At 59.5% G+C, this 67,613-nt stretch overlaps 4 protein-coding genes across 6 annotated transcripts; 3 read left to right on the forward strand and 1 right to left on the reverse strand.

Annotated features, from left to right (window-relative positions):
- The first annotated feature begins 208 nt into the window (after positions 1-208).
- On the forward strand, positions 209-12,752 carry LOC107536071 (zinc finger BED domain-containing protein 4). Its single transcript, XM_087814991.1, has 2 exons — positions 209-250; positions 7,367-12,752. The coding sequence occupies exon 2, from the start codon at positions 7,675-7,677 to the stop codon at positions 11,176-11,178; it is 3,504 nt and encodes a 1,167-aa protein (XP_087671117.1). The 5' UTR covers positions 209-250; positions 7,367-7,674; the 3' UTR covers positions 11,179-12,752.
- A 6,304-nt stretch (positions 12,753-19,056) lies between these two features.
- On the reverse strand, positions 19,057-26,281 carry ALG12 (ALG12 alpha-1,6-mannosyltransferase). 2 transcript variants are annotated; one of them, XM_016211700.2, is made up of 9 exons: positions 24,952-26,281; positions 24,736-24,868; positions 23,626-23,799; positions 22,692-22,886; positions 22,138-22,241; positions 21,258-21,481; positions 19,989-20,158; positions 19,829-19,904; positions 19,057-19,733 (listed from the first exon to the last, which is right to left on the reverse strand). In XM_016211700.2, exons 1-9 carry the CDS (start codon positions 25,117-25,119, stop codon positions 19,169-19,171), a joined length of 1,809 nt encoding a protein of 602 aa, XP_016067186.2. In that variant the 5' UTR covers positions 25,120-26,281; the 3' UTR covers positions 19,057-19,168. The 2 variants fall into 2 exon arrangements, with proteins under 2 accessions (XP_016067186.2, XP_016067187.1); XM_016211701.2 differs by having other exon boundaries at positions 19,401-19,714.
- Positions 26,282-27,627: 1,346 nt separating this feature from the next.
- Positions 27,628-35,848, forward strand: CRELD2 (CRELD disulfide isomerase 2). Of its 2 annotated transcripts, XM_087814032.1 has the most exons (10): positions 27,629-27,770; positions 27,910-27,992; positions 28,746-28,856; positions 29,412-29,503; positions 30,075-30,251; positions 31,589-31,684; positions 32,814-32,897; positions 33,744-33,839; positions 34,360-34,506; positions 35,573-35,848. In XM_087814032.1, the coding sequence occupies exons 1-10, from the start codon at positions 27,648-27,650 to the stop codon at positions 35,620-35,622; spliced, it is 1,059 nt and encodes a 352-aa protein (XP_087670158.1). In that variant the 5' UTR covers positions 27,629-27,647; the 3' UTR covers positions 35,623-35,848. The 2 variants fall into 2 exon arrangements, with proteins under 2 accessions (XP_087670159.1, XP_087670158.1); XM_087814033.1 differs by lacking the exon at positions 33,744-33,839 and having other exon boundaries at positions 27,628-27,770.
- Positions 35,849-59,879: 24,031 nt separating this feature from the next.
- On the forward strand, positions 59,880-62,056 carry PIM3 (Pim-3 proto-oncogene, serine/threonine kinase). The gene is made up of 6 exons (XM_087814034.1): positions 59,880-60,017; positions 60,108-60,217; positions 60,307-60,357; positions 60,445-60,814; positions 61,541-61,717; positions 61,810-62,056. Exons 1-6 carry the CDS (start codon positions 59,933-59,935, stop codon positions 61,995-61,997), a joined length of 981 nt encoding a protein of 326 aa, XP_087670160.1. The 5' UTR covers positions 59,880-59,932; the 3' UTR covers positions 61,998-62,056.
- The last annotated feature ends 5,557 nt before the right edge of the window (positions 62,057-67,613 follow it).

Here is a 67,613-nt window from a genome sequence, read left to right on the forward strand (position 1 = left end):
CTAGCCCGCAGGTTCCGGGAGTGGGCGGGCCAGGGGGGACTGCGCCTGCGCACTCAGGCCCCGCCCCGGCCCCGCCCCGCGCAGCGCGGGACCCTGGGAGGGAGGCGGCGTACGGCGGCTCTGCGGGCGGGCGGCCAGTGGCGAGCGGCGTCGGGCGGGCCGCGGGGCAGACAAAGCCGCGGCCAATGAATGGGAGCGCGTCCGCGGTCCGCAGCCGCGCGGGAGCCCGCCGCCCAAGCCCGGGCCCGCGGTGAGTGCGCGGACGGAGACGGCTCCGCCTCAGCCGCGAGCTCGCGTCTGGCGCGGCCGTCGTGGCGCCGTCGGGGCCGAGCCGGACCGGGCCTGGCGGGGCCGGGTTTGGGGGTCAGGGGGGCGGACCCCGGGACGGGCCCCCGCGGACCTGTCTGCGCCGGGCAGGGGCCGGGCAGGGGCCAGGCGGACGCGGCCTCCGGGGGCCTGGACCCCGCCCGGGCCGCCGACTGGGCCGCGGTGCCTGCAGCGCCCGCCGGCCCCGGCCCCGCTGACAGCTGGCGAGCGGATGCCCGGCCGGCCGGTCGCCCCGGGGCGCGTCTTCCGGGCAGCGGGGTTTGTGGACGAAACACCTGAAGTGGTGAAAGTTGCGCGGCCCGGGGCGCGGAGGGCGCCCTCGCAGGGGCGCCGCCGCGGTGACGGGCGGGCGGCGGGGTCTGCGCGGCGGGCGCGGGGCCGGAGCGGACGGAAGTCGCCCGGGAGGAGCGGTGCCCGGTGGGGCCGCGGGCCGGGCGGCCGGGCGGCTCCCGCGGCCGAGACAGGTGCGCACCGGGTCTCCCCGCGGCGCCCGCCGCCCGCGCCGTGCGGTGTTTCCGGGCCTTTCCTGCGGACGCCTTCCGTTCCCACCGGCGCTGCAGGACGGGCGCCCGGGCCCTGCTTGGGCGTCGCGGGAGGCGGAGGGGACGGGCCGTTATAGCCCAGGCTCCTGAAGCTGTTGGGTTGTCGTTGTGCTTCTGGGCCTGACCGTTCGCCTTCAGTTAATAAAAAGGTGCCCAGGCCGGTGACGTGGGTGGGTCGGGCGCCTGGCCGCGGACCACAGCGTCTCCGGCTCGATTCCGGTGCAGGGCGTGTGCCTGGGTTGCAGGTTCTGTCCCTGGCCCTGGGAGGAAACCATTCGGTGTGTCCGTCACGTCGCTTCTCTCCCCTGCCCTCTGAGCGGCAGCGGGAAAAGCGTCCTCCGGGGAGGATTAAGAGCAGCCGCCCGCGCTGTCCCCGTACCGGGCGACACTCAGCAGACACCGCACCCCGGGGACAAGGGCCTGCGGAGCCGGGGCTTCAGGGGGAGCTTCTCCTGCTCGTGAAACAGGGAAGTCGTTTTGGAGTTAACTGTGATCAGACCAAGTGCATGGTTTTAAAAATTCCAGTTTAGACTTTGATGACGCCAGTGTGCAAAATAAAGCAAGGGCATCCTTGTGACTTCTTATATAGAAATATTAATTTTTGATGTTTTCTCAATAACTGATAAAATTAGGAGACTAGAAAGGATTTAGTAAGAGTTTTGGGGGGGGCTTTTAAGTGCTATGAATCAGCCAGATTTCAATTATGAATTAATTTCAGTTACTAGCAAAGTTGTCTTGGGAGAGGAAGCTGCTTAGGAGTTTGACTGCTCAGGGTTTCTGTTGTGATGTCCATGAGGAATGGGCCAACTGCAGTCCCTAGATTATATCTGCTTGTGGATTTACAGTTTCTCAGGAAAAGCTCTAGAGCATGTTAGAGATATTCTGTGAATCTGCAAAGTTTCAAAGGACACAGTCCATGTCCTGTATTGGTTATAACTGTGATGAGTTGGGAGCCCTTCTCACTCATCACCTGGAACACTTCCTTTCTGTCATCTGCAGGATGCCATTTCTCCAAGGAGCTTTATTCTGTTTTAGGGCAGAAAGGTGCTTAGAAACCAAGAGCTAGGTGTCCTATGTGTTCACAGTGTTCATCTATAGTACCTGCTGTGAGCACCTCTCTGGTGGACAGAGCTAGGAAACGTACTTTTCAATATCCTTAGTTCATATTCATATTTTCAGTACAAATTTAAAATTACATGGTTTTACGTAACTTCTTTGATTTTTAAAATTTGTATCTTTTTTCTGTCCTGTAAATCTTTTTTTTTTTTTAATCCTTACCCGAGGATATTTTTTCCCATTTTTTTGTTGTTGTTTATTTTTGTTTTAGCAAGTGGGAGGGAAGAAGAGAGGAGAGAAAGAGAAACATCTGTGTGAGAGAGAGACACATCAATTGGTTACCTCCCGCAGGTGCCCAGACGGGCCAGGGATCAAACCTGCAATCTAGGTACATGCCCTTGGACTGAAATTGAACCCACAGCCTTTTGGTTCTCAGGCCAGTGCTCTAACCACTGAGCAACACTGGGCTATCCTGAAAATCTTGATTCCTAATGCCACTGGCATAATTGCTTGTTTTATGCTAAAATATACATATAATAGATTGCTAGCTTACAATCCTATGTTACTACTACTAATGAAACTACTTAGTGTTTTTGTTTTTAAGTTCTTTTTGTCCTTAATTTATACAGTTGACCCTGAACAATACAGGGGTTAGGGGCCCTAGCCCCCATGCAGTTGAAAATCTATATATATATATACTGTTGGATTTCCCAAGAATTTAGTTAGCCCTTGGTATCCGCAAGAGATTGGTTTCAGGACCCCCTGCAGATGCTCAGTTCCCCTTTATAAAATAGCATAGAACAACATATACAATTGCTCTCTGCATCCGGGGACTCCTAACTACAGATCCGAAACAGTAGTAAAGGTAATTATTGAAAAAAATCCACGTATAAGTGGACCTGCACTGTTCAAACCCATGTTGTTCAGTCCTCTTGTCCTGCTTAGGATGAAATGAAATACCATGTTTTAAAGCCTTTGATGAATATTTTTTTGTTTGTGCTTATGTTCCCTGTTTGATATACAATTAGGTTTATTTGGTTTGAATTTGGAATTTTTAAAGTTTTATATTTATGTACAAAATAATTACATGGCTCAAAGTCAAAATTACAGGAGATGTGATCAGGAATCTAACGCCCATCCCAGTCTCCACTTTTTATAGGTAGCCATTTTTATTTCCGCTTCATCCTGCAAAAATAGGCCTGCACACACCTGTGCTGTCCTTTCTTTCCCTCCTGTCTTTCATAACAGGTTGCTGGTAACATTTACACTTGTGTGTCCTGCTTCTTTGTTCAACATGCCTGTGAATGTGTCAGTCTGTAGAGATGGTGTTGGAGTGGTTTTTCAACCCTTGGCTGTGGAATGCCGCCAGGACTAATCCTGGGCAGATGTTTTTTACTTGGTGAGGACCATGGTCAGGTCTGTTTCTAGCCTGGGATTGCTGAGTTCATGGTAAATGTAAGGCCCTCCGTGTGGGTGTGGTCCCAGTGGGCCCTTGTCAGCACTCTTCACAGCCTCACAAAGGATGTCAAGCTTGTAGATCTTTGCCAGTCTGACCCAGTGAGACCTGGTATCTTGGTGTAGTTTTTATGTAGTGTGCTTCCATTTGAATGAAAAATGGAAAAATGGACCTTACTAAATTGCATATATTTAGTAGTCAAAGCGTTTGAGATCATTAAATGAAAGGTGCTCATTGTGTTGGTGAGCTCTGATCAAGCACTGCCTGGCTGAGAACGAAGCCCCGCCCATGAAATTCATCCCCCCCCCCCCCCCCCCCACTTCTGTGTCATAGTAGTTTGGGAGACAGCTTCTTTAATTCTTTAAGCAAAAAATAACGGTAGGTTGTCGAACAAGTCAGAACACACATCTGAAGTGAAGAGTATTCTATACATTTTATTTTCTCTGGCCTATGGAAAGGATCCTCCAGTTAGCTACCTTTACTCTTAGGTGTTTTTGTCTTTTGAAACTAAAAAAGTAAAACAAATTCCAGAACTTTTTGGTTTTGGTTGCTTCCTTTGTACCCCTCATCCTCCTGCAGACTCTAGTCATCATTTAGGATTGCCATGCTCACAACTACAACTAGTATGAGTGTAACAGTGTTTTTTTTAATTGCTGTAGTTTGTGGCATCAGAGTGGCCTCCAGCTGTAAAGAGACAGATTCTCTCCTGTCCTGGGAGGTCAGGGTTGCAAGCAGCAGTGACTAGGTTTGTTCTGGAAAGATTCTGATTGTCATTGGTTGCCCTGTTTTATGTTCATGCTGATTGATTTTATTTTAAACTAATTTTGTTTGTTGGAGAATCAGAACCGTGGAATGCACTGTAAATAGGGACCCTCATCCTTCAAGGCCAGAGGTTCCTCTTCAGCACTTTGGGTAGGGGCAGAACCTAACTGTTCTCCACACATACATAAAATCACCAGAATGCCACAGGGACTTAATTCTTTCTTGGTTGAAAACGAAAGCCAGCATGCTTTTTCCTTTTTAATTGGTGCTGAAATAGAAAAACATGATTTTGTTTAGTAGTAGATTGCTAGAGCGAGTGATAGCGTTGGTCCTAAAATAGAAATACATTACTGTTTATTAAATATAAAATAATATGTGCAAAAATAGTCAAGCAGTAGAGAAATATGTAAAATAAAAGTGGAATTCTTTCATAATTACTGTCCCCTGTCAGACACGTGTTCATGTATGGGTGCGTGTACGCCCCGTGTGGTCCTGCCCAGCCTTCTGGTACGCAGTGAGGCCCCCTCCTGCTGGGGTGCTCCTGGGCTTGCGTGACTGTGCCCAACGCCTCAACGTGTGCAGAGGATGCACATCTCAGTGAACTGTCACCTGGTGAGAAAGGTGATGTCACCCTGTGATCTCCCATTCCTCCCCCTTCTCAAAGTTGACCCATCTCCTGGCTTCTGCCCCTGGGGCCGTGCCCTGTGTGCTGGAGTCTAGTTTCTTTTGCCCATTGTCCTGTTGTTGCATATAAGGGTAGCTTGTTCATTTTTACTGGTTTGTGATTGCCCATTGCTTACATATCTGGAGTCAGTAGGTGGGTTTTGGCCACTGAACACAGCCGTGAATGTTTGTGCTTGTCTTTTGCTGCCTGTATACAAGCATTTATGCCAGGCATGTTCCTGGGATGGACACGGTGATCCCATGTGTAGGGTTCTGTTTCCCAAGGTCGTCGCGAATGCTTCTTCAGGCTCGTTATCCCTTCCTCCTGCAAACCTTCACCAGCACCCTGCATCGTCAGGAATGCATGCACGTGCTCATGTGCGTGTGGGCGTGTGTGTGCGCATGTGCGCGTGTGGGCATGCATGTGTTTAGCCATTTTACAGGCTGTACATTGCTGTGGCTTTGTGTTTCCTTGATTTTTAATGAGGTAGAAGCACGTTTCCATACACTTATTGGCCTCTTTTATGAAGTGCTTGTTCAGGATTCTTACTCTTTTTTTTAAGTCTTCTACTCTGAAACTTGTGGGTTTTTTAATCACTTATTAGTGTTTCTTAGAGAACATATTTTATTTTTTTTAAGTTTCTTAATTTTAATGTGGACAGATTTACCCATCTTCCCTCAATGATTAGTCCTATTTTGCTCTAAATCACGGTTATAAGGATTGTTTCCTGTATTCTTTATTCTTTTGCCTTTAGTGGACCATCTACCTGGAGTTGGCTTGGGGGATTGCATGAGCTACAGGGTCAACAGGTGTCATTTGTTCCATAGGGAGATCTGATTGTCCTGGCACCATTTACTTAAAAGACCCTCCTTCCTGCTCTGCAGTGTCTCAGGCATGAAAGCCCTGGTGCCTGCAGCCGTGTGCCGGCAGTTCCTGGACGCTCTGGTCTGTGCTTTGGTCCATTAGCCTCTGGCACCATCATGCCCTCCTTAATGTAGTTTCATGAGGGCTTTTAAAAAGCTTTATATATATATAAATAAAATTTTTCTTTATTGGTTTTAGAGAAAGAATGAGAAACATCGTTTTTTTGTGTGCCACCGATCTGTGCATTCACTATTGATTCCTGTATGTGCCCTGACCAGGGATCAAATCCCCAGCCTTGGTGCATCAGGATGACGCTCCAACCAGCCGAGCTACCCAGCTTTATTTTGAAATACAACACAGATACAGAAACTGCAAAAACAATTGTATAGCTTAAGGAGTTATTATAAGGTGGACATTTTCATAACCATTCTTGGGTCAAGAAAGAAAATTCTGTCAGCTCTCCAGAATCCTGCCACGTGTCCTGTCCCAGTCAACTCTCCCTCCCTCCTTCCTGACCAAAGTAACTGCTGACCTCACTTTTATGACAGTTGCTCTCACTTTTCTTCACAGTTTCACGAGTGAATTGTGCACCTCCACGTAGGAAAGTGTTGCCTGGTTCTGTGACACGTTAGTCTCTTACCATCTCGCCTACCTCCATGGGCATTATTTGTGGAGGAGGCCCTGTGGGTGGGCCCATGTGCCTCAGTCTAGATTTGCTGATTGTGGCCCTCTGGTGGGTGCGACATGTTCCTGTGTCCTTGGTTCCCCGCAAGTCGGTAGTTGGTCTAAAGGCTTGTTCAGATTCAGGTCTGAGCTCTGGTGAGTCCCCTGCATGGGGGTGTGGTGGTGTTCCATCAGGGGGCACAGGTGGGGGGGGGGCATCTCTTTTTGGTGTTGGCAGCAGTGAAGCACAGGCCTGCATGCGCTCCTCCACGAGAAGCTGTGAAACGGGAAGTTCTGGTTGAGTTCCTGAGGCTGCCTCGTGTATGAGCTGGGCCTCCAGGAAGAGAAACCTGCCCTGACCTACTGTTTGGTTATTGAGCGCTGATGCTCCTGTAGCACACTGAAGATCAGAGTTTAATCCTTTCTCTTTGTCAGGTTTCAAAATAACCATTTTTCTATCATCCTCCCAAAGTGACCAGCTGATTTTATTTTGATATGAACTCATAGACTTAACACATTGGATGGGTTTTAAGCCGTGACCTCACTGTCTGTAAGACATTCAGTGTTTAGTCTGTGAATTGGTTCTTTCAGAGGTTAGCTGCAGGCTTTTTAGTTCCTAAAATGTGTGCGCTTTCTGATAGCAAAAGCGAATGAAATTGATCGCAGGGAGTTCAGCTTTGCTGATTATAGCAGCTGCAGGTGCCTCCAGTACACTGCTTGGTGGGTGAGGCCTCAACCCTAGCCCAAACCAACCTCTGTATACTGTTGCAGGGTTTTTCTGTGTTCCTCCATCCCTTTATTAATAGACCATTTGCATTTAAATTCCTATCTTTATTTGTTCCTTATTTTCCGGTTTTGGGGTATTTTCATTATGTAAGCGGATTGTAAAAGAAGTCAAGGAACCAGCTTTTCTATTTTATTTTACCACTACGGAATTTTCTTCTATGCATATTGAGGCTGATATGTCCCTGGCACTACAGGTTTGAAATGTATAATTCAGTTAAGTGCTTGACCTGATTTCATCTTTTGTAGGCAATGCAGAAGGACCATCATGATGGTAGCAATCCTGTTTCCAGGGCAACAAGCAAGTCTACACAATGTGAAGTTACCACTCCTGGAGAGCAGAGGTCTGCACCCTGAGACGATGTGCTCCTGAGTTACATCTTCTGTTTTCCAGTAACATTTGCAATTAGCCATATTTGTAAACATCGCGAAAGATAAAATTATTTTGAAAACCCTGAAGATAATGTACATTTGGGGGCACAACTGAGCGTTTGGATTATTTTTTACCAACCTGAGAGATCAACATGATGACACAGCCAGAGCAGTGATGGTGAGTCATGGAGGATAACCAGGAAACCCACCCCAAAGGGGACGGTGATTTAGTTTCTGATGAAATAAATTTTAAAACAGAAGAGAAAGAGGATGGAATTCCAAATCACAGCTTGGAAAGAATGGACTTTAAAATTGAACAGGAGGACAGGAAGGTAGCTGACAGTGGTGATGAACAGGCAGAGATCAGAGAAGTGAGCTACAGCTGCAAGCCCCCAGGGAAGTGTTTGCCCCCCGACCATGAGGACGACTATGGGGCCCTGTTCTCGCAGTACAGCAGCACGCTGTACGACGTCGCCATGGAGGCTGTGACGCAGAGCCTCCTGTCCAGCCGCAACATGAGCTCCAGGAAGAAGTCCCCAGCCTGGAAACATTTTTTCATATCTCCACAGGACAGCACAAAGGCAGTGTGTGTGTACTGCATGAAGGAGTTCAGCCGTGGCAAAAACGAGAAGGATCTGAGCACAAGCTGCCTCATGCGTCATGTGAGGAGGGCGCACCCCACAGTGCTTATCCAGGAAGAGGGCAGTGTGTCTGCCTTGGCCTCCCTCTCCTCCCCTGCACTGCTGCTCCCACCACAGCCCTCATCTGTTGGAGACCTGGGCACCATACTGTCACCCATCAAACTTGTCCAGAAAATGGCCTCCAAGATCCCATCTCCTGAGCAAGTGACGGAGGAATCTGTGTCTGTCGTGTCTTCTGAAGAGGTCTCCTCTGACTTGTCCATCTCTGAGAAGTACAGCCAGGAAGAAGTCCTGGTGGGGCCACCCGCTCCCCTCCCCACTCCTCAGTATGATGACACTGCAGAGAACAGGCCAGAGAAGAGCCTTCCTCTTCCAAAGAGCACCTCTGGGTCCCGAAGGTGGTCCGCTGTCTGGAAGCACTTCTACCTGTCCCCTCTGGACAGCTCCAAGGCCGTGTGCATTCACTGCATGAGTGAGTTCAGCAGAGGGAAGAACGGGAAGGACCTGGGTACCAGCTGCCTCATCAGGCACATGTGGCGAGCACACCGTGCCATTGTGCTGCAGGAGAAGAGCGGGGGTGCAACCATGCCTTCCCCCACCCTGCTGCACGCACTCCCACCTCCCGAGAGAGGTCCAGGCTGTGTGTCCTCATCACCAGGGAAGGCGGTCCAAGAGTCCCCCTTGGAATCCTCCTCCCCACACCAACCACCCGAGACCCTGCAGGCACGTCTGAACCCTGGGGATGTGCTGATGGAAGATGCTGTGCTGTCCTCTGATGATTTTGGCGAGGCCTCCCTGGTGTCCTCTCCTGAGAAGCAGCAGGGTGATGAGTCGAGCCCTCACCTGGTGGAGCCTGGTGCTATATTCCAGCAGAATAAAAAGGTGATGAAGAGACTGAAGTCGGAGGTTTGGCATCACTTTTCGCTAGCCCCCATGGACAGCCTGAAGGCTGTGTGCAGACACTGCGGCTGTGTCATCAGTCGGGGGAAGAAGGGTGATGTCGGGACCAGCTGTTTGATGAGACATCTCTACAGACGCCACCCAGAAGTCGTTGGGAACCAGAGGGGCTTCCTGGGGGCTAGTTTGGCAAATCCTCCATACACCACCTTGGCGTCCACAGCAGGTTCCTCCTCCAAGGTAACTGACTTGCCAACAGTGGTCACAAAAAGCAGCCCAGTTCTATTTCCCACTCACAGTAAAAAGACCTCCAAGCTGTGGAATCATTTTTCTGTCTGCTCTGCGGACCCCACTAAAGTCATGTGCTTGCACTGTGGCCGGACAATAAGCAGGGGGAAGAAGCCAACCAACCTGGGCACCAGCTGTCTTCTGAGGCATTTACAGAGGTTCCACAGCAGTGTGCTCAAGACCGACGTCCCCACGACCACGCTACCCTCTTCTGCAGGAGTCTGTGTGCCCCTGAGTGCAGGATTGTCAAGAGCCTCCTCCTTTGATGACACTAATGAGAAGTTTTATGATTCTCATCCAGTTGCCAAAAAGATAACGAGTCTCATAGCTGAAATGATTGCACTTGACCTTCAGCCATATTCTTTTGTAGACAATGTTGGCTTTAACAGGCTGCTCGAATACTTGAAACCTCAGTACTCTTTGCCCTCCCCTTCCTACTTTTCCAGGACAGCTATTCCTGGGATGTACGAAAATGTGAAACAGATCATTATGTCACACCTTAAGGAGGCTGAGAGTGGTGTGGTCCACTTCACGTCTGGAATATGGATGAGTAACCAGACCCGAGAGTACCTGACACTCACTGCTCACTGGGTCACCTTTGAGTCATCGGCCTGGCTGCACTGTGAGGACCACCACTGCTCAGCACTGTTAGACGTGTCACAGATTGACTGTGACTATAGCGGCAACAGCATTCAGAAGCAGCTGGAATGTTGGTGGGAGGCCTGGGTGACATCCACTGGCCTTCAGGTTGGCATTACCGTGACCGACAATCCCAGCATAGGAAAGACGCTGAATGAAGGGGAGCACTCCTGTGTGCAGTGCTTCAGTCACACAGTGAATCTCATTGTCAGTGAGGCCATTAAAAGTCAGAGAATGGTCCAGAATTTACTTAGCATTGCTCGGAAGTTGTGTGAGAGGGTGCTTCGCTCACACGAAGCAAAGGAGAAATTGGCAGAGCTGCAGAGGGAGTATGAATTACCACCACACCATCTTATTCAGGATGTTCCGTCCAAATGGAACACGTCCTTTCATATGCTCGAACGGCTCATTGAACAGAAGAGAGCAATTAACGAGATGTCCATTGAGTGTAATTTCAGAGAACTGATCAGCTGTGACCAGTGGGAGGTCATGCAGTCTGTGTGTCACGCGCTGAAGCCCTTTGATGCTGCAAGTCGGGAGATGAGCAGCCACATGTCCACCCTCAGCCAGGTCATCCCCATGATCCACATCCTGAACAGGAAAATCGAGATGCTGTTTGAGGAGACCATGGGCATCGACACCATGCTGAAGTCTCTGAAGGAAGCCATGGTGAGCCGTCTCTCCGCCACCCTCCATGACCCCAGGTACATCTTTGCTACACTGTTGGACCCTCGTTACAAAGCCTCTCTGTTCTCTGAGGAGGAGGCAGAGCAGTACAAGCAGGATTTAATCAGGGAACTAGAAATGCTGAATTCTACCTCAGAGGACACACCTGTCTCCAATGGGTGTGATCCAGGCTCCCCATCGAGAGACTCCAGTGGGGATGACAGCTTGTGGTCTCTCATGGCCAAGATCAAAAAGAAAGACCCAAGAGAAAAGGCGAAGGTGCCTGAGGCCATGGTGCTTTCCTACCTGGAGGAGGAGGTGCTTGAACACAGCTGTGACCCACTCACCTACTGGAACCTAAAGAAGTCTGCCTGGCCGAGCCTCTCAGCCTTGGCTGTCAGGTTTTTGGGCTGTCCCCCAAGTATCGTCCCTTTGGAAAGGCTGCTTAGCACACCCACTGAGAATGGTAGCTTTGGCCAGTCCAGGCTGATGATGGAACATTTTGAAAAACTTATCTTTTTGAAAGTGAATCTTCCCTTAATATACTTTCAGTATTGAAATCACAATGGAGCTACCAAGCTAAAGATGTTGTTGCTCATTAGGCACCAGCTGGTTGTCATGGCCGGTGGCTGGCACCAGTTGGAGCCAAGGAGGACATCATACCAGGCACTCTCAGGTCCAGGCTGAGTTCCTTTCCAGTCTCACCATAATGTCTACATGTGCCTTACTCCTAGTCCTTCAGGCCAGATACCACTGTGTTTTTTATGAAGCCACTAGAGCAAGCTTGACTTGTCAATTATACAATACGATGATTAGGTTTTAGTCCACAACTGTAAAGTTTTTTAAAAGCTGTGGGTTGTCCTGGCCCTTGTCCTGGGAGCACTCCCAAGCCTGTCCCCTTTCTTCTTTCTCCTTCTCAGGTGTGCATATCCTAAACTCTAAGGAATCCCATGAGATGTAACCAGGGGAGCAGTGCGCAGTGGCATCTAGTCCCAACTGATGTCCTGAACCTGTCTCCAAGAACACCTTTCTGTGATTTCCCAGTGAGCCAAAGCAGCGCCATCTGTTCCCTCTCTGGTTGCTTCTATTCTAAGCCCTTCCTTGTTTCACTGTCCCCAGCTTTAATAAACATACTGTCAAGATGATAAAAGCTGGGGTTAGTAATTTGTTATTCTAGAGTGACAGAGTAGATGTAAACAATTTTATTCTTTAGGTTTTTTATTATATTATGTAAAAACAACAAATCAGGTACTGTATTTTAGTCAAAAATTGCTTGAATTATAACAGAACAGCCTTTGTGGCTGTCAAATGAAATCTGTAAATAGGAGGTGGAGTAGAAGCCATCCTGACTGAGCAGTTTTTATCTGCAGCTCTAACATATGTGAGGAGTGCAGAGAATGTTCTGGACGATACTGTTCAGTAGGACAGAGAGTGGCATTTGAAGACAAAACTAAACTTAGATGTTTCATGGAATATCAGTCACATGGTGGTTGGTAAGAAGAACTTCCCCATGTTCTGTTTTTGTCTTGAGGTTTCACATGGTCAGTTAACTGGGAGATGTCCTGACTATTTATAAAGCGCTCCTTGCTGCCTGTTGTCCAGCCAGTGGACAGCATGAGATGTTTACAGCAGTTCTGGTGATTGAACCTCCATGCCTCTGACTTAGTGTCTCTACACTTGAAGCCATCTTTTGAAATGTGTGTATTGCTTCCATTTGGTCAAATCACGTATGAAATTCCTTTTAGAAGAAGTGGCTTATTAACAGGGAAGGAGTCGTAAGAATAGCCTTAGGTGTTTAGATTTTTTTATATTACAAAAGACTCAGCCATCACGGGTATTTTAGAGTCCCAGGGACATCAGGATGAAGTGGTGTCAGTTGTCAGATTCTTTTAACAGTAATATGTCTTCAGAGTTTTTGCTACAACATCTAGAAAGTGATGCATTTTTAATTTCACACCAATTAAGTATGCTGGGTGAAACAAGTCACTCATTGCCTGTGACCTTTTAGAAAAGTTGTTGTCTCATCAAAATACTGTACCTATTATTAATCTCACTTTGCATTGACTATGTTTTAGTGTATTTATAAACGGGGAACTCAGTTTCTGAAATTAAACTTTTTATTTGCAATTTTCTACTGTTAGAGAACACTGGCTCTTTCTTCTTAGGACGATAAAATAGTCATCCTCCTTGGGGGCCAATATACATGGAAACCACAGTCATGCAGCCATTGGATTTTCACCTTAGCTCCGGGTAGGACACAAGAGAGGTGATGATGTCGTTCTTACAAAAGCGTTTCTGAGATGGTGTTGACTTGTGTTCAGAGTGAGTGCTGTGCCACATGTGGTGCCTGAACAGAAGAGCCTGAAGGCAGCCTGGCTGTTGTCTTTGTCATGTAGCCTGTCCCCTGGATTGCTGTGCACATGCCCAAGACCAGCCTCTGTTTTCAAGGCCCAGGGAGCACTCATCAGGGACACATTAGTGAATCATGCTGACATGGTTTTCCCATGACATATATGAGGAGTCCTACAATTGTGTGCTTAAGGCGATACTACCTGTAAAGACTTCCCCAGTTTGGGCCCGCCGGGCGCAGCTCAGTGGTTGAGCATTGACCTAGGATCCAGGAGATCAAGGTTCGATTCCCAGTCAGGGCACATGCCCAGGTTGCAGGCTCGATCCCCAGCAGGGGGCGTGCAGGAGGCAGCCCATGAATGGCTCTCTCATCACTGATGTTTCAACTCTTTCTCTCCCTCTCCCTTCCTCTCTCTGAAATCAATGAAGATATATATATATATAAAATAAAATAAAAATACTTCCCCAGTTTGGAATCCAGGCTATCATTAGTCGTCCCTGTGCTGAGTCTACTGAGGTCCAGGAATTGAGTCCAAAAGGCCTGAGTAGATGTCATGGAGATCTAGTGTTGGGCTCATGACTTTCCTTAAGGGAGAGTCCATTAGCCTGTTATCTGGGGCTTCTAGTAGCCCTTCCTCACAAGATTTGGCAGGGCAAGGCCGTGGGTGGCCTTCTGGCTGGAGGACCTGGGCTCTCACTGGGCACCCACCTGAACTTAACTGGGAAATGTTTCCTTGAATGGTCCATACACCTGGTACTGGGCTGATGCTTTGAGTTTTTCAGGTCTCTAAACTGCTCTGCCTCCAGTTTACCAGTCACAAGCTGGGGCCCCCTGACCCTCAGGGTTCTGTGGGCCACACGAGGCTGTGTGTGTGCTCAGTGCCATGTGGCATTTCCCAAGCTCATGTCAGAGATAGGCATTGACCCACTTTCTTACTCTGTATTCACACTTCAAGGGTTCAACTTAGGTTTCCACAGTAGGGGAGGGTACATTGCGTAAGGACAGTGAGCTGTGGAACAGCAATGTGGCCAAGGACTAGGCCAGCCCATTCTGTGCCAGAACTCTGCTCTTCCCTGTCCATCCCCTGCACAAACTGGGACTGGCTTCAGTGTGATGCCTCCTGGTCCCTGTACCAGTTTGGTGCTGCCCCCAACAGACTTGCACCAGCCTATGGAGGTGCCCAGGCAGCCCTGGTCCAGTCATCTTTGGGTTGCAGAGGAGGTGGCAGCTTTCACAGGACTCCCAGAGTTGAGGAGTTGTCGGTAGAGTGCTATGTTCCCTTGCCAACCTGCAGCCCTGCTTGTCTCTAGGTTCTATTTGAATGGTGACATCTGAGGATTCCCCCTAAAGCAGGTCAGTACAGAGTACCTGGCAGTCTGTCCCATTATTCCCCCTTTATGCTGGCCCAGAATCTTGTTAGAGTGAACACAAGCCATGCCCCTTGGAGCTGATCATCTCGGCTAGGCCCACTGCACCCATGGCATAGTTAAACTTGCTGCTTGTTTGCCTTTGGTTTCCTTTGTGTGCTGTCTACAGTACCCAAGGTAAGGCACAAAAATGACATAAGACAATTAAGTTTATGCCTCTGGCTGATCTTGGCACAGAGATGGCCTACAATAACAATATAAAAAATACTAACAAAAATCAGAAAACTGGGGAGGGGGAAGAATCTGATTTGCAGAGTTATCACATCCCTAGATTTAAATGTCCATTTTCAACACATAATCTGAAGGTATACAAAGAAACAGTAAAGCATGGCCCATTCAAAGAAAAAATAAATCAAGAGGAACTGATCCTGAAAAAGACCTGATGGCAGATCTACTGAAAGACTTTAAAGCAACTGTCTTAAAGGTAATTGAAGATTGCTGGCCAGTGTGTTTCAGCTGTTGGAGCATTGCCCCGTGCACCAGTAGTTTGCAGGTTCGATCCATGATAGGTGTGCATGCAGGAGGAAATCGATGTTTCTTGATCTCTCCTCCCTCCCCCTCTCTCTAGAATCAATTAAAAACACCAAATAACATATCTTCGGGTGAGGATTAAAAACCAGGTAAGTGCTTAAAGATCTAAAGGAAGATATGCTGGAAATCAAGAAAATGATGTGTAAACAAAATGAAAATATCAATAACAAAAGAAAACCTGAAAAGAAACCAGAAAGATATTTCAAGGTGAAAAGAATAACTGAAATGGAAAATTCACTAGAGGGATTCAAAGACAGAATCAAACAGAAAGAATGGCAAACTTCAAGATAGGATAACTGAAATTATTGAGTCTGAGAAACAGAAGTAATGAAGAGGAAAGGAAAGGAAAAGGAGCATAAGGGACCTGTGGGACATTAGGAAGCAAACCAATGTATGCATTGTGGGAGTTCCATAAAGAGAAGAGAAAGAAAGGGGCAGAGACACTGTGAACAGATAATGACCAAAAATAAAATACATTAATAAAAACATCCAAGAAGCTGAATGAACATTAAGATGGACTGAAAAAAACACAAACAAACAACCCCACATTGGGACACATTATATAACCAAATTGTCAAAAGACAACTGAATCTGGAAAGCATCAAAAGAAGTGATTAAATCACATACAAGGAATCATAAAATGATCAGCAGATTTCTCATCACAAATCTTGGTGACCAGGAGACAGTGGGCAAATACTTTGTCAACCAAAAATCATATCTAGCAAAACTTTCCTTCAAAAGGGATAAATTAAGACATTCCCAGGTGAGCAAAAGCTAAGGAGTTTGTGACCACTAGACCTGCTCCTCCCAGAAACGCTCAGGCGAGTCCTGCAGGGTCCAATGGAAAGACATGAGAAGACGTGTGAAGAAATAAAGTGTTCAGAAAATGTAAATACAGGGGCAATTATAAAAGCTAGTCTTACTGTAACAGTGCTTTTGTAACTCCACTTTTTGTTTTCTGCATATTTAAGAGACTGATACATTTAAAAAACAATTACTTCTGGTTTGGGGTCCTCAGTAAGAAACTTTCAAGTCACCTCTCCATCCTAACAGGTGAAAAGCAGGACAAACTGAAACATCAGCCACTCTTTCTGGGATCTGTAAGAGACAGGAGGACATGGCAAACCCCTGCTATCAAGACTGGAGAGACAGGTGAACACAAGTCATCATGGCTTCCTGGAGCAGAGTCATGGGCAGAAACCGCCAGGGGAACCTGTGCCCCAGGTTCTCTAAACCATAGGTGGTGAATTTCTGGAGGGTCAGCATGAACTCTGCTGAGAGTTAAATACTCCAAGGAGACCCAGTCATACAGGCCCCACACTATGACATGATTTTCCTCCAGGAGCATGAGCAGGTCCCCACAGCAAATGGCAGAGACAAGTCCCCTCATGCTTCCAGCAAGAGGAAGGGAAAGGGACCACTTAAAGATACCAGAGTAGCCATGGCTGCTGTGGTTCAGTGGTTAGAGCATCAGCCCATGCAGTGAAGGGCTGCGGGTTTGATTCCTGGTCAAGGGCACATACCTGGGTTGCACGTTCGTCCCCTGCCCCGGTCGGGTATGGGAGGCAACCAATCTGTCTCTCACATCGATGTTTCTCTTACTCTCCCCATTCCCCCTCCCTTCCACACTCTCTAAAAAAAAAAGGAAAAATATCCTCAGGTAAGGATTAACAACAAAAGACACCATGGTAGACTTCCAGTCTAGATGGTGGCATAGGGAAACCCCAGTACTCACATCCTCCCACAACCATCTCAGAATTTTGACTGACCTGTAGAACCACTGTCACTGAGAATCGCCTGAAGTCTGGCTGAATGGAAGGTCCTACAAAGTAGGGAACTGAACAAGCCACACCAAGCCTGGTAGTAACGGCAGAGCTGCACAGTGGGCTGGTCCCACCCCAATGTGGCTGTTTAATATCAGGAGGGATGCCCGGCCAGCATGGCTCAGAGGTTGAGCATCAACCTACAATCCAGGAGATCCCAGTTACATTCCCGGTCAGGGCAGATGCCCAGGTTTCAGGCTCGCTCTCCAGCAGGGGGCATGCAGGAGGCAGCCGATCAATGACTCTCTCATCATTGACGTTTCTGTCTCTCTCCCTCTCCCTCTTTTTCTCTAAAATCAATAATAACATATTTTTAAAAAATAAAATTGGGATATATCTGCTCCTGGAGCATAGGTTGATGCTCAGCCACTGAGCCATGCTGGCTGGGCCTAATTAAAGAATTTTTAGAACGTGAGAGGAAAACGACCAAGTATCCAAAGGAGATTGGACAAGAGATGTGAGCAGTCAATTCACAGAACAGAGAGCCCTTGAAGCTGTGAGAAGGTACCAACCTCGCCCCCAGGGAAGGAAGAGCACAGCTATTGTGAGACACCACTGCTCACCCCCTAGGCTGGCAAGTTGACTTTCAGCCCCAGGCCACCCTGTGAAGAGGAATCTGGCAGGACTGAGCCAAGCTAACAGGCACTGACCCTGAAGCACCCACCCAGCACCCCAGCACTAGGAACTTACCCTGAAGATGCCCTTTGATCCATATGAAAGCACAAATGCCTACCGTTAGTCGCTGCAGGATCATCTGAAGTTTGAAAATAGTGGCAACCACCTAAATGCCCCCACACGAAACTGAAGAATTGGCAGCCCACATAACACAGGCCATATGTCCCAATCACAAGAGCTCTGCAGGGACAGGCGAAGTGATTGCAGATGCTGCAGAAGAGCATAGGTGAAATGCCACCCTGCGTGTAAGAAAGGGAGGCATTTGCTTATCTTCAGAGAAAGAAGTACGACCCAGACCAGGGCACTGGTGACGAGAAAGGGAGGGAGGGACTCCCCTGTGCAGACTTCGGCCTCAATCGACTGACCGGAAAGAGTAAGTCAGACCCTGGGACTGAAAGCAAACCGAAAGCATGAACCCAAGAGCAAGTTAAATGAAAAGCACACCCACAGTCAAGGGGGACTAACCCAAGGGCAGCATGTGACCATGAACCTCCGGTCGTGGGCACCGGAGTGAAGGATGCAAACCCCCAGCTCTGTTCCGTGGGTTTGTTTCTGCAGTCGTGTGGCAAGGCAATTCCAAAGCTTGTTACCCTGCTGAGCAAACATTGCTATCGCTGGGGTCAGGATCTCACTGTGGGAGCCGGGACAGGTGGACGGGGAAGAAGCAAACAGGCCCACACACAGGTGGGACTGGACGTGTCAGCACGCACCATTTCTCCTACACCTGTCCTGCCTGCCTGCGTCCACAGGAAGGGCTTAGGAACAGACCTACCAATAGCAGTGAGCACATTCTGCACCAGACCTTGGTCTATGAAAACATTCCCCGCCAAAAGGTGCCCTCAGAGAAATGGCTGGTTCCAAGGTGGGGTCAGAGGCCAAGAGGAGCAAGGGTGGGACACCTTGTGCCAAGAAGTAGGACAGGGCTCCAGAAATGAACAGTGATGGGGCACGTGACAGGACAGAGCAGCCTGACAGCCTCCCGGCATGAATCTCGCACAGTCTGAACACAAGATGAGTCGACGGTGTGATTCTCAGACCCTCAGGCCCAGCAGCAACCCACGCACATGTGCTAATAATCTATGACAAATATTTGAACGCTGACAAGCTACCAGTGAGTGGCAAATGCCAATCACAGATAAATAACAAGTACTGATGACAATCAGGTAAATGGGGGCAGGTGGGGGCTCACACACATGCAGTGCCCAGTGCCAACTGGCAGGTGTGGAGGCCCTGCAGTGCTGGCAGCACCATCAGCAGTGCTGAGTGGGGCCCAGCTACAGGGGGTCTTGGCCTGAGGGTCTGCAGTCGGCCAGTCACCGTGGAGAAAACAGTAACTACCAGGCGTCTCTCCCAGGACACGCTGGGAGGCTCAGGGTTCCAGGCCTTGTGGTAGGCAACTTACTCTCAAATGCTGACAGTAGCCTGTCTTTATGTACGTGTGTGCATGTGTGTGCATGCATGTGGTATGTGTGCACACGTGCAGTGACACCCCATTCTCTGCATTGACTCCGGTGTCAGATACACTGGCTACTTCATGCTGTTCAGTAAAGTGTAAAAGTGCCAAAATCATCACATAAAAGTAAAACCGAGGTGAAGGCCCCCTGGAGACATCACTATGTAAGACTGCCAGTAAGAGAAGGTTCACAGATTTTAATTCTCATTCCATCTGAACGTGTGTGTGTCTAAGATTCCCTCTGAAATGCAACTGTTCCTGTGAGTAGGAAGAAAAACTCGCCTGCAGCTCAGGGTGCAGGTGGTGGACTCCATCCAGCAGGTGCAAAGCTTCCAATTTCACAGTTCCACAGACACTCCTGGGACCTTTCCAAAGGCTGCACTTTATTAGGTGCTCTGGGGCCAATGGGCAGCAAATGTGGGGCCTCCTGAAAGCAGCGTCCCAGGGCGGTCGGCCATCCCTGTGGCTGTGCAGGGCCCCTCATGCTCACGGGCAGTGTGTGGCGCGGAAGCGGGGCCCATGCCTCAGGTGCAGCCCTGCAGGGGCACGGCTTGGTTCTGTGATTGGTCCGTGTGCTGCTCTGTGTCCGACGCTGTGCGCCCCTCAGGAAGGTGGGAGGAGTCTCTCCAGAAGCACCAGCTTTGTTCGCAGGTTGATGTTGAAGGGAGGCAGCCTGGTCAGGTTCAGACTCACCCCAGTGGTACCCGCAACATTGGCCAGGACCCGATGTGTGTCCCTGTAGAGGGCCAGGTGCCCGGGGGCCGCCTCCATGAGCAGGTGTGTGTAGGCCAGCATGTGCTCCGACCCAGGCTGCACGTCCTCCCTCTTCTCGTATCTGCGAGATGAGCGGACACCTGCACCCGTGCTGCAGCCCTGCGCCAGCCCCGCCCCCAGGCACAGCCCTGGGAGAAGCGCCACCACCCACAGTCACACCTTGGCAGGAACATACCTCCAGGCACCATTGACCTCCAAGAACCGAGACACGCCCGTCTGTGCAGCAGCCACATCAATGTGCAGGACAACACCTGTGGAAAACCGTGTGCTCAGTTAGAACCGTGGTCTGGCACCTCTGTCCGAGCTACGCTGGTCCCCACAGCCCCAGCACGTACCTGTCTGGGGAGGCACCAGCTCATGTAGCTGCTGCATGGCCACACCACCAGGGTAGTTGAAGTGGGACACGTACAGGGCTGTGGCCGAGTAGGCGGCATTCAGCACCAGGTGCCCTATCACGAGGAGGGAGCCTGCCTTGTACAGCCAGGACTTCTGGTGGTTGTTCAGCCTGGAAGAGCAGGACGTTTCGTGGAGAGTGAGCAGCAGCAATGGGTGGAAGGGACATCCCAGAAACATAACCCCGCTGGTCCCCTTCGCAGGGTGAACAAGGTTAATCACCAAGTAGACACGTAAGTGGGTAAAACAACCTTACAATCTTTCTCTGTGAAATCCCACCCAAGATGACAATTTAAAAAACATCCTGAGTTATGACTTAGGTGGGAGCACAGCCCCGAAGCCAAGCCCTGAATGATGCCAGCTCGGAAGGGAAGCCAACCGGACAGGGTGGAGCAGAAGCCACGACAAGACCGTGAGGCCCACGGAAAGAGTACTGACTGACTGGGCCTTTAGGGGGTGCTGGCCCGTGTCAGCTCAGGGACCCGTGACCAGACTGCTGAGCCCTTCTAGACGAGGCCTTGGCCTATGGGGACTGCAGACCCTCGGCATGAACAATGCACCAACCACATCAAGGTGGCACCCCTAGGGAGGCCTCAGTCCCTCAGCCCCTGCCTGAGGAAGCCCTGTGCTGCCAGGATTCACTGTGTTCCAGCCAAACCTGGTGAGGGAAGGTGGCCCCTGGACCGTTCATGGGCAGGGACTGCAGAAAGCTTGGGAGCATAAGTCCCCTCTCTGCCCTCTTGAGATGCAAATCTACCACCCAAACCTTCACCCGAGGACCCAGATCAGTGTTCAGGGAGTAAGTGCTGCATCCCTGTGGGAGGGAAGGGACCCGGGTGCACTGCTGCCTTCACCATGGACACACGGCATGCCCCTGTCTCCGTTCCCCATCCAACCAGCTCTTTCCCCAGAGGCCAAGCTGTTGGCTCAGGAGGGTGAGTTCAGTGCACCTGCACCCTCCCCACCACAGGGCTTACAGGACCCTGTGCTCATGAGGGCCCGGCTGGGATCTGATGGCATATTTTCTGTGAACTAGGTCCCCCTCCATCTCAGCCCCCAAGGGCGAGCCAGAGTGCTACCCTGAGCAGCCCTCCTTCACCCAACTACCCAGCCTCAGACCCTCTGCGGCTGGCGGCTATCTCATGTCCTGCCCGAGTGACTGGGCCTGTGTGCAGAGGCATGGTGAAGCCGTCCCCACTGCCAGCACTCACAGGTAGGCACAGCCCCGGGCAGCCACGGTGTTGAGCAACGGGAAGGTGTAGATGATGAAGCGCAGCTCCTTGTGTGGGAGCAGCGAGTAAAGGGCCACGAAACCCAGCGCCGGCAGGAGCAGCGCCCAGGCCCTCCTGTCCACGAGGCCCAGGGGCACGAAGAGCAGGCTGCTGCCCAGGCCCCGTGGCAGGGCAGAGTAGAAGTACCACAGCAGGGGTGAGGTCTGGGTGGGTGGGTTAAGGAGGCCACATGTCAGCAACAGGTACCTGTCCAGTCAGTTGGACTCAGGCCAGGAGCCATGGAAGACACAGACCTGAGAGGTGTTCCTGCCTGGGATGCCTGGGACCCCTGGGCCTCAGGTCACCACGTGGTCCCCTTCACCCATAGACAGAGACTGGGACCTAGGCATGAGCACCAGCACTGTGTCTTGAGGACGGTGCCCAGGCTGCAGAGGGCTTTTACCTTCCTGTCCTTTTTCTCCTTTCTATCCAGGGCAATGGCGCACTGCTCAGCACACCGTTCTCTGTTGGTGAGTGTAAATATCTCACAATAAACATCAGAAAGTGGAGCACCCATCACAGGACAGAGGAAGCTGGGGCTACAAAAGCAAGGGTTTCCACAGGGCAGGTAGGACACCGGAGCGGGGAGACCCTCAGGCCCCGCACCTCGTGGGGTCTCCTGTGTGGACAGGGCTGAAGGTGCCGTCCTGATGCTACAGCAGCTGCAACAGCCACCACGTCCCCCTCAGGTGCACCTCTGTCAGGCTGGCCCCCAGCTGGTGCACCCAGCAGATGCAGACAGCTCACATCTGGTCTGACCGAGACCTGGGCAGCAGCCCCCTGCCCAGCAGGCCATCCCACAGCGACAGGTAAAGGATACTCCCCAGTTGGAGCTTTTGTTCTGGACAGTGTTGTACCAAAGAACAGTTCCTTCTGGCCATACAAAGTAACGCCAAAAATAGGAGTCCACAGCAACCGTCAGTCCTAACAACGTGACACAATTCCTCAGGAAACGGCACAGCACCCGAACGCTCAGACAGTGACTCAGGCTGCTGGGTGAATGGGGGGCAGCCCCAAACCCCAGGTCCCAGGTCCATGTCCCCACGGGGCTGCCTAGACACCACAAGCCATCAGCTTCAAGGGAAGGAGCTGGTGTGCTGAGGCCTCGGTCCCTGGGAGCATCTTCCTGTGGGGTCCCGCGACCCGGGCACAGCGGGAGGAGGGGAGCTGTGGGCGGAGGCTGGTGGCAGGGCAGCGCCTTGTGGGGATGCTCGGGCGGCATGGCAAGAGCAGCCGCGTGAAGACTTTCTAATGCCACTCAGAGTTCAAGTAACTTTGTTTAATGACAAAAACACCAAACCCTCCCCATTTCTCTTCATCTCTGTGAAACAAGACCAAGCACCACCTCCAGTCAGGACAGCGGCACTGACTCACCGAGGCAGAGCAGGCCGGCGGGCACAGCGTAGTGCAGCGCCTTGGTCACGGACAGCCGCCGGGTGCAGAGCAGCAGCAGCAGCACAAGACCCAGGAGCAGGCTCAGCTCCGCCCTGAAGACCAGGATGGCCAGCGCCGAGAGCCAGATGAAGCGGGCCCACCGCTGCTGCAGCCAGGCTGTCAGGGCCAGCAGCACTGCACACACAGCAAGGCAGGCACTTACCTCTCCTGTGAAAGCCAGGCAGAACCCCAGGAGACAGCAGACACCTCCCAGGACAGGTACCCCCATGCGGGCCAGGCTGCACCCAGGATGTCCTGCCCCGGCCACCGCCACCAGGGTCCTGCGCCACCCCACGGCCTGACCTGGGGCTGCCTCCAGCCTCCTGCTCTATCTCAGGAGCCTCCAGGCTCCCCACGTTTGGGGCCCCCTCCCTACCCTCCACTCCAGTCCCGCTGTGCTCAGCACACCCAGCTGGCTCCACCCACAGCTCAGTGGGAATGGTGCCCTGCTCACTACCTCCCCCATGACCAGCAGAGGACCCTTCCCCAGGCATGTGAGGGCCAGGCCACGCCTCTACCAGGTCAGCACAGACCCCCAATCCCATGCCACCCATGGCCTCCCTGGGGCCCTGCCATCTCCCTGGGGCACCCCCAGAACACCCCAAGCAAGCTGCTGTCACCCCAAGTCCCTGCAGAGCCTACACGGGGAACCCTCCCAGGTGTGCCCTTTGCTGGAAAGTGCACCTCAACCCAGTGAGAGCAGACACCATGCCCATCCCAGGCTGTCCTATCCCTGGGCGTTTTTACAATGCCACATGGGGAGCAGCTGTCATCAGATGCCCCCTCACCTGTCACCTGGCAGTTGTGCCCTGAGCCCAGCGAGAGGCATGGGGGTCACCGCAAGGCCTGACCAGCACACCCATCAACTACGTACCCACAGGCAGGGCCAGCACGTTGGGGAGCGTCCGCGTGCAGTAGAACATCAGGTGGAATTGTGTGGCCGTCATCCAGCAGAACATGGTGGCTGCCATGGCCCCAAAATGCCGTCGCACTTCCTTTTGCAAAGTCCAGAGTCCAAAAACCACGCCAAGTCCGAGGACTGCTCTGACTAAACAGGGACAGCGACGTGTGTGACCGGCAGCGAGACAGCCCAGGCCAGGCAGGTCTTTGACACTATAACTTGCAGTGGTTGGTTAATGACCAAGTGACAGTGAAACAACCCTCAGAGGGGACTGACTTTGGGTATTAAAAACGACTGTGTGTGGGAAATGGACCGCCTAGACCCCAGCGCCAATCCCAGAGCCCGACCCCAGCGCTGCACTGTGATTGCGAGATCTAGGGCAGGGCAGGCGGCGTCTGTACCAGTGTGACAGGCCTGGCACTGGCACCCCAGGCCCTTCACTCGGCTGGGACACCTCCAGAGCCACATTTATGAGGGCCCAATGCTCAGATGGGTCCCTACTCTCCTGCCTGGGGCTCCCCAGTGCCCCGTGACCAGCACGGCCTGTCTAGTTGCCCTGTGCAACAGTGCGTGTCCTACGCTGCCCCTTGGAGAGCTCGGCTGCTCCTCCTCAGGAGTCTGATTTGGTCACAGCTCACCACCAGCCCAAACTCACCGTGGGAACGTGTTTGCATCTGTGGGGAAATGTGAGTATGGTCTGGGTTTGTATGCGACAGAAGCGTACCAAATGGAAAGATGGTGATTACTGGCTAGAACCGAGGATGCAGAGCTCTGTGCAGCAAACCTTCCAAAATGGGCCCAGAGGAAAATCCAGGAGGATCTGCATAGGCAGCCTCTGGGCAGGGAGGTGCAGCCACCCTCATTTCACAGTTGCCAGAGGTGCTCAGTTCCCTGTCCCAGGTCACACCCCAGAAAGGGCTGATGTCTGACCTCAACCAGTGCTCTGAACTGCCACGCCAAGTGGCTGCAGACAGCCAGGATCCACAGGTGGACACTGCTGCGTGAGGGAGCCTCAGGCTAGCCAACCAAGATCACTGGGTCTCACCACAGTTCCTCTGTCCCCATTGAAAGACCCATCCTTACCTATCAGCTGAGAATAGAATTTGGACATTCCCAGCAGCGAGAGCACACAGACTGCAGGGCTGGAGAGCACTGCGATCACCAGCGGCCCAAGGAATGTCCTGGGAACCACGCCCGGGAACTCCAGGTGATCATACTGCAGGGCGAGGGCAAGGTCAGCAGAGGCTTGGGGGCTTGGGGCGGCGTGGGCGTGGGCGTGGGCGTAGGCATGGGCCTCACCTGCTTCAGGTCTAGCCGGTGGTAGAGCAGGTCGTGCATGGCCTGCAGACTGAAGCTCTCCTCCACCTTGGTGTAGGGGCAGGTGACCAGGTGGACAGTGGCTACAGCGACCAGCAGCCCCAGCAGCCAGTGCTGCCTGCCTGAGCCCGACGGCCTCTTCCCGGCCATTCTGTGCTTCGACTTCACGCACTGTCCCTCATCCACCGTCAGCACTGCCACTGTGGAAACATCTCACAGAACGAAAGCGGAGACTCCTAGATTTAAAACATCACACTTTAGGCAACACCTGGGAGATCCAGAGGACAGGAAAGCAGGAATGCTTGTCGCAACGTCTGTACGTCTAAAAACACATCAAAACACAAAGATTTTACAAAAACTCACGTGAGGAGTGTTCTCATGTTAACTGGCTGCCTTGCACTGAGCTGGGTGAATATTTCTCCAGGGAGACTTCGGACGCAGAACCTGAGTTTAGTCCTGCGTGCAGCCTGGCCCCGAGGGCAGGATGGCCCTGCACTGCACTGAAACCTGGTTCAGCCCCCACAGTTCCGGTCAAGAGCCTGGACAGAAGCTGTGAGGTGGGAGCCCAGGAGGGGAACACAGGGCAACCAGAAGAGCCCCTGAGCCTGACACGGTGGGTGGGGCTATGGGCACCTGCCCAGCTGCCTTCTCAACTGCCCCTGGTGACATGCGGAGCCCCTGGGTGGCACCACGCTGGCCACAAACGTGAATGCGCGGGTGACAAGGATGATGTGTCCTCGAGGGTCTCAGGCAGATGTGCCTGCAGTGGATGGCCCAAATTCCAGCCCAGTCAGCTCTGGCCTGGTTGACCTAGACCTGTCGACTGGGGGAAGGAAAGTTCTTTGTGTTTCTGGCTTCTCTTTAAACAGGGTTGATTTTATTTGATCAAATCCCCAAGGGCCAGAAGCAGAAGGAGCCTCGCAGTGCTGTCTGTTAGAGGGAGATTTAAGGAGTCTGCACTCTCCAAAGACAGCAAGTCAGGGGCCGATGAGCAAGGAAAACCTGTAGGTGAGAAGGGCCCAGAATCCAGCTGGACTCAGTGCACGGGGAAGAGGCTCCCATAATGAGGATCACCAGAACGCCCAGTGCCCCTCAGAAGTAACTTGTTTTTCCAGATATAAACCCCCAATGGAAAGAGGTGCTGCTACTGTCTCCCCGTTTCTGAAACGTGAGCTACTGAAGGGCATGGTTTTTCTGGTTTGTTTCTGCCCCCTTCCACCCGTAACCTCAGCAAGGAGAACGGACCCTGGTCATCGTGAGTGCTCACACTGCTGGATGGAAGGTGCCTTTGAGTGTCCTGCTGCCGGGTTCTCAACCTGGGGGCAGGGCCACTAGGCCAACTCACTGCTGCATCAGCAGAGCCTGGCACGTAGTAGGTGCTCAACATACTAGCTGAAGAAATTCAGTAAAGCCCTGGCTGCTGTGGCTCAGTTGGTTGGGTATCTTCCTGCGCACAAAAAGGTTCCATTCCTGGTTGGGGCACATGCCTGAGCTATAGGCTTGATCCCCAGTAGGGGGCGACTGATGTACCCCTCTCCCATCAGTGTTTCTCTCTCTCTCTCCCCCTTCCTCTCTCTTTAAAAATCAATAAAGAACTTTTTAAAACAAACAAACAAATTCGGTAAAAACTCAAGTGTGGATGTCATCAGACCAGTTTACATTTCCAGTAAAAAGTACACTAGTGTTTTAATCCCAGTAAAACTGAGCACCTGGGACATTGCAGATTCCAGGGCCTCCCAAGACACTGATCAGGTACCAGGTAAGGAGGACTCACCCCCAGGTGAGGAGGCCCCACCCAGGTAAGGAGGTCCCGCCACTGGTAAGGAGCCAGCCCCCAGGTAAGGAGGTCCCGCCCCCACGTGAGGAGCCCGCCCCCAGGTGAGGGGGTCCCGCCCCCAGGTGAGGAGCCCGCCCCCAGGTGAGGAGCCCGCCCCCAGGTGAGGGGGTCCCGCCCCCAGGTGAGGAGCCCGCCCGCAGGTGAGGAGGTCCCGCCCCCACGTGAGGAGCTCGCCCCCAGGTGACAGGTCCCGCCCCCAGGTAAGGGGGTCCCGCCCCCACGTGAGGAGCCCGCCCCCAGGTGAGGAGCCCGCCCCCACGTGAGAGGCCCGGAGGCGGCCGTCCCACGTGAACACGCATGGAAAGGACGCAGGGTCCCCGCCGCAGCTTTGGCTCGGGCTCCCAGCCGCCCACCCGGGCCCGGGCCGCGGCAGCGCACTCTGACCTCGCTGGGCAGCACCGCCGTCTCCCGGAGCGCGCCGTCTCCGCCGCCCTCGGCCGGAAGTGGGGCGGCGGAAGCTGAGAAGGAGGCGAAGCCTTTGCCCAAACCTAATATGGCCGCCAAAGCCGACATCGCGACGGGCGCCCGGAGTAAAGATGGCGCCGCAGGCGCATTCGGGGGGCGGGCTCAGGCTTCCACGCTCCCCGCCCCATCCTCTCCCGGCTGGATGCTGACCCGGGGCCTTTCTATTGGCCACTTCTCGTGGCGAGCCCTGATTGGGCCACATGGGGCCGGGGAGGTTCCCCTCGACCAATAGCGGCGCGAGGGATGGCGGGGGGCGGGGCCCCGCCCGGCTCCATCAAGTAGCCCCGGGAACCGCCGGCGCGGCTGAGCCGGAGGCGGGCGGAGGCCCGAGAGCTCGGCGGTTCCTCCGACCCCGGCGAGTGTCCGCTCGCCCGCCATGCGCCCGCCGGCGCCGGCCGCGCTGGGGCTGCTGCTGCTGGGGCTGCTGCTGCCCGGGGAGGTCGCGCAGAAGCCGACGCCCTGCAACAGCTGCCGGGAGCTGGTGGACAAGTTCAACCAGGTGGGCCGGCGGCGCGGGCCGGGGCGGGGGGGCCCGGGCGCAGGGTCAGCCGGCGGTGGGCCCGGGGCCCCTCCATGTGGGCCCGGGGACCCCGCCGGGACGGGCGAGCGAGCCGCCCCACGCCCCCCTCTGCCCGCAGGGGATGGCGGACACGGCGAGGAAGAACTTCGGCGGCGGCAACACGGCCTGGGAGGAGAAGTCGCTGTCCAAGTACGAGTTCAGGTGGGTGGGCGCCGCCCGCGGCCCCCGCTCGGGGCTTCTCCCGGGACCCCTCCGCTCCGGCTGTCACCCTGAGGATGGAGAGGCCCCCTGACGCCCCGGCGTCGGCCCTGTGCATGGCCCCGGCGGGGCCTCCGCGCCTCCCTGCGGGACACGCTGGCCCGGAGCCGGCCCGGAGCTGATCCGGTGCTGTCTGGGTGCTGGCCCGGAGCTGACCCGGTGCTGACCCAGAGCTGACCCGGTGTTGGTCCAGAGCTGGCCCAGTGCTGACCCGGTGCTGACCCAGAGCTGACCCGGTGTTGGTCCAGAGCTGGCCCAGTGCTGACCCGGTGCTGGCCCGGAGCTGACCCGGTGCTGGCCCGGAGCTGACCCGGTGTTGGTCCAGAGCTGGCCCAGTGCTGACCCAGTGCTGGCCCGGAGCTGGCCGGGTGCTGGCCTGGAGCTGACTCGGTGCTGACCAGGTGCTGGCCCAGTGATGGCCCGGAGCTGGCCGCGAGCTGGCCCAGTGCTGGCCCGGAGCTGACTCGGTGCTGGCCAGGTGCTGGCCCGGTGATGGCCCGGAGCTGGCCCCGAGCTGGCCCAGTGCTGGCCCGGAGCTGACTCGGTGCTGGCCAGGTGCTGGCCCAGTGATGGCCCGGAGCTGGCCCCGAGCTGGCCCAGTGCTGGCCTGGAGCTGACTCGGTGCTGGCCAGGTTCTGGCCCGGAGCTGACCCGGTGCTGGCCCGGAGCTGACCCGGAGCTGGCCTTGCGTTGCAGCGAGGTCCGCCTCCTGGAGATCGTGGAGAGCCTGTGCCAGAGCAGCGACTTCGAATGCAACCGCCTGGTGGAGGAGCACGAGGAGCAGCTGGAGGCCTGGTGGCTGTCGCTGTGAGTGTCCAGGGCTCCTTCCCGGGGTCACTGAAACCACCACAAACAATTTGTTTTTGTTGTCGTTAATCATCCCTGGAGGATACTTTTTCCATTGATTTTTAGAGAGAGTGGAAGGGAAGGAGGGAAACGTTGATGTGAGAAACACATCAATCAGTTTCCTCCCCCATGTGCCCAGGGCTTGGATTGAACCTGCAATCCAGGTACATGCCCTAGACTGGGAATCGAACCCTTGACCCTTCAGTGCCCAGGCGGATGCTATAACCACTGAACCATACTGGCCGGGGCAGTTTTTAATTTTGAAATAATTTCAGTTTTAGAGACGTTACAAAAGCAGTAGAGAGCGCTTCCCCACGCCTGTCCTCTCTCTTACCCCTGTTACCCCTTTTGATGACCTTAGTGTAATGATCAACACAAGAAAGTTAGCGGGGAGAGGGTGTTCCCACCTGGCTGCCCCTTCCGGGCTTTTAGGGCACCTGGTACTACAGGAAACTGTGTTTTCCCTTTGAAGAAGCCTATTGTGTGAGGCTAAACAAGCACTTCTTAAATCCTTAGGAAGAAGGATTACCCTGACTTATTTGAGTGGTTTTGTGTGAAAACGCTGAAAGTTTGCTGTTCTCCGGGAACTTACGGGCCAGACTGCCTTGGTACGTTACCTCGGGGAGATCTGTGGCCCCAGCACAGCTCCGCTCACAGCAAAGGCCTGTGTGTGAGAGGCCAGGGCCAGTGGACGTCTGTCGGGCTGCACACACTGCATTCGGCCTCAGTGGGTGGGTCAGGGCTAAGCCACGGCTTGCTGTTGGGCATTACCCAAGTCACTCACATGGTCAGCCGGATAACATGACACAGTTTTTGAGGTAAGACCCCCTCACTGGCCAAAGCCGCCTCCTGCCTGCCTTTCCTGGTTTCCCGGTGACCTGCGGTCACAGGGGGACCATCTTGCTGTCCCACGGGTTCCCCTCCCCCCGAGGTGAGCATCCCCTCCCATGTTTCAGGTGAGGCTGCCCAGATGCCCTCGCCAAGCTCGCAGGCTACATGTTCCTCAGAGAGTCACACTAGTTTCAGGGGTAAAGTAGGGTTTGGATTTTAGCAAAAGACCCAAAAGGCTCTTTTGATGGTGTGCCAAGTGAGCGGAGTGGCATTTTCTGTGTAAGAACATGGAGGGCGTACCTGGCTGCCTCCTTGGGCGCACAGTGATCGTGGTGTGTGTCCCCACAGCGTGCCAGGGCGGATCTGAGCGGCCCTGCAGCGGGAACGGCCACTGCAGCGGGGACGGTAGCAGACAGGGCGACGGGTCCTGCCAGTGCCACCTGGGCTACCGCGGGGCGCTGTGCGCTGACTGCATGGACGGCTACTTCAGCGCACTGAGGAATGAGACCCACAGCGTGTGCACAGGTACTGCGGCGTGCCCTGTGCCCGGGTGGCAGGAGTGGCCCTTCCCAGAGCCCCTGCAGAAGTGGGGACAAAGGGTCTGTTAATCTCCTACCCCAGACATCAGGGACATGTGAAGGAAAGAGACAGGACTGATGCACATGGTGGTCGCACATCCCATCCCTGAATAGCTTTCACTTTTCTCCTGACCCTTCTGGAGATGGCCTGGGGGTCGGCAGTTCTGTGACATCCACAGTGGTCTTCTCTCATGACCTGGTGCCTGGCATGTTCTGGCACAGGGCTTACTCCCCTAGGGGCTCTCCTGCAGGACTCCTGGCCCTCGAGTACCCTCCTGGGTGTCCCTGGGTGCAATGTAGGGTGCAGAGGCCCGGGGTGCCTACTGTCACTCAGGCTTAGCACCAAGCCCTGGCCCCTGTCACTGAAGAGACTGGATGGGGAGGCGGTACAGAGGAGACTTGGAACACCTGGAGGCCATACGGTGTGTCCTCGCCCTGGGTCCCTTCTAGAGGACACACCGTGGTGGTTACCCTGCTGGTACAGGGCTGCTGTCTGATCTTCAAAGGCCATTACCTGGGCTCCCCACTCAGTGTGTTACACAGACCCTCTCAGCTGTGGTGGACCATGCTGACCATTCAGTAATGTGGGCATGCCCTCCTCTGATGCACGCTGACCACTTGCCCAGGGTGGTTATAAATTCACTGTTGGCCCTGGCTGGTGAGGTTCAGTTGGCTGAGCATTGTCCCGTGCACTGAAAGATTGGGGGTTGATTCCCCATCAGGGTACATGCGCAGGTTTCTGGTTTGATCTCTGGTGGGGGGCGTGTAGGAGGCAGCCAGTTGATGTTTCTCTCTCTCTCTCCCCCTCTCCCTTCCTATTTCTCTAAAGGTTAATTTTAAAAATCTTTAAAAAATAAAATAAATCCATAGCCGTAGTCATGAGTGGTGGCCTTGTCACCACTGGAGGCTTCTGACGTGCAGGGAGCTGACAGCTGGGCTCAGCTGCCCTGCTGCCCCATGAGTTCCTGTGTGTGGCTGCTCCCCAATCCCCCTGGGCCTTCCCCTGCCCAGAGTTGGTGCAGAGTGGGGCCCACCAGCCAGGCTGTAGATGGCTGCCTCGCTGCCCTTGTTGCTGACGAGTTACCACTAGTGGGCAGTGGGAGCCCTCGTAACATTGCGAGTCACACATGCACCTTTTCCGTCGCTAACTGAACCTCCCTTCCCTGTGGTTTTTATCCTGGTCCTGCTGAACGTAAATTCCTCACTTCCAAGCTGACCTTTGCTTTGTTTTTTTGCTGAGAACGGGGTTCCTGCGTGTTGACTGCCATCCTCTCTGCCTTCTAGCCTGTGACGAGTCCTGTAAGCTGTGCACGGGCCCCACCAACAGAGACTGTGTCCAGTGCGAGGTGGGCTGGACCCGGGAGGACGGCGCCTGCATGGGTGAGGCTGCTGCTGGGCCTGGCCTCCCCTACCCCCTGCCCCCATCCTCCCAGTGCCCCGTGGGGCCTGCCCATCCCTTCCTGGGAGAGCTCCCTTCAACCCTCAGCCCCATGGGGAAGGTGACTGGTCTTCCACGGTACGTGTAAGGTCCGGGCATGGAGGCCTAGGTTTACACGTGTGTCTCGCCCACGGGCTGGTTGCACATGCTGTGTGCAGCTTTCAGGAAGGATCCTTGTGGTTTCCTTCAACCCTCCACAGCCTACACCCTGGGCTCAGAAGGTGGGCCCTCACCAGTCATCCTTGCTGTCAGTGGCCTGGGGTGGTCCTGTCAGCTCAGGCCCAGGTTTCATAAAAGACACAGTTGTAGGAGCCATGGTCTCTGACTAGTGGGGACTCAGAACAGTGGCACAGGTGGAGTGCAGGCAGGTCCTGCTGGTCACAGACCTCCCCTTGGTCTGGAGAGCCACTCTTGTGAGGTTGCAGTCACAATGTCTGCCTGGTCCATCCACCTGGCTGCAGGGGAGGCCCTGCCTTCCTGACCTGCCCCTGCCCGGGGCTCTGCTGCCTCGTGGAGTTGAGGCCCTGGGCCTGCCTCCCATCTGTCCCCGCCCGCCCAGCCTGTGGCCGCCACCTGCTCTGGGGCATCCTTTCCTTTGCTTCAGTGTGCCCGGGCGCACAGGCTCACCAGCCCTGCAGCATCTTGGAGCCCTGACCCAGCGGGCCCCCAGGCAGGCCGCGGGGCGGCAGGTAGAGGCAGCAGCCCTCCCTGAACCACAGCATCAGTGGCATTGTCTCAGAGCTGCATGGCCTAAGGCCGGTCAGGGCCATGCACCCCATGTCCAGTTCGGGGGAAGCACCTCCACCCTGTCCCGGCCCATACACAGGGCTTGTGTGAGGCCATGTGGAAGCCAGGTGCTCACACAGCACTGGTCCCTCGCAGCGACCCCACCTCGTGGCACCAAGGGTCCCTAGTCCCCACCCCTGGAGGCCTCCGAGGATGACCATCAAAGCGTGTCCTCGACACGGCCACTTTCTCCAAGCAGCCCTGGCCATGGGCTGTACCGGGTAACCAGCTCTGTGGTCCTGAAGGTGGCTGGGGCTGCCACTCACAGCTGTGCGTTGGTTCCAGATGTGGACGAGTGTGCAGCAGAGACACCTCCCTGCAGCGCCCAGCAGTACTGCAAGAACAGCAACGGCTCTTTTCATTGCGAAGGTGGGGGCCAGCTCCACTCCCTCCCTTTTAAACATCCCTGTGGCTTCTCAGCAACTGCATGTTCCACCTACTTTACAAAGTCCAAGGTGGCCACACGAGTGGTGGGCATTTGCTGTAGAAAAATCAAAACATTCGAATAAGTTGTAAAGAAGAGCATAGAAAAATCACCAATTCCAAGGAGAGGAAGCCGGCACTATTTAACTCACTCCCTGAGGCTTCCTCCCAGTCCTGTCTGCTGGACAGGGGCTTCGGTGTGACCCTGTCTGTGCATCACCTCCCACGTCGTGGTCATGATCTTGGCGTTATCTGTTTTCCCAGCGGTCCACACTCTGGATGTTGGAACAGACTGGTTCTCCCCAGTTGCAAACCATAGACACCCTTATCGGTGGAGTTCTCATGCTCTCACAGCTTTTCTGGATTAGTTTCCAAATTGCTCGGTCAGGAACATGGGTATTAGGGCCCCAGTGTGCCCAGAACCGTTGTGCCTGTGCAGGGCTGCCTGCCCCGGGGTCAGGGACAATGCGGGCTTTTCCTGTTTGACCTTGAGACGCTGCAGCTTCCGCTGTTAGTACTAAGCCCCTAGCAGCAAGTTGTGCAGTGTCACCAAGCCTGAGGTTTGTTTTGAGGAAAGCTGCCCTACACAGTCCCCACAAGAGGTTTACCTCCAAGCTGGGCCTCAGCTCTTCAGGGGACATCATGGCTTAAATTCCAAAATTCCAAGTGCTCTGTGAGCCCTTGCGGGACAGGTGAGGGACAGATGAGGGACACGTGGTTCTGGGCATCAGGGCCCCCGCGTGTCTCCAGGAGGTGAGTCTGCTGTTGTCACCGTCTCCCTCCTATTTCTAGAATGTGACTCCACCTGTGTGGGCTGCACGGGGAAGGGCCCAGGACAGTGTAAGGAGTGCATCCCCGGCTACACAAAAGAGAACGGCCAGTGTACAGGTCAGTGCACATCTGCCAGACACAGGTGGAACCTCCCAGAGGGACCAGAGCAGAGCGGCCATGAGCTGATGGGGATGGGACACTGGGCACAAGCTCTCCTGCATACCCCGCCTCTCAGGCCTCCCAAGCATCTGGGGGTCTCAGGAGATGCAGGAGCAGTGGGTGGGGACGCAAGGGCCTACCCAGGTGCCCCAGGTGCACACACTGCTGGTGACTGAATGCGAGCCCCGCACCCTCATGCGCTGGTCCAGCCTCACGCACCCACGTTTTCTGTCAGCTCCTGGGCGGCATGGCCTCAGTTGAGGCCCAGCTGGAACCCACCTGGAGAAAGGCAGGGAGTGGGCCGGGCTCCCCGCCTGCATTCCCCTGCTCCTTGGAGAGTCCTTCTCCGAGACCGGAGTTAAACCCTCCCCTCGCTCCTCCCCCTCGGTGGTGTTCTGGGCCTCGTGCTCCTAAGTGAACCTCACCTGTGGTGCATCTGCTAAGCATAGGGACTCACTCAGGGGACTTGCTGTTTCAGATGTGGACGAGTGCTCGCTGCCGAGAAAAGTGTGTCCGAGAAAAGATGAGAACTGCTACAACACCCCTGGGAGTTACGTCTGCGTGTGTCCCGAAGGCTTCGAGGAGACTGAGGACGCTTGTGTGCAGATGCAGCCAGCCAGGCACGGTGAGTGGTGGGGGGTCTCCATGCAGCCCACCCGCCCCCTCTGCAGTGGGGTTTCACGGGCACCACCGGGAACTCCCAAGTTAAAATCACACAGAAAGCGTCCCTGGGTGGTGACAGCCGGGGTTCCTAGAAGACGAGGGTGGAACTTCTCTGTGGGGACAGAGCCCTGCAGGGGCGGGAGGTGGGGAGATGCAAAGTGAAGTCGCTGAGCCATGAACATCACCAGATGCTGCAGAGAAAGATGACACGGCAGACTGTCTGCCTGAGCTCCCGGGCCCCCGATGCAGCTTCCACAGCAGAGTGCCGCCTCACCTCTTTTGGGCTGGACATCAGACCCAGGCTCCGCAGGCTGCGCTCCGTCCCAAACCTGCAGGGGGGCATTCCTGCCTCTCCCAGCTCCTGGAAGCTGGTGGTCTTGGACTTGTAGCTGCATTCCCCAGGGGTGGGACATGGACAGTTTTGGGGGGACACAGCCCTTCCCATGACAGCCTCATGGAAGTCCATGTTCAAAAAGACACTGGTCAGACGTTTCCCAAATGAGTAAGATGTGACTCGGGCTCCAGAAGCTCCCAAGTCCCTAGCAGGACACAGAAAAGCAAGTCCACATGCACGCGTGGCACTGACCTGGAGTGCCCAGGACCAGAAACCCTCAGTCAGCAGAGCTCAAGGGCAGAGGCCGGGCCACAGCCCATGTCACCTAGCTGCTCCCGGCCTGCACCCTACCTTCTCCCATCTGCTGCTATGGCCCCTCCTTGCCCTGGCCCCCACCTCTGCCCAGGCTCTTGTCTTGTACAGGCTGCTTTCGGGGCTGCCTCACCCACTCCTGACCGCCATCTCCATACCCCCAGCCTCGTGATGGCTCTGGAATGCCGTCCAGTCACGTGTCCTGCCTAGACACCCCCAGCTGGGGGCCGGGGGGGCCACTGTGTCTGGAGGGAGGACAGTGCCGACTCCCAAGGCCATGGGCACCGCACACACTGCCATGGTCGCAGGGAAGACCTGGTGGCCACATCCTCAGGGCCTTTTGTCCAGTGTTTTACAGGATGATCTGTTTGTTTCCTGACAGACATCACAGAGGAAAGCCCAGCTCAGCTGCCCTCCCGGGAAGACTTGTGAGGTGTGTCCAGTGGAAGCCAGACCTGCCCTTTAAGTTATTTAGACTGAGCCCTGGCAGCCCGACCGCGCACTTGCCGGTGTCTCCAGGCCAGAGGGGGAAGCTGCCTTCCAGACGGTTGATGCTCACTCGGCCCTTTCAAAAGCTGCATTTTTGGTTCTTAAACAGATTTGTATATTTTGATACCATTCTTTATAATGTGATTAACCACTGAAGGTAGGCCCAGAACTAGTGTGTGGATTTGTCTCATTGAAAAGTGTGGACACTTTAAGATGGAGTTTGCCCCATTCAGCTCAGTCCTGCCAGAGCAGTGAGATGTGGGGTCCCCCGAGTTCTGCGGGGAAACCGAGGCAGACAATCCTACTGTCTCAAGGGCGTCCCGTGCACACCTCAAGGGCACCCACCTCAGGCCTGCAACTTCAATTAAAATCTTAACCAGGTGGTTTCAGGGCCCGACCTGTGGGACATGCCTCCCCCCCCCCCCCCCCCCCCCCGCAGAGTGAGCAGTTAAGGGTTCCACAGACTAAGGACCCTCTGGCAAGGCAGCCGTCTTTGGGGGTACGCTGGAGAAAAACACCAGGTGTAAACCCAGGCCAGCTTCTCAGCGAGGAACAGAAATACTGAGAAAGGAGAGGCTGTGGCATTGAGGCTGTGGCTCGTGGGGAGACCCATAGACCCCCCTCGTGTTCTCAGGTCAGTGGAACAGTCGGACCACAGCCTCTGCTCCAGCCCCCAGGGCTCAGATGCACCGAGAGAAGACCAGGCTGGTCCCATGCAGGGGCTGCACCCCACTCGGGCAGTCTTGCCTCTGGCTTTCCCCGCCCTCTGCATCTCAGCTTTGTGTCTGTGTCCATCTGTGTGGTGGGACAAAGCTTCCAGTTCCAAGCCAGGTATCCCCAAGTTCCTACAGGGACTTGGAGACTGGTTGGCTCGGCGGGGACAACTTGCAGCATAGGCCTAGGGGCAGTGGCTGGATCAGCCCATTGTAGCAGAGCAGGTAGTGGGAGAGGTCGACACCAGAGGAGTGATGGCCAAGGGTGTGGGTCACTGATGAGCCGGGAGGGTGTGGAAGCCCCTTGGGTGGGGAAGGGGTTGGAGGAGAGAGAGCCACCATGACCTGGGGTCAGGCGGGGGGGGTGCCTAATGGGGCCTGGTGCTGGTGGAGGTGCTGACAGGGTGGACAATGGAGGCCCAGAAGGGAGGCCCCAGCCAGAGCTCCCTCGGGGACGAGGGTTGGTCCAGGTGACTCCCAGGAGGGGGGCAGAAGCCCAACCTGTGCCAGTGACTAGGGCAGGTGGGTGGCCCAGGGCCAGCTCCCAGTGGAGTCAGGTCCGCTTGGGTCCTGTGCCCAGGGTGCAGAACTGACCCCCTTTCCTGCTGGAACCCAGAGAATCTCAGGTCCTTGTGGAAAGCCATAGGACGGGACATGTGGCCACTGGGTGGCACTGTCCCCCCACGCATGGCTGGGTCACTGGGAAGCCACCCCCCTCCCACCAGTGCTCTGGGCACAGGTGTCCCTTGCCCCCTACAAGTGCCATTGGTAGGTGTCCTGAGGAACTGGACAGTCACCTCACAGTGGAAAGGGGCCTGTGTCCTTGCAGCTGGCTCTGCCCCATCCTGGCCCTTGGTGTCTGAGGGGGCACTAACCCTGCCTTCCTGCTGTGCCACAGCCCTCCCTAGACTACTTCCAGGGACACTGTGGGGCCTGGGGAGGGACATGACCAGGATGGCCCTTACTGGCTCTGCTCTGGGACCCCCACTTAGGGCTCCCTGGCCCCTTCACTGCTCCTTCCCCCCAGAGCAAGAGGCTGAGCTGGTTCCTGCAGTTCCCAGGCAGGTCCTACCTTAGAACCTTGCGCTGGCGACACCCCAAGTCTGGAACCTCTTGCTCCCTCCCTCCACTGGGGCATCTGCTCAGCTGAACCCCTCAGAGGACTGCCCTAGCCCATCTGCAGCCATGCCCCTCTGTGAGGCCCCACCCGGCCTCCTCCTTGTCTTGCACTCAGCAAGGGACACAGCTCCTTGGAGAGACCCCAGCCTCCACTTTCTCCTGGGTACACAGGGTGCCCACAGCTCAGGGGTAGACCACCACCTGGCTTTGGTGGGGGTGGACAGTGATGTGATTGGGCAGGAATGGTGGACTTGACCCCAGCAGGACCTTGCCTGGCCAGGCAGGGGCGAGGGCGAGGGGCTCAGGCAGGGCGCCTGGGACCACATGGCTAAGGGTCTGTAGGCTGCAGAGCAGGGCCTGGGTTCCAGGGGCTTGAATATTGGGTCCCTCTTGTGGAATCTGGCCCTGCTATGGGGGGGGTTGGTGTGGAAGGAATCCTCACCTCTGGCAGCCTCCCCTCCAGCCTGGGGAGCAGTGGGGGCCGCACCATGGAGGATCCAGACCCTAGTTGGCTCTGGGGCCAGAGGAATGTGTATGGCCAGCAGGGGGCGCTGTGGGACTGCACAGGCAGCCCCTCTATGAACTGGGAGCCCCGGCAAAGGTCCTGCAGGCGATGGTGGGAGGGAGGGTACTTGGGGTGACTCCCAGGTTCCAGAGGGCCCAAGTCCCAGAGAGGATGTGCTGAGGCCAGGCCCAGTCTCCAGTGTTAACAGGAGTGTCCCGCTCCTGGGATCAGGACTGTGGAAGGGACAGGCAGGCAGGCAGGCCAAGGCACAGCCAGGTGACTGCTACCTGGGAGCACATACCTGACAACCTGGGAGTGGCCCAGTGTCAGCCAGGTGCGGTGCCTTCTCCCTCACCCCACCTCAGATGCCCTGGGGGTGGCTACAGGGCAGCGAGGCACCAGCAGCCCACAGGCCCTCACCCACGTCTGCTGTGGCTGCTGTGACACGCCACCTCCTTCACCAGCCTCCTGGCGCTGTGACCTCAGCAAAGAGTCCACTATCAAGGGGCTCCCCCTACCTGCCCTGACATGCTGCTGGGTCCTGAGGCCCCAGGGTTAGCAGTCATTCCCTGTGTGCCCCTTCCCTCCAGCCAGCCCCTGGAGGGACACAGCAGCCACCCGGCTGGGGTTTCACCTCGGGAGCTGGCTCCTCTGATTACCAATCCTCCTGGTCTCCCCCACCCCATTATCCTTTCCCAGAGCAACAGGGGACAAAGGTAGCCCCTAAATGACATCATCACCCTGTACCCCGGACCCTGCCCAGCTAGTGCGGTCCCCTCCCATTCTCCAGGGAGAGCTGTGCCAACTGCTCATTGTCTCTGCCTTCACCACCAGGGCTACCCTGGCCCAGCCTGTCCAGTTGGTTCCCAGACAGGCAGTGGGTCCTCAGCTGACCCCTGGGAGCATGAAGGGGTAGCCGTTCAGAGATGTCCAAACTGAGATGAGGGGCCGGATTCCCTGCAGAGGCCACAGGTGAGGTCCCAGCAGTTAGAGACAGATCCTGCTCCTCTCACACCCCACGTCCCATCCACCTCCCACCCCACCTCCTCTCCCGCCCCCAAGAGCCATGGCCACCCAGTCCTGGCCACACAGTTGGGTGCTCCCTCATCCCACTCCTGCCCCCCAGCAGCCCTCAACCAAAGCCTGTGCCTCCCCCACCGCACCAGCTCCCCAGGTCCTGGGCCCAGGGCCACCCTCTGTGGGTGACCCCCTCCCTGGCCCCTCACTCCCCACTGCCCAGGTCCTGAAGAGCTGTCCTCAGCCACCATTCTCAGCACACACATGCTCTCCCTGTCCCCCAGCCTTCCTGAACCCCACCAGGTCTGCTCTCGGTTCCTCCTACACTACCCACTCCCACCTCTGCTCTGCCTGCTCCTTGCTGACCCCGTGGGTGCCAGGGCCACGGAGGCAGGCTCGCCTGTGGGTGTGGACTGCAGCCCACCACTAGGGACAGGATGGCAGTAAGAGGGTAACCGGAGGTCAGGGCCTAGCTTCGCTGGGGATCTTTACTCCACAGCCAGCCTAATGCACCCTGGGGTGGGCAGGCACTGGAGCCAGGGGCTGGGCTGGGGGCGGGTGGCACAGAAGCCCTCGGGCCTGTGGGCAGCAATGGGGGCAGAAGCCTCCGCACTGTGGTTGGGTGGGACCAGCTTTGGGCCTCTTCGGGGACAGGCTGCCATTCAGGCCACCTGTCCCCTCCCACTGCAGGGGCCCCTCAAAGCCCTCATTGTGGCCGGGATCATCCCAGACGCCAGGCTGGCTGGCTCCACACCAGCGAGGGGCAAGGGCCCAGCCTGGCCCGAAGGGTGGGGTGCCCACCTTTTCAGAGGCCCCTCCTTCCAATTCCTGTGGGCTCCGGCTAGAGAAGTTTCCAGGTGACGTCACCAGCCGGGCCCCCGAGGCTGGCACTGGCCGCCGTCCCTGCGGCGTGGCGACCCTGTGCCCTAAGCCGGCGGACAGCACCCAGGACTAGGGTCTTTCTGCGCCCACCCACCTGCGGGGCGGGAAAGGGCGTCTGACCACATCCGTCCCCCAGCCAAGAAGGCGGGGGGGGGGGGCCCCCAGGGGTCCGGACAGCGCCCCAGGCCTGCAGGCCGCAGAGCGCCCGGGCCGCCGGCCTCGGTGCCCTCGCTCGGACCTGGGAGCCGGGCCGCCGCCCCCGAGGGAGGGGGGAGCGGGCACCGGGGCAGCTCAGCCTCCGGGGCCCGCGACGCAGGGAGCCCCTCCGCCCTCCCCTGCCCGCCCCGGCCCCGCCCCCCGGGCGCCCCGCCTCTGCGCCCCCGGGGACCCCGGCCCCCGGCCCCGCAACCCCCGCAGCCTCGGGGAGATGGCACCGCCCCCCTTTCCGCCCCCGCCGAACAGGTTTCGGCCTCGCGGGGCGGGGCCTCGGCCGAGGGCGGGAAGCGACGCGCTGCGCTGCCGGGAAGGGGCGGCGCCCGAGGTGGCCCCGCTGTCCCCGCGGAGGGGCCGGAGGCGGGGGGCGGGGGGCCGGGGGCCGGGGGCCGGGGAGGGGGGGCCCGGCTGTCCCCGCGGAGGGGCCGGAGGCGGGGAGGGGGGGCCCGGCTGTCCCCGCGGAGGGGCCGGAGGCGGGGAGGGGGGGCCGGGGGCCGGGGAGGGGGGGCCCGGCTTTCCCCGCGGAGGGGCCGGAGGCGGGGAGGGGGGGCCCGGCTGTCCCCGCGGAGGGGCCGGAGGCGGGGAGGGGGGGCCCGGCTGTCCCCGCGGAGGGGCCGGAGGCGGGGGGCGGGGGGTCGGGGAGGGGGGGCCCGGCTTTCCCCGCGGAGGGGCCGGAGGCGGGGAGGGGAGGCGGGGGGTCGGGCCCGGCTGTCCCCGCGGAGGGGCCGGGGGCCGGGGCGGGAGGCCGGGGAGGGGGCCCGGCTGTCCCCGCGGAGGGGCCGGGGGCCGGGGCGGGGGCAGTGGCGGCCTGTGGTCCCGGGTCCGGGCGGCCCGCGCCCCTCCCCGCCCGCGCCCCACGGCGCCGGGAACCCCCATTCCGGGACCATAGTGATCGCGGCGATGACGCTGATGGTAAAACCCGGGGTTTCCGACGCCGGCGCGGCGCGTGCGCACAGGGCCGCGACCTTCCTGGAAAGCGCCGGGCGACAGGTGGCCGCGGGCGGGGCGCGGGGCGCCTCGTGACGTCACGGGGGCGGGTCGGCGCTGGGAGCGCGGGCGGCCGCGGGCGGTCCCTCCGCGTGGGCTCTGGCTGGGCGCCGCGCCCCTGCTGGCTGCAGGAGTGGGGGCGCCCCGGGACTCCTGCCTCGTGTGCGACCGGGGGACCCCCACGTGCCCTGCGGGGCCTGGGTGACGGTGTCCCGGCGCCTCGCCGCCTGGGCGTGCGCCCGTCGGTCCGGCCTGGCGGCGCCTGTCTGGGCGCTGGGGCTCGCCGACCCTCCCGCCCCGCGCCCCAGGACTCGGCCCTGCCCCCGGGCGGCTGGGGAGCCGGGGAGCGGCGACAGGGCCGGTCTCCGCGGGGCACGAGCCCCTCCCTCCCGAGGGTGGCGGCCCCGCTGGGGGTCCCTGGTCGCAGCCCGCCCTCAGGGAAGGAGGGGGCGCGCCTCCTGGTGGATCTGGGGACGGGAAGGAAGCGAAGACCTGGGGAGGTGTCCCCCGCCTCACCTGCACCCTCGTGGTGGGGCCCGCCTGGGCACCCCGGGAGAATGGTCAGTCAACAGGGGAGGCCTCACCAGCCTAGACGTGGGGAGCCGACCCGCCCCCTCCACGCCCATCCCTTGTGTGGCCCAGAGGCCCAGCTGAGCACCCATTTACTGCTGGGACGCCCAGTTGTCCTGGCTGCCAGGACCCTGTGTCAAGTTCACTTCTGATCTCAGCTCCCCAAAGAGCACAGGGCGGGGGGGGGGCACCAGCTTGGGACCCCCAGCCTGCTGCCCTAGGTAAGCCCCAGACCTTGCCCCAGCTGCTGACGGGAGAACGGGCCCTTGTCAGCTGCCTGGGTGAGGGCTGGCGTGCCAGGCCCCGGTGTCTCCGACTGAGGATGGCCCCCGCTCCCACCCAGAGGCCTATTGTCCATTCACCCTCCACCCTCACTATTAATAGCTCCTGTCGTCACCAGAACTGCTATAAATAGCCCCCAGCCCCTCACACAGGCCAGGCCCTGCTGCCCGGGACACACAATCACCCACACACGCCTGCACACTGGCCCACTCAGAGCCGTGCACACCCGGGCGCTGGGCCCACTCCTGCTCCCTCCACGGCCAGGCACCGAGGGCCGCGCACACGGCCCCAGCTGCCCTCCCCTGAGCCTGGCCCTGCACCCCTCACCGGTCCTCCCAGAGCCAGGGCTCGCGAGGGGCAGCTGTTTCCATCCCCGTGTTGTTCACTGCTCAAGGCCGCTCGGCCGAGGAGCCTGGAGCAGGCACTCTAGCCCTTGCTTCCTCCTCTGCTGGTCTGGTCTGGCCACCCTCCCCAGGATGCAGGTCTACTCCCTTGGGTCCCACTCAGAGGCTTTGGCACATCAAAGATTCTCTCCATGGAGCAGGCACCATAGTATCCATCTGGCTGAGCACCCGGGGCAGCCCTCCCAGCCAGCCTGGAGGGAGGGCCACCCAGAGGGAAGCCCTGACCCCTGCTGCGCCTCCCAGGAGACCCAGGCTCTGTGTGGGCTCAGTCCTGGCCCTCCTCTGGGTGCTGCTGGGTCAGGCCCTGAGGGTCACGGGACCCTGCCAAGCCCCACAGAGGCATCGACTCTGCACAGGCCCCGCCCACCCCGACTGTCCAGCACTAGTGGACCCCAGGGCTGGGTTGGCCTCACACAGGCAGGCAGCACTGAATTCCTGTCCCCTGCGTGCCCTGGGGGCCTCATCCCAGGAGCGCCTCCCCTTCAGGACCTCATGGCTGGTGGTGCCCGGGCCAGGATGGGGGCTCAGTTAGCGTTGTTATTGTGCCAAGAACAGAAAAGGAAAACAACCCTGTTTATGGAAAAGGCGGAAAAGGCGAGTCCACTGCTGCTGGCCGGTGGCCTTCCTGGGGCGACAGAGGCCCTTTGTTGGGAAAACAGGAAGCGAGGATTTCCAGGACCCGCCGGGCCACCCGCCGCCCGCCCGCCCCAGCTTCCGTCGATTCTCAGCAGCTTCTGCCGGCCACCAGCTGCCTGTTTGTCCATTTGTCTATGTTTCCCTCTGACCGTAAGGCCCAGGCTTCTAGCTCTGGGGCAAAGCTGCTGTCAGTGCTGAACCTGTGATGGGGGGGGGGGTGACCTGGAGGCTGCTCTCTCCCGCATGGGCCCCCTGGTCACATGGGGACAGATACCGGAAAGCACCTGCTGGTGCCGGCCAGGCCCTCTGAGCATTGTCACCCTGGAGCCGGAGTCCCACCAGGAAACCCACTGCCAACCAGTCCCACGCTGCGGGCCAACCACAGCCAGGAAACACGCATGTGGGTGGGGGGCTGTTAGGTCACAACAACCCGACATGGGACCCAAGATCCAAGGAGCACAGAGAAGGGCAGTGCCAGGCAGGTGTGGGGAAGGGGCACAGGGTGAGGAGCAGAGCTGGGCGCGGCAGGGAGGGACAGCCTCCGGCCCCTCCCACCCCTGTGCACTGCCCCTTCCTCTCCCCTTCCAGCCCGAGGGCCAGGTAGGGTCTTGGTGTTAGCGGTCATTATGTCACTGCCGCCCGGGCCAACGTCCAGCCTGTGGCTCACACACTGTCACCAGCAGAACCCACCACAGCGTAGGCAAGTGTGAACGTGTGTGTGCTCACATACACACACACGCGCGGTCACATGCACACACATGTGAGTCACATGCGCAGCCCACAAACAGACACATGGGCGCCAATCATCAGCACGATCACCCCGTCCCCGTGGGCAGGGTGAGAGCGGCTGCCTCTGCCCCCACATCTGCTGTGGGGAGGTGGAGGAGGCCCACTTGGCTCACCCCCCACCCGTTTTGGGCACTGGCCCGGAGCTGGCCTGCGTGGGTCACCCTGCCTAGTGCAGCTGAGAAGTGCCACCGGGTGCCTGGCACTGGGTGCAGCTGGGCCAGCACTGTGGCAGGGCGACATTTCCCACCCCCTGCCCAGGGCTTCTCTGAGTGGCCCCCACCTGCTGGTGTCCAGTGTGGCTCCCGTGGGCCAGAGCCGGTTCCTCTGTGACCTTGGTCCTTTGGGTGGGGGGCGGGCAGGCACAGGACGGCCTAGGAAGGGAGTCGGGGCAGTGAGGGAGAGAGGAAGTCAGGTGCACAGGAGGCTGGGCAGGCCCTGGGATCCCGGTCCCTGGCAGGTGCCTTTCAGCTGCCTCCTCCCTGCTCACCTGTCCTCACCTGTGCACACCTGTCCACACCCAGCTGCGTCACTGGGGGTGGAGAACACGTGATGCTGTCCGGGGAGGGGGGCCTTGTCCAGGTCTGGACAGCTGACCCGTTCCCCACATCCTGGTACTGCACCTTCCTCAGGCTGGTGGCGGCCGGTGTTTGGACCCCCATCCAAGCTGTGCTGGGGTTTTCTACTGTGCTTTCTTGGGTTCAGCCAACAAAAGAAGAGGGGTGCTGACCCGATTCATGCCAGGGGGGTAGGGAGCTGAGGCCTGGAGAGTGACCCTCCCAAGCTCAAAGGCAACTGGGCACCAGTGACTTTTACGGCCCGGCATCTGGGCCTGCACCATCAGGACTGGCCCTGGGACACAGAAGACAGGTGGACCTAAAGGGGCTGAGGTTCCCGCAGGAGACCCCTGCCCCTCACCTGCCCACCCTCTGCTGCCCACCTTGACCTCTGGGGAGTGCTGGGTGCCAGGGGGCCCTGGTGGAGGTGAGAGAGGGGCCCCATGGATATGGGACCCTGGGTGGGGGCAAGAGGATGGCCAGTCCAAGACCCCCGTGGCACTGGCCTACTGTGTTGGAGGTCAGGGAGTCGGGGCGTTGGGAAGAGACGTGGACGAGGCCTGTGGAAAGCATGGCTTCTCTCCTGTGGGTGGGAGCCTGTGGGCTCTGTGCAGAGGGGTGGTGATCTGGCCGAGGCTAAGGGATCCCCCTGCTGCTGCGTAGTGCCGGGTGGGGCCTGCTGTGGAGATCCTGGCCTGGAATGAGGGGCCTGAGCAGTGGGGAGGGTGAGCAGTGGTCAGGTTCAGGGTGTATTTGAACTTAGCATTTGCAGAGAGCCCGGGGTGGGCTGTGAGAGAGGATGGCTCCGAGGATTGGGTCGGAATGCCGGGTTCAGGGCGGCGGCCTGAGCTTGGACCTGTTGCCCGTGGTCTGGGTCCAGTGTCACATTCCCTGTGTCCAGGCCTTGGCCTGCTGACATGGGCATGTCCTCCGTGGACAAGGGGACAGCCGCAGCCTGCTGAAGCCCCCCTGGAGGTGCCACCTTGGCCAGCTGGGTGCTGCGTGTGTCGGAGCAAGGAGGATGGCACCCAGGGGCCCTGATCAGGTGACTGCTTCAGGGACACCTCAGCCAGAACCCCAAGCCAGGCACCTAGGCATCCGTGTGTCCATCTATCCATCCGCCCAGTCACCCGGAATCCTGCAGACCCATAGACTCTTGAGAAAGGTGTCCACCCTGTCCAGTGGTAAGTGAATAAACCTGCCTGTCTGTCCGGCCACTGCCCTCCCTCCTTCCACCTGACCGTGGGCCTGGCCCCCAGCGGGGCGAGAATGGTGAGCGACTGAGTGGAGGAGCGACGGAGTGAGTCAGCGAGCGAGCGAGCGAAGGAGCAGGCAGAGAACTGGGAGAGGAGGCCGAGCCGCCCCGTCTGCGCGCCCGTGACCCCAGGCGTGTGGAAGCCGGCTCGCCCTCCCCGGCAAACAGAGGCCGCCTGTGGGGAAAGAGAAGCATCCCCGAATGCTGTGCACGTAACGCCTTGAAGCCACAGGCAGCGCCAGGGGGTCTGGGTGGTGAGGCCGCCTGCCTCCGCCAGCCGGGGACACAAAGCCACAGCTGTTCCTGCCGCAGCCGGCGGCGTCTGACTCAGTCCTGCCCGGAGCAGCGGGGCCAGGCTGGGCTCCGAGGGGCATGGGGCAGCCCCCTGGGAACTCACTCCTCTGCCCTGGACCACAGGGCAGGCAGGGTACAGGCCTCATCACCCACCGGAGCCCCAGACCCAGTGTCAGCCTCTCCCAGGTCTGGGCTGACGGGCACAGCAGGAGGTGATGGGAAAGGGGCAGCTCCTGCGTGGGGTCCCAGCGTCTGCTGCCCACCAGGTGCAGGCCAAGGGGGCCCAGGGAGACCAGGAGGCCGGCCCCTCATGCCTGGAGGGGGGCCGGGTGGGGGAAGCCCTTCACATAACCTCAGGAGCGTTGAGCACTGAGCCTGAAAATCACTCCCCTAAAAAGCACCCCTCAGGTACTTGCCCCCAGAGCAGAGCCCCTGAAAGAGCTGCCACCATGGGGCTGGCCGGTGGGTGGGACTGTGTAGCTGGAGGGGCATGAGGGCCACCTGACTCTCCAGGACCTCCCTACCTGTGACTCTCAGGCCCCGTGCCCAGGTCTCGGGAGGGACCCACAGGCGTGTCAAGAAGGGAGGGATTTCCCCTGGCTGGGGTGGTTCAGTGGGTGGGGCGTCATCCTGTGCACCAAAAGGTTGCTGGTTCGATTCCCGGTCAGGGCTCATGCCGCAGGGTTGTGGGATCCATCCCCGGGGGGGGGGGGTCGTGGGGTGCAGGAGGCAGCTGATCGATGTTCTCCCTCTCCCTCTCCCTCTCCTTTCCTCTCTCTCTAAAAATCAATAAAAATATTTTTTAAAGAAAGAAGGGAGGGCCCTGGCCAGTTTTGCTCAGTGGTTAGAGCAATGACCCTCGGACTGAAGGGTCTCTGGTTTGATTCCTATCCAGGGCATGTACCCCAGTTGCAGGTTCTTACAAAATCAATGGAACAAAATATACTCAGGTGAGAATTAGCAAACAAAATGAAAAAAAGAAAGAAAGAATATTCCACGTGGAATATTACTCAGCCCTGAAAAGTAAGGAAATCCTGACACCTGCTACAACATAGATGAGCCCTGAGGACACCGCTCAGTGACGAGGCAGACACAGAAGGACAAATACTGTAGGATTCACATATGTGAGGACCCCAGAGGAGTCACATCCATAGAGACAGGAAGGAGGAGGGTGGGAGCCGGGGGCTGGGGGTGGGGGTGGGGAGAGTGTTTACTGGGGGCAGAGCTTCGGTGTGGAAGGTGGAAGGTTCTGCAGAGGATGGTGGTGACGGCCACACAACATGAGCATAGTTAATGCCGCTGAGCTGTGCACTGAGCAACGTGGCAAATTTTATGTTTGGTGCTTTGTTCCACTGTTCCCACGAGAACCAAATGCACAGCCCCAGGAGCCACGGAACACGAGCTGTGTCATTCCAGTGTCCAGGCCTTGGCGCCACGCACGCCACGCCCACAAGGCACGCCATGCCCAGGAGGCACACCACGAGCACAAGGCACTCCAGGCGCATACACGGGTGGTAAATATAAGGCTGGCGCTGGCACGGGGGACTCGAGAGGCCGCTGAGGGCCTGGCGAGGCCCTGAGGGGCCGTTACTGTTGTTGAAACTCCACATGTGCACTCTTCTGCATGTAAGTTGCATTTAACAATTTAAACATTAAATTATGTGTATTTTTAAAAAAGCAAATTTCTGGGCATGTCTCCCTACCACCTCCAAAGGCCTCCAGCCCCGGGCTTGGGAACTCAAAGGCGCCCTGGGATCACGGGGGCGACCAGTGGGTCTTCAGGGGGCTTCTGCCTCTAACAGCCTCCAGGACTCCAGCGAGGGCCCCTTGTTGCACGGCCCACGTGGGCCCCTCCCGGCCTGGCCGCCACGGGGGAGGAGCAGAGGGGTGAGGCCTTAGTAGGAGTAAAGGTGAAAACTGTCACTGATGCCTATTTATACTCATTGCATGTTGAAATGATACTATTTTGGAGATTTCGGGTTAAATAAGATCAGTCGTTAAAATTAATTTCACCTGTTTTCTGCTACTTTCACTTACCTGCCAAGTTTGTAGGCTGTGCTGGCCTAGAGGGCTCTTCCCTCCAGCGAGGATCGCACCCAGATCTCTTACTGTTTCGCGTGCATGGGCCTGCAGAGAGCAGGGAGCTCGCGTGACGAAGGCCCCAGTGACGAGCCCGCCCTCCCAGAACTCAGCAAGGCCTCCACCTCCCCACAGGTCCCCAGCCTCACCTGCCCACCCCCCTGCAGCCAAACCCCCTCCCAGTGACATCCCATCCAGGCTCACCTTCTCCCTCCACCTGAACTGGCAGCCAGGCAGGTGTCCTCCCCGCCCTTGGTCTCCCCAGGTCCTGCCACCTCCCTTACCCAGCCTGGCCAGGCCTGCCCACCTCTACCCCATCCCAGAGGCTGGGACTGAGAACCTGGGAGGAAGCTCCTGCTGTCTGCTCAGAATCCCCCTACCTGCCCCATAGCCCTGCAGGCCCACAGGGTAAGGCAGTGGCCCTTCTAGGGCAGGCCCGGCCCAGTCACTGACCTGCAGAAGCACCACCAAGGCACAGGGACATGGGAGGGTTGGGCAGGGACATCTCTGGCCTGGGTGAGGTCTTGCTAACAGGTGAGGAAATGCTCTGAGGCCCAAATGGGGTAGGACTTCCCTGCAGCTGAGGGGCACAGCCTGCAGGGATGGCCTTGCTGGGGTGGCTGCACAGCCCAATGCAGGCGGGGTGCCGCGTGCCCCTGGAGAAGGCGGTCAGGCCACGTGTCCGCAGGCACCCACGTGCACACCCACACTCGTGCACACAGAGGCGTGGACGGCACACGGGCTTCTTCCGCATCAGGGCCTTCCAGGGAACCCATTTGTCATGCAAATGACCCTTCTGGGGCCCTACCAGCCTCTGGAGTAGGTTCTAGACCTATTACTTGTCCAAGGTTGGGCCTGGGCTCAAGACTGCCCTGCTGGGTCCCTTTGGGTCATGCAGCCCCCGTCCCCACAATGAGTGGCAGCTGAGAGACCCCGTTTCTGCCCAGCTGCAGACCCAGGCTGACCTGGGACTTGACAGCAGGTGCAACCTCAATGCCCAGCCCCACCCTCGGAAGCCCGGGCCAGCCAAGGGCCCTCCTGGCTTCCTGCGCCAGCGACGTGTGGGGGTGGGGAGGGCCAGGCCTCTTTCTCGGCTGCCTCCAGGGCTGTGAGCCAGAGGGAAGGTGCTCAGCCCTGTGCCTACCCCGCCCCTAGGGCCAGCCCCTCTGCCCACCTGCCCCTGCCCATCCAGGGCACAGACGAGGGTGTCCGAGCGGGCCTGTGCTGACTGAGCAGGGCCTCCGGCTGGGGTGTGGCCTCTGGGTCCAGTCACCTTGTGGGCCAGGATGGCCAGCCCCTGGGACACTAGAGCCCATGTCCGTCCCGTGAGAAGGGCTCCTGCCAGGGCCTCAGGAGCGCCTGGCCTGCGGAGCGGCCGTGCAGGAGCCCAGCTGGGTGCACAAGGTTGACCCAGAGCCACAGGTGGGCACCGCTCTGCCCTGGCCCTGTGCCACGGCTGGCAGTCCCGGGACACGGTGTGCAGCAGCCCAGGGCGTGTGTTTGCTCAGGGCGCCTGGCAGCCGGACAAGGGCCTATTGTGTCCTCGGATGACCCTGCCCCTCACCTCCATCCACCCCACCCCACCCAGCGACCCCCACCCACACAGCCCCCACCATGATCCCATCCTCACCGCCTGCCTCCACATCCCCACCCTGTCCACACCCCCTGCTCTCCCGACCACCTTGCCCTCGCCCCCTCACCTGTGCCACCCCCTGCCCTTCCACCACACTCCCAGGCCTGTGTCTCCCTAGCCTGCCGCCATTCTGGCCCCCTGCACACACCCCTGACACCCAGGGCCCTGCTACCCTCTGGGCCTGGCCATTTCCCAGGGTTGCAGGATTAGGGTTTCTCGATGCCCCTCTTACGCTTTCAAGCTCAATTTTCCAGACCAGGTGTCCCCAAGGCCGGGACCTTCCCCACCAACCACCCTAAGTAGGGCAAGAGGGGTCTGGAGAGCAGAGCCTCTTTGGGCCACAAGGAGCAGGTTTCCCATCGAAGGGGGCCTGGGAGGATGGTCATCTCAAATAACTCGAGTGGGTCAGAGCGTCCTAGGGGCAGGGGCAGGCCCTGGGTGCTGGCTGTCCTGCCCAGGGCTGGGCACTGCTCACTGGGCAGCTCTGCTGTCCAGTGGTGGTGGTGGTGGCCCAACTACACTGGGCAGGGGACCAAGCCTGTGGGTGAGATTGGTCACAGGCAACTGTCTGGGTGTCCAGGTTACTGGACTTTGCAGTGGAGAGCTGGGCTCGGGTGAGGGCCCTTCTGGGGAGAACAGCTCTCAGACCTGCTGGTCAAGCAGATCACAGGCTGCTGGTCAAGGTACATGGGTCCACACGGGTCCATATGGCCCTTCCAGACCATGACTCAGCACCCATGGGGGCCCGCAGGCATCCTCACACTCACCATCCTCATCCTGGCACAGGTGGGCTCACACACACCCACCCTGCGTGCACACGATCGTTGCCCACACAGATGCCCACAGTGTCCAGCCCCGAGCACGGAGCTCCCCCAGGCACCCCTCGGACAGGGATAGCCCAACGGGTGGGTCTCACCATCAGCACAGGGGACGTGGGGAGCAGGGTGAGCCGTGGACCCGGGCTTGGGCTGCGTTGTTGATGGAGGAGTCCTCTGACCAGCTCACTAAGTGGTTCGCAGGCACCTGGCTGGGAGCTGCTATGGAGCCTGAGGGGTCCCTGGCTGCTTGGGGTTGTTGGAGGCCCCTTCGGGGACCTTCAGGCTGAAGGACAAGCGCGAGGCCCCGGGGCTGGAAGGGCCCACATGCCGGGGAGGGAGGTGGCCGCAGGGTCTCCACGGCCCCCTCCTGCTGCTCGCTCCCCCAGCTGTGAGGCTCCTCTGGGGCCTGGCCTGAAAGGGCCTCAGGTGGGAAACTGAGGCTGGGCCCAGGGGAGGGGCGCTGCACAGGCCAGGAGCCGACCAAGTAGAACCGGTCTGACCGGGTTCCTGTGCTTGCGTGTCTGTGTGTGTATGTACGTATGTTTACACGTGTGCAGGTAGCCTGGGGCCTTGCCAGGAGGCAAACGAAACAGAGGTTGCAACCTGCGTCATGGAGAGCACCCTGGGGCGCCTGCCCAGCAGTGGGTGGCAGAGCAGGGACCTGTGGCAGAGGCTTGAAGGCTGGGTCACTGGGTGGGGGATGGGCAGTCTCCCCACAGGCCAGAGACACAGAGGCGGGGACCTGGGAGGCCGAGACCCAGCTCCGTGGTGCTGCCTCTGGCTCTGCCCACCCTACGCTCGGCCCCAGGACAGCCTGGCCAGTGCCCTCCCAGCCCTTGAGCTGGCCAAGGCTGGGCCCCTCCCATGTGCTGCTCCGTAGGGTGGCCCTGCTCTGGCCTCCTGGGGCCACAGTGGCCAGTCTGGCCAATGACTCACATAAGAGGCTCCACGCTCAGGCAGGCAGCTGAGTCACCTCTGCTGGGAGCCCAGGGTCCTGGCAGCTGGGACTTTAGGAGGCCAGACCCTCTGCCCCTGCTCAACCCAGTTCGCCCCTCCTGCCCCCAGAGTGGGCGCCTTCCTGTCCACCAGGCACGGTCCCAGCAGGCCCACAGCTTCTGCAGGCACTCAGCCTGCCCTATGCAGTCCCTCAGCCCCAAGCCTTCACTCCCCACCCTCCTGACCCCAAATCCTCTCCATAAGAGACACCCCAACTTCCGTCCCGACTGTGCCTTACCAGGGAACTGGCACAGGGTCAGCTTATGGGGGCACCCCCAGCCTTCCTGCCCAGCTTCTCAGGCTTGGGCTCCGGGCCACCCACCCCCAGCTCCCCTTCCTCCCCGCTCCAACCCCTGTCAGTCACCCCCAGGCTTGATCTTCTAGCCTGTGAGCTGGGCAGCGCTGTCCAACCTGAGCCGGCAGCTGGAGCCTGGCTGGCCGCTCTGCGTTCCCGAGCCTCAGTTTCCCCACCTGCAGATGATCACGAGAGGTGCCGCCTGCCCCACCTCTGCCCTCAGAGCCCACATGGGAGCAGGGGCGGTGGGCAGAGGCATTAGGAGGGACACCAGTAGCGGGGGCTGAGGACTTTGAAGGGCACCCCCGGTCCTGGCCCAGTTCCCGCAGCTTCCCTGAGGCCAGTTCAGGCCACCACACACCCGGTGCCTGCCCAGCCAGCCCTGACTGGCCGAGGGGCACATGTTAACGTCTGGAGGCGAAGAGGTTGGCAGAGGGCTCTGGTGCCGGGTGGCGGTGGGGGGGTGGCGGGTAGAGGCAGGAGCAGGTCCCACTGGACTTCTAGACCCTGCCAGGTGCCCACCACCTGCCCAGCATGCACAGGCTCCTCCCTGACACCCACACCTTCCTCCAGAAGTCCTAGGGCGTAGGCGATGCTCTCCGAAGACCCGTTTTGCAGTTGAGAAAACTGAGGCCCATGGCTGTCCTTCCTCCACAGGCAAGAGGGAGCCAGGGCAGGTTCTGAGCAGGGGGTGGTGTGTTCAGAGCAGGCTCAGGACTCTTCTCAGAGGGGAGGGTGCAGAGGATCCCCAAGGCGTCAGAAGTGCCTAGGGGCTGGGAGCTGGGGGCTGGGGGCCATCCAGGTGAGGCAGGATGGATACCAGGGTCAGGGCAATGGATGGGTGGCCACCTCAGCCCCAGGTCACAGAGTAGCTGACTTGCCTGCATAGGAGGGAGGGACTCCAGGGCCGGGTCGAAACCCCAACTGGTGCGTCCCAGAAACTGCGAGTCAGTGCCTCCCCTCCTGCCCAGGCTGCCAGCGCAGGGAAGCCGCTGTGGGAAAACCAGACAAGGTGTGGCCGAGACCTAGCGATGGCAGAGGGCCTGTGCAGGCATCGCCAGGGGTCCTTGGAGAAGGACTGGGTCCCCAGGGTGGGGCCCTGGCTGGGGGACAGGACAGAGATGCAGGCCTCCTGGCCCCATCACATCGCCACCAGCAGTGGGGGGAGTGACTGAAGGCCCCCCCACAGCACGGACCCCGTGGGCCCCCGCACTGCTATACTGTGCCCTAGCACAGCTCACCTGGGGCCCCGTCCTGAGCCAGGCCAGGCCCCAGAGAGAGGCCGAGGGGCTGGCCCAGGTTGGCCGCTCTGGACCTAGCTGCCCCAGCAACGGCCTGCCCCCTCCCAGACTGTGGGGCTGTCTCTGAGGACACGGGGACACCACCCCCAGAGGAACCAGGGTCCAGTGGACAGGAGGGTGACCCATGTTTTGCGTTCTCCAGCACCAGGGCCGGGCCTGCAGGACCCTGACACTCCCCACCTCGGGTCAGGCCTGTCCTGGGGGGCAGGAGGCAGGGGGTATCTGGGTGGGGAAGGTGCTAGGGGAACCTTGTCAGAGCAAAATGCTGAGTTCTTGCCATTGCTCTCATTCCTCGGTGGTGACTCAGTGGCTCTGCCCACAGCAGCAGCACTGCCACCCACAGTCTGGTCCGCCAGGAATGCACCCAGCCATGCGGGTGGGAGTGCGTGCCCTGCCCCCACCTCCCTTCCCTCAGGTGTGGCCCTGCCCAGCCCCACACCCAGCCCAGCCTCCTCTCCCGGCTCCTCAGGGGGTTTGGCCCAAGCTGCCCTGAAAGGACCCGTCCCTGGATCCTGCTGTGGCACCTGGGCCTGCCCCCAGCCCCACTGTGACTCGGTGATCCCCACTACAGGGTGTGGGTGGAGCACAGCCTCAGTTCCCCATCTGGGCGATGGACAGATTGGCCAGACCCTGCCTCCAGCCCTTGGCCACACCTGGGGGCAGCCCACTGGTCTCCTTCCTCCAGAAGGGCCAGAAAAACTGTCACCCTTGCCCTCGGGGGAGGAGGGAGCCAGGGCTGCGAGCCAGGAGGCCTGGCCTGGGGGGGAGGAAATGGAAAGCGGATGGAGAGCGGTGCCTGCAGTGAGGGTGGCTGTGTGTGTCAGCACCACCTGCATCCTCCTGGGCCAGCTGGCTGCCTGTGTGCTCACCTGAGTGCTCGCCCGTTCCAAGGTGAGCAGGCGGGTGTGTCGCTGCCGGGGCCCTGACGGGGCTGTCCTCCCAGCTCCTGGCACCTGGAACACCCACACCACTGCCACCTTCTACAGGAAGCCCCCCAGCATCACAGTCCTGGGGGGCGCACAGGGAGCAAGCAGGGAGCATTTAGGGGTGAGCTGGGTGAGAGTTGGGGCATCTCCTCGTCAGAGGCCCGCTCAGCTTCTGGGGGGCTGGGCCCTTCTCTCATGTCCACCTCCTGCTGTCACTTCCCAGGAATAGGGAAGTAGCCCTGAGGCTGGAAAGCAGGCGGCCACTCAGAACAGGTGCTCTTTCCAGGCCTCCTCACAGGCGGGGGTCAAGGCAGCTGAGGAACCTGGGCAGAGACAGGGAGAGGGTAGGGCCAGCCCCAGGCCTCGCTGGGCCTCGGGACTGCCCCAGTCCCTGCTGGAGCCTAGACCCAGGGGGCTGGCCCAGAGCTCCAGAGTTCCCCAACTGCTCCCCCTCAGGTGCTCTCCATACCTGCTCCCCCATGACACCAGGATGAGGTGGGAAAGGCCTCCAGCCCAGACAGAAGTGGTCAGGGCCACCAGCCTCCCCCTTTCTGTTCCGCAGGCTGGGCCAGTGACTGCTGAACACCGACACCCCAGCGGTCACTGCTTCCTGGGCTGGGGTCCCTGGCAGCCCCCACCCGGCTCTGCCGTACTGTGTCCTGGGACCTCAATACCCAAATTGGCACTGGGGATACTCCTAGAAGCCAGGCCTGGGTCCTTCTGGCAAAGGTGCGGCGAGGAGTCTGGAAGGCATCATGGCTGGAGAGGGGCTTGGCTTTCCAGGGTTCGTCCAGTAGACTTGCCCCCTACCTTGCCCTGGCTCCGTGTCCAGGCGTGGCCACCAGTTTCTGTCCCCTGCCCACAGGCCTGGGCTCACTCCCAGCAGACGTGGAAAGGAGAGGGCATGCTGAGGCTGGGTCCAGGGAGCCTCAGGTGCCAGTGCTGCCTCCAGGGTATTGGGCTTGGCCCAGGGCAGACAGGCTTGGCCAGGGCAGTTCTCATCCTTCCTCTGCGAGCAGAACTTTGGGCCACATTGGACTTTCCTCAAAACTACTGATACCCCTCCCCCACCCAGCACTCTGTTTCTGAACCGTGAAAGGAGGGGACCCACAGGGACTAGGCCTCCTCCTCCAGGAAGCCCCCAAGTGCAAACCATTGCTCACAGGGCTCTCGGGGCCCAGCATGCAAATCAGAGGCAAGCTCATGCACTGCCCAGCTTCTGGCTGGCTCCTCGGGGATCCCCTTCCAGGGCCCCTCCGTGTCCTATCCTCACCTGCATGCTGGGAGGGGAGAGAAAGGCCTGTCCAGCCTGGGCACTGTCCACAGGGGCCACCTTGCTCTCCCTGGCCAGGGTCTGAGAGGCTGTCCCTGCTCCTGGTTCAGGGTGTGGGGCTCCTGCAAGGCGAGCTCTGTCCCCCAGGCCCCTGTGGGCCGGGCTCAGTGCAAGCATGAGGACACATGGGCAGCCCTCCTCCAGGCCCACCTGGGCTGGGCGCCTCCACCTGAGGGCCTCAGCCCCCCCCCCCCATCCCCTGGACCCTATGGATGAAACCCAGGGCCTGTGCCTGCAACAGCAGGAGCCCCATAGCTGCATTTAACAGGGGTCAGTGGCTGAGCGGGCGCTGGGCTGGGGGATGGTCCCAGGGAGGGGGGAGAAGACACTGCAGGGGAAGGAGTGGGAGGGAGAGACAGAGGTGTGAGGCCCCAGCAAAGTGACTCAGGAGCAGGCCTAGTGCAGCCACTGCCCTGCCCCCCCTGGGGCCTGGCTCTGTCCCAGGACAGAGTTCAGGGCAGAGTTCACGCAGCACCGCTCACCAGCTCCCACTGCTTCACCCCCACCCAGCCCAGGCCCTACCCGGGTCCAGGTTGCTTGTGGGAAACATTGCAAAGCCCTGGCCTGACTCTGCTGGCTCCCCTCCCGGCGGGTGAGAGGCTATGCGGAGGCGAGTGCAGGCCAGAGGGAAAGCCCTCCCTGCGCAGCCAGGCGGCCGCCCTGTGCAGGCGCTGGACAGAGCGAGAGGTTGACCCTATGCAGCACGCACGCAGGCTGTGTGCAGAAGCGCCCAGAGCCCAGTGTCGGGTCTCGACAGGGTGGGCGCCTGTGCCAGCTGGGCACTGTCTGGGGAGCTGTCAAGCCAGGCCACATGGGCTGAGGAGGTGTCAGGCCCAGGTGAACCAGGGCTTCCTGCAATGGGAGTGGAGGCTGGAGGGGTCTCAGGGTGACACGCACACATGTACACATTCAGAGGCACACAGAGCCGCACACACACACAGCATCACACGTGTACCACAGCCCACACGGAAACACACAGGTACACACACAGACCATTGCACACTTATAAACACACACATAGAGCTGGGTATTATAACCTGGGAATGGGGGTGTACATACTCGGGGGCCTGCTCTCCATGCCCCTAGGTCCCTTCATTTCCCGGGGTTCTGCCTGTCTGCACAGCCCCCCTCAGGCCTGTCCTGTGCACCTGTCTCTGTCCCCATGCCAACCACCACGGGCTCCTCCATTGGCTCCTTCCCAGCTACACCTGCACATCCCACAGGTTTGCTCACCCTGCCCTGACTCTGGATGCCCCTCAACACAGGCCATGCCTGGGGGACCTACACCTGCCCCCACTCGTCCTCTGGCACCCCTCCCAGCTCCCACCCTCATCTCAGCCCTCTCCACGCTCCCTCAGCCACCCAGGTCCCCCAGCTCCCACAGACAGCACTCCACTGTCCGGCCTGTCTGTACGTGTGTGACTATGGGAGACAGAGTGTGAGGGGCCCAGGCCACCTTTTGTCCACTCTCTTCTTCCTCCCTAATCCAGGGAGGCCAGCCAAGCTCCAGTCACCATGGCAACAGTGCCTCTCCTGCCAGCAGGACAGAGTGACCCGGTGGGGCTGTCTGTGCAGGGCAGCGGCAGGCAGGTCCTCTCTGGGGGTGGGGTTAGCCCTCCGGCAGGATCCAGCCTATCCCCCCTCGGGAAACGCCTGCCTTGAGAGGACAGGAACTTGAAACGGCATCCCCACCATGCTGGCCTGAGCCTCAGGCACCCGAAGGGCCACGGGAGGCCAAGGGGCAGAGCCTGGCCCTCTTCAGTCAGTGGGGCAGCAGGGTAAGGACCTGGTTCAACCCCAGCTGAGCCCCTCCTGGAGGCCTCTCCTTGCCGCCTGCTGCCTGTGGAGTTGCTGACCTGGGCTGGGCCTGCCTGTGGGGCTCAGGACTATTTTTAAGGTCCCCCAGACCGGCCTTCCAGGAACCAGGAAAAAACAAATGACTGGCGTCCTGTACGGCGGGAGACACAGCTGGGTGTGTGATGTGCGGCTCAGACTTGCAGGGAAGGGGTGGCCTGGGGTCACTCACCAAGGGCCATGCCCAGGGCAGAAGAGCAAAAGGCTCCTGGGTCTCAGATTTGGCTTTGCAAGGAGGGTGGGGCTCCACAGCCGGGCAAACCCCTCAGAGCCTCAGTTTGCCAAGCCAAGAAACGGGGTGGATCATGCCCCCTGCAGGGTAGGGGTAAGGCGAGGGAGGCAGCACCCTGCCCGAGTCCTGTCCACGAGGCAGGGTCGTCTGGGGTACCAGTGCCCCCAATACCAGAGTGGACATGAGGCCCTGGTTGCTGCGCAAGCAGAGAGATGCATGGCCCCCTGCCCAACCCACTCCTTGGGCCAGATGGAGCCTGAAGGGACAGCCCCTGGAGAACGCAGGTCGACTCTGACCCCGCACGGGACTCACAGTTGGTGCAGGATGCACACACACACACAGACTCGGACAACAGCCCATCACACACACACACACACGTGTCTGGGAGGGGTGAAGGCTCTAAGGAAATCCTCACCCCAGGAAAGAGGCTGCCTCCTGCTCTGTCCTGTACTCCCAGACCCAGCGGGGCCCCTTCCCACTCCCAGAGACCCCCCTCCGGAGCCGGGGAGGGGCAGTGGAGTCAGGGCACACACTCCACCCCTTCCAGCAGCGGCATCACTGCTCTGAGCTAGGGGATACTCGAGGTTTTCAGATCAAGCTAGTGGGGTTCACGGGGGTGCTGGGTTCCAAGGGGACTCCAAGTCCAGGAACTGGGGGCCCACTGCGGAGGCCCTGGTGACCTCAGCCCCTCTCAGCTGAATCAGATCTCCCCTCTTTATGGGGTTACCAGCTAGACCCACAATACTCTCCAGCACTCCCACAGGTCTGGGAACTCACAACAACCTGACCTGAGTGGGGGACAGGGTCCTCTAGAAAAACCCACAGGGGACACCGGCCCCTTCTCTCTCACAAGTGCTGTATGGATTTTGCCAAAGGGTTGGGCTCTGGCATCCTACCTCGGACCTCACCTGGTGGGGAAGCCTGCACTGGCCTGGGGCCCAAGTTAACTGGCCAGCCCCAGCCCTACCCTCATGGGCCCACCTGCAGGAGGGTGCTGGACAGATGTTGCTCCAGTAAGACAAGAGCCTAAGAGCTGTACCAGTGGAGGGGTCACGTTTTGTCCTGAGACAGTGACCATGGCAGTGGAGGGGTGTGACTTGGGGGAGGTTGGTGCACTGAGGGAGCCTGTAGCCAGCCCTGTGCGTGCTTGAGGGTCACCCGGGGGCTGCCGTGAGCACCTGCAATGCCAAAGGGACCACTACCTTGGACTCTTGGCTCCTCCAACCCTCAGACCTCTCTGGGACCCGTGAGGGAGGCAGTGGACGTCCAGGGCGCACACCCGAGTCCTGAGCTGCTCAGGCCAGTGACCTTGGGCTAAGGCTGGCAATCGTGGGGTTGGTCCACACCACGCAGGTGAGTCTGTGCAGTACAGGAGACGGGAGGGTGAGGCTCAGGCCAAGGGCCACGTGGACCTGTGCTGGCTCGGGCCTGACTGCAGTGGTCAAGGTGGTGGGCTCTGTGGTAGAGACGGTCAGCAGCTGGGCCTGGAGGGCAGCCAGATGGACGGAGAGCAGGGGAGGGCGCTCCAGGTACGGGGACAGCAGGGCTGAGGGTCCAGGAAGGGGAGGCGTGGTCAGGAAAGGACCTCGGGATGCGGGCTTGAGGTCTAGCGCGGCTCAGAACTGCGACCCCTGGGTGGGCAGGACCCTGGGGCGCTGCTGCCCTGCGGGGTTCCCCAGGGCGCGGGCCGCCTCCCTACGCGGGCTGCTGGGGACGCGCACGCACGGCCTGGGGCGGCGCGGGAGGCGCCTCCCGGATCCTGACCGGTCTCGGGAGCCCACGCTCGCCGGTACCCACGCGACGACCCGGCCTCCCGCTCCCGGCGCGGCGGGGGAAGCGCGGGCCGCTGGTGACCTTCCCGGCGCAGCGTGGGCGGGGCCCCGAGAGTCCCCGCCCCTCGCGCGCACCGCTATTGGCGGGGGACCTGATGCCCTTTAAAACCCCCGGCTCCCATTGGCTCCCGCGGCCCCGCCCCACACGCCTCGGCCACCGCCCGCGCGGGAGCTGCGCGTGCGCGATCCCGTGTGCGAGCGCGAGGCCGGGACACGCCGCACCGTGCGCCTCCGCGGGCCCGCCACGGCGAGTTAGTCCCGGGCGGCTGGCCGCGGCCCCGGCCCAGCGGACCTCGCCGGCCCCGGGAGGCGGCGCCCGGCCGCTCCCCGCTGCCGCCGCGGCGGCCCGAGCGGGTTCCCGGGGGCGGCCCCGCGCGCGGGCCCCGGCGGAAGAGGGCGGGCTCTCAGGCGCCCCGCCCCCGCGGAGGGATACGGGCGCCCGCGGACCAAAAGCCCGGGGCGAGGCGGCCGGGGCGTGTGAGCCGCTCGGCCTGCTGCGCGTCCACGAGCTCCACGCCGGCTCGCCCCAGCCGCTGCGCCGCGTGACGGTCTCGCCTCTCCGCGCTCCAAGGACCGGTGCCCCTGCGACGCCCGCCCACCCGCGCCCGCCCGCCGCCGCCTAGGGCTCGGGGCTCCGCGCGGCCCGGGGAGGCCGTCCTCCCGCGTCCGTAGCCGCGCGGAGAGCCGAGCCCGGCGAGAGGCGGCGCACAGCCCGCGCCCCGCCGCCGCCCGAGATGCTGCTCTCCAAGTTCGGCTCCTTGGCGCACCTCTGCGGGCCGGGCGGCGTGGACCACCTCCCGGTGAAGATCCTGCAGCCCGGTACACTGGGGGCCCGGGACCCAGGGCGCGGGGCATCGGAGGGGCCGGGGGCGCCGGGTGGCACCAACCCCGCCCTCGCTGTCCCCACAGCCAAGGCGGACAAGGAGAGTTTTGAGAAAGTGTACCAGGTGGGCGCCGTGCTGGGCAGCGGCGGATTCGGCACGGTCTACGCGGGCAGCCGCATCGCTGACGGACTCCCGGTGAGTCGGGCCGCCGGGCGGACCCGGGTTTTTCGCCCAGCGCGCGCTTCGTCGCAGCTGGCCGGGCCTGACCCCTTCCGTCCCCCCAGGTGGCCGTGAAGCACGTGGTGAAGGAGCGGGTGACCGAATGGGGTAACATTGTAAGTGCGGGGCCCGGGCGGGGGGCGGGCGGGCTGTCGGCGGGGCCGGGGCCGCGGGCTGTGCGCGCTGACCGCCGTGTCCCCCAGGGCGGTGTGGCTGTGCCCCTGGAGGTGGTGCTGCTGCGGAAGGTGGGCGCGGCGGGCGGCGCGCGCGGCGTCATCCGCCTGCTGGACTGGTTCGAGCGGCCCGACGGCTTCCTGCTGGTGCTGGAGCGGCCCGAGCCGGCCCAGGACCTCTTCGACTTCATCACGGAGCGCGGCGCCCTCGACGAGCCCCTGGCGCGTCGCTTCTTCGCCCAGGTGTTGGCCGCCGTGCGCCACTGCCACGCCTGCGGGGTGGTGCACCGCGACATCAAGGACGAGAACCTGCTGGTGGATCTGCGCTCCGGGGAGCTCAAGCTCATCGACTTCGGCTCTGGCGCGCTGCTCAAGGACACGGTCTACACGGATTTCGACGGTGAGTGTGCGCGCGGGCCGGTGGGCGGCGGGACATTCCAACGGCTCCTAACGTCCGCCGTGGGGGGCCTGGCGAGTGCCGAGCCCGCGCCGCCTCGGCCTCGGGCACGTTCACGCAGGCACCGAGCCGGGGATCCCGAGCCTGTGCGTGGTGGGTGGGTGTGAGGGCGGGCTCGAGACTGCCCCCTCCGGCTGTGTTGGGGCGCACTGGCGGCGGGGGGGGGGAGAGCGGGGGGGGGGGTCGGGGGAGTCATGGTATCTGCCTGTGTCTGCGTGAGGAGTGCCCGGCCCCCGGTGGTGTTTGGCGCGGGCGCCGCGCGGGCCTCCCCCTTGGTGCAGGCGGGCGCTGCGTGCGTGCGGAGGGAGCGTGGGGCGCCGGCAGAAATCCCCGCATTGCGGTGCGCGGGGAAGCCGGGGCTCCCCGCCCGCCCCGCCCGCGCCCGCCTCCTCCCGCAGTCCCCAGCCTCCCCCATCCTCACCTCGCATCTGTTTGTTGTGAAACCGGAGCCGGCGCCCACGTGACCGGCTCCTCCCCCGCGAGTCGGGGGAGGCCACGCCCGCGGGGTTTTTCCAGGGCGATGACGGGCAGGGTTTCGCCGGCTCCCTCTCCTGGCGCAGGGCTGCGGATGATTAACTGGCAGGGCAGGGTCTGGGCGTTCGCGTTCGGTGCCAGCTTGGAGTGGCGCTGGCGCCCGGGCCGGGCGTCCTAACCCCGCGCGTTCCGCAGGCACCCGGGTGTACAGCCCTCCCGAGTGGATCCGCTACCACCGCTACCACGGGCGCTCGGCCACCGTGTGGTCCCTGGGCGTGCTGCTCTACGACATGGTGTGCGGGGACATCCCCTTCGAGCAGGACGAGGAGATTCTGCGGGGCCGCCTCTTCTTCCGGAGAAGGGTCTCCCCAGGTGTGTGGGGGTCTGGGTGAGGCTGGCAAGGGGACACACCCCACCCAGGAGCTGGCCCCCTCCTGACCCTGGCCCTCCCTCCTCCCCCACAGAGTGCCAGCAGCTCATTCAGTGGTGTCTGTCCCTGCGGCCCTCAGAGCGGCCCTCGCTGGACCAAATCTCCACCCACCCCTGGATGCTGGGGGCAGATGGGGCCACCCCCGAGAACTGTGACCTTCGCCTCTGCTCCCTGGACGCAGACGATGGGGCCAGCACCACCTCCAGCAGCGAGAGCTTGTGAGGAGGGACCTGCACCTGGCTTGTGGGAGCCAGAGGGACCACCTGCCCCAGCCCCAGCCCCAGCCCCAGCCCTTCACAGGGCCTGTCCTGCTAGGGCTGGCTGCTCCTTGAGAAAGCAGTGACCTCTGACCCCTGGTGACCTTTATCTTTGGCACTGGGCCTGTTTCCTTTGCTTTGAGTGCCTTTTCGAACGCTGCTCTCACGGGACTTGGTTTTCTCAAGCTCTGTCTGTCCAAAGACCTCCGGTCGAAGCAAGGTCCCACTTGTCTTGGGCGGGTGCTTGACCCCGAGACTGTCCCTGTCCTGTGCTTCCGGGAGGTGGCCCTGTGGGCCCCAGCGCCTCCCCATCTGACCAAGTTGTACCAGGAGCGCTCTCATGTCCTGTGGCCTCAACTCACTGGGGCACAGGGTCCCTCGTGCCCACCTCCTGCACCCGCCCTCGTCCTCGGTGTTCGTCCGGGCATGTCTGTGCACAAGCAATGCAATGTTCAGGCCTCTCCTACCCACACTGGCGCCCCCGCCTGTGTGGTTTGCGAGCCTGCGAACGTCTATTTATGGTGTGACCCCGCGAGGGCTATTTATTGTTTAATTTATTTGTTGAGGATCCCCCTCAGCAGCCTCCCTCTCCTGGGCCCCTGGGGGTGGGGAGGTGGTGGCTGTGTGTGTGGACCCCAGGTCCGACCCCACCTGCATCTGTCGGAGGAAGGACTTGTACAGTGGCTAATTTAAGGGGAGTGGGTGACTCCGCCACCTTGGGGCTCTGCACCCTGGGGGCTGGGTTTTAAATTATTGACCTTGTACAGTCTGCTTGTTGGCTCTGGAAGCTGGGGGGTGGGGGGACAGAGTCTCGAGCTTTTAATTTATTTTAGTAGCTGTTTCTGTGACCTGGTGTGCAGGCATCAGGGCGGGGGTTTCTTTCGGTTTAAAAGCAAGATGTCTGGAGACCATATTTTTTATACAGGTATTTCAATTAAATTGTTTTGTATATAGTGGATGTCCTGTGTTTTTTGGGTTGGGGGGTCAAGTGGGAGAAGAGGCCCCTGGTCCCTGGGTAGCCCCCTCCCCGTTCCTGTGAGGAGACGGCAGCATGGGGTGGGGGGGATCGGCTAGGTTCTCCTAGACCAGAAAGTCCAGCGTGAGGCGCTCGGCCTCCCACCCCGTTCCTGCCCCTGCTGCACTGGAGGGAGCGGGCAGTGCTAGGCTGTGCAGGCGACAGACTGGAGGATGCTGCACACGGAGGGGGAGCCTTCCTGGTCCCTCTGGTGAGGTTTCAAAGAATCTCAGGCAGTCCCGGGTCTCAGAGACAGAGACTGAATGCCTGGCTCTGCTGGGCCACTGGGTGTGGAGTTCTGGGTAGGACGGAGGCAGGGCCTCTTCTGTATGTCTGGGTGCCCCCCCACGCTGCCTACAGACACAAACGAGCTCGGTCAGGGTCTGAGTGGTGGACCCGTCCCAGGCAGGAAGGCTGTCCAGTTCCTGGCTACCGGGTGGGATCTGGCTGAGGGCACTCAGGCCCTTTCCCCCCAGACCGGCCCCTCCTACCCTGCCTGGGCACCTGCGGGACTGCACACCTTGGGCATTCAGGGTCAAGTGACTGAGTGCACTCCGGCGGGGTGCTTGTCTGGACTCAGTGCCTGTGGCACCTAGGGTGGGCCACCCTCTGATTCCCCCACTCATTGGCGCACTCCTCCGTGCCAGGAGGCTCTGCAGAGGTGAGCGGCTAGGGAGCTGCTTTGGGCCCCTCACCCCTGAGCCATGGCAACATCAAGGGCTGTGCCACTCATGCTAAGCTTTGGGGTTCCCCAGTGTCTGCAGGACACCCTCTGCTGGTGTAGGATCTGTTTTCAGAACCAGCCCTGTCTGCAAAGCCTGGGGTCTGGGGGCTGTGAGAGGGAGCTCCTCTATCCAGGGACCCTTGGGGCCAGAATGGGGCTGTTCCCACGGGCAGGAGCCCAGTGGCCCTCAGGCTGCACTGTTGGTGGATGGCTTGGGTTGGGGCACGGGGGACAGGCTGCCTGAACATCGCGTGGAGGGCATGACCCCCGAAAGCCTGTCCTGCCATGATTCTCCTGTGCAGGCTGATGGCTTCCCCTCCCCTCCATCCACACCCAGAGGCTGCCCAGGCTCCAGCCCTGCCTGGTCCACTGGCCCTGACTTCTCTACCGGGCTAGCCCCCATCTCCCTCCACTTGTCTTTCCATATTTCAGGCCCATTTTATCTCAAGGCTCCTTTAGAACCACTCGCTCAGGTTCTGAGCAGCATCCATTGCTGCAGACTTTCCTGGGAGTTGCACAGAACCTAGAAATCATGGTGGAAAGAACTGGAATCCTGAGCAAGCTGCCACTTTGGGTGGCAGGCAGCCTCTGCTCAAGTGCCCCTGCCGCCTGCCAGGTTGTACCTTCTCTGCTCTGACTCCTACCCTGCCAGGAGCCTCCTGTCATAACCTGCCAGGGTCTGACCTCTGGTTGGTTTGCTCACAGCTGGGTCGCCCTTCCTGTCCTCCTCACCCAGTGGCTGCGGGCGGCCGGCTTCCAGGAAGAGAGCGGCTGGGACAGATCCGAAACTGACCTGCAGCTGTCAGAGCCTTGCTAACTTTCTTTTCTCCGATGCAGCCCCCTAAAATGAAACTTTGGCAAGCGTTTGGTGCCAAAGCTTCTCAGAAAAGGGAAGTGACTCCTGCAGGACCCTGGGAGCCCCACTCACCCCTCCAGGCATCCAGACCCCAGCTGGCCCAGAGCCCCTGTGCTAGGAGAAGCAGCACAAAAAGGAAACGAGGGACAGGCTGGGCAGCTCTCGAGGTGGGCAGCGGAGGCCTGGACAGCAGGGCCTCAGAGGGCATTGCTTGTGCATGTGAGCTGCAGTCACAGGGAATGTGGCTGGGAAAACAGCCAAGCCTGGCACCTGCCCACAGAGCCCCTGTCCACCCCTGACCCCTGGCTGTGGCCAAGGGGCTGAGGCACAGGCTAGATTGCAGGCTCTGGGGTACCTGGATGGGCCCTCCCCTCTCTACAGAGGCCTTTGATGGGGCATCAGCCTGAGCCTCCAGCACATGATTTCCAGGCCTTTGACTTTCCAGGCAGACTTGGCAAAGCCCCCAGCTTCGAGCTTTGATTACACAACTGACTCGCCCCTCCCCAAGCCCCCAGCCTTCCCGGCAGTCAGGCCTGGCTGAACGGAGTCAGGGCAGGGACTGCCCAGCACTGACCACTGCCCTCCTTCTGGCCTGATCCCTGCAAGAAAGCCCTTCCTGGGGTCAGGCGTGGGGTGGGGCAGGGGGTCGCTCCTGGGTGAACGAGTAGTCCTTTGTGGGGTGGGTCATCTCTACCCAGCAATGAATGAGCCTGGTGCAGGACATGGAGGCTCAGGGAGATCAGGGAGCTTCTGGAGATCGAGGTCATAAGCCAAGGGGACCTACTTCACCCGGAGAGGAAGAGGATCCTGGGGTGGGACCCCATCTTCCCAACATGGGGTGCAGGGCTAAGCTGACTGTAATCTGACCTCTGGCCCCTCCTGCCCCCTCCCTGCCAGGAAGCTGCCTGCCCTGACTCAAAACACAGGCCCTCAGTGGGCAGGGGACCCCAATGTCACTGGCCCCACGTACCCATATGGGAGGCTGTCACCTGGCTGGGGCCGCCATGCTTCCCTGCCCCACCCCACAGGTCCTGCTGCTGAGCTGGGTGCCTTGGGCTCCTCAACCAGGAATGCTGTGCTCACTGACCCATTGGCCCCTCCAGCCATGGGCAGGGGCTGGAGACTAGAGGTGCAACCCTGCCCAGTGGCGATCTGCCCATTCCTTGTGGCCAGAGGGAGGCCTCAACCAGGGCCTGGTCTGTGGAGATGGGGCTGGACAATGAGGCAGCAAGGCCCCTCTGGTGCAGATGCCCTGGGTCCTGGTCCAAGTGATTGGGAGGACTGTAGACAGGTCAGGGTTCCTGGACCACGGGAGCTGCCCAAGGCTGTGATCCTCAAAGCACCCGCTGTCCTTCTCATCTCATGGGTGCAGGGAGGGCCAGGGACTTGGAGATACCTGCCTGGATTGGGGCTCATACCACAGCATGCCTGCCTGACAGGTCCCCGCAGAGGCCCTCCCATCCTAGGAAGGACATGCAGAGGGGGCCCCACCCTCATCCAGCAGAGCACCCCAGAGGGGGGCCACCCCAGGCTCAAACCCTCACCACCATCTGATTTCTGCTCATTGAGCCTCCCTCCCTCATTCCAGTTCAAAGGGCCCAAGAGACCCCTGGGGGCTCGCCCTGCCAGAGCGGTAGTAACCCAGATGAACCCGCATGACTGGGACCCTGAGCAGCTGGTGTGGAGGGGCCGCCTGCAGCCCCGGAGGGTGTTCAGGAGCTTCCCCGGGCTCTCTTGGAGCCCACAGTCAGAGATCCACCAGACGGCCATCGGTGCTGAAACCTGAGGTGGGGTTTAGGGGCCAAGGGCCGGCGCAGAGAGAGGGTGGGCATGTCTGGAGTGAGGAGGGGTCCTGGGAGTGGTGGACAGGCCAGAGGCAGCACCTGAAAGAGGGAGTAGGGTGGATGGGGTGTCCTGACCTGGGGCCAGAGCCTGGCGGGGGAGGAGGGTCAGCGCCTAGGCAAGGAGGAGTCCTCTGAGACCAGGAGGGGGCATCTGGATGGTTTGGGAGATAGAAGGTCATTTGGACCCAAGGAGGAATGGAGCCCCAAGGATGCCATCCACATGTACAGAAGCCCCCAGGAGGAGAGCAGAGTGAGACCCTCCCTCCACAACCTCCCAGGATGAGTGTGTGAGAGCAGGCCCAGCAATGCTGACCCATCCTGGGCCTAAGGAGGCCTCTTGTCCTGCAGTGAGTGGGGAGCTTGGGGCCTGGGGGCACATGAGGACTCAGAACTGTGGTCCACTGGCCTCCCTGCCCCCACACCCTGGCCCAGCTTCTGGGACATTCTGTCCCTGTCCTCACCACACATGAGTGGACCGGCCACTCTGCCCGCCCGGCACCTGACTCCCATGCCTGGCTGCTGCCGGTGGCCACTGTGTCCTTATGGTCAGATTAGCTGCAAGCGCCCTGAGCCAGCCAGCTGGGGCACCAACACCAGCCGCTGGTGAGCCAGGGGAGATAGGCCATTCAGCCCTGGCCCTGGGGTGGGCCAGGGCCATTGAGGGGACACCTGCTGGTGCCCTGTCTCCAGGCCCACAGGTCCCACATCCTGTGTGGGGCCTTTCCCCCTCAATGATCCACAGTGCCCCAGATCTTGGTTGGGCCTCTGGGCAGCCACAGAGCTGGCCAGCTCTCCAGCTCCCTGGCCGTGGGGAGCCCAGGCTGTGTTTTCCATCTCTGGGCCTCGATTCCCTCACCTGATTCCCTCCTTGGCAAAAAGGAGCTGAAGACGGGTGGTCTCTGGGGCCAGTGGGGCCCATCTGTGGTAGCAAGGCAAGAGCTGAGCTGGGCCTGGCACCCAGTAGGTACACATTGCTAGATGGGCACCATGTTTCTCTCTGGCCACACCTGAGTGGTCTCTCCTATGGGGACACGAGAGCTCCAGTGGAGGAGCAGAGCCTGGGGCACGGTGGGGGCACTTGGGGAGCTGGCCAGGCCCCGCAGCTGCACAGCTCCTCGGCACCCAGGTCCATCTCTGTCAGG

Source organism: Miniopterus natalensis, chromosome 2 (genome assembly GCF_054644295.1).
Source record: "Miniopterus natalensis isolate mMinNat1 chromosome 2, mMinNat1.hap1, whole genome shotgun sequence".
In the NCBI taxonomy this organism is placed as follows: domain Eukaryota; kingdom Metazoa; phylum Chordata; class Mammalia; order Chiroptera; family Miniopteridae; genus Miniopterus; species Miniopterus natalensis.

Bases quoted from the DNA above. Each gene is read 5' to 3' on its own strand.
- LOC107536071 (XM_087814991.1), top strand. From the start codon at position 7,675: ATGGAGGATAACCAGGAAACCCACCCCAAAGGGGACGGTGATTTAGTT.
- ALG12 (XM_016211700.2), bottom strand. From the start codon at position 25,119: ATGGCCGGGAAGAGGCCGTCGGGCTCAGGCAGGCAGCACTGGCTGCTG. The intron at 24,869-24,951 runs GTGAGGCCCATG...CTCGCCCTGCAG, and splicing joins ACCGGCTAGACCTGAAGCAG to TATGATCACCTGGAGTTCCC. The intron at 22,242-22,691 runs GTGAGTCAGTGC...TCACGTTGTTAG, and splicing joins CGCCGGCCTGCTCTGCCTCG to GACTGACGGTTGCTGTGGAC.
- CRELD2 (XM_087814032.1), top strand. From the start codon at position 27,648: ATGCGCCCGCCGGCGCCGGCCGCGCTGGGGCTGCTGCTGCTGGGGCTG. The intron at 29,504-30,074 runs GTACGTTACCTC...GTGTCCCCACAG, and splicing joins TTACGGGCCAGACTGCCTTG to CGTGCCAGGGCGGATCTGAG. The intron at 31,685-32,813 runs GTGAGGCTGCTG...CGTTGGTTCCAG, and splicing joins GGAGGACGGCGCCTGCATGG to ATGTGGACGAGTGTGCAGCA.
- PIM3 (XM_087814034.1), top strand. From the start codon at position 59,933: ATGCTGCTCTCCAAGTTCGGCTCCTTGGCGCACCTCTGCGGGCCGGGC. The intron at 60,815-61,540 runs GTGAGTGTGCGC...CGCGTTCCGCAG, and splicing joins GGTCTACACGGATTTCGACG to GCACCCGGGTGTACAGCCCT. The intron at 61,718-61,809 runs GTGTGTGGGGGT...CCTCCCCCACAG, and splicing joins CCGGAGAAGGGTCTCCCCAG to AGTGCCAGCAGCTCATTCAG.